A 60948-nucleotide genomic window follows, 5' to 3' on the forward strand; every position below is an offset into this window, starting at 1 on the left:
AAGACCTGCAGAAGGAATTTGCTACCATCGAAAAGAAGAAGGAAGAACTTGCTGATTATCTTTGTGAGGACCGAAAAAAATTGTCTTTGGAAGATGTATTCAGCACAATGAAAACCTTCAGAGAGCTCTTCCTCAAGGCCTTACAGGTGGTTTGCATTTGTGACTCTTTAGAAATAGGTTGAGAACTTTTTTTTTAAATCAAGCAATAATTTCTATTTTCTTCTACTCTAAGCTGGGCTACCTAACCCTGGCTGCAGAAGTAAATGAAAGTAAATTTATGTGCTTGCAAACTGCAGCATAAAATGAGCATGTGCGCAATTATGAAATGTGAGGCTTTTTTGTTTGTTTGTGGGTTTTGGTTTGGTTGGTTGGGTTTTTTGTGGGGTGGGGGAGGTTGGAGTTTTTTTGCTGTGGAGAACTGTTCAAGTCATTTTCCCACTGAAAATTATTAACCAGGCCTCAGTGCAATAGGAGCTTTGTGCCTTGTGAAAGAATAAGCAACCTGACATGCTTTATAGACTTTGCTGATGGACAAAAGGTAAATTTTCCAATAGGCAAAGCCTAACTGGAAGATGTGTTTATGGGTCAGTATTTCATTGTACTAGTTAGTTCTAAACAGTGTGCTTCATGTTCCAAAAAATTCCTCTGAATCTCACAAGGGATTATATTTACTTATAGGACTTTGCTCCTTGCAATAAGGAGTAAGAGAACAGCAACTTCGCCATTAAAGTTGTGTAGAGCACCTTCCAAGTAGTAAACCTCTAGTAAACCTCCATTTCACATCCCTTATCACACACTTCACACCTGGACTAATGTACTTCCTTTAGGGTTTCCTTAATGCCAGGTGATAGTGGCTTCACATTCATACATATTTTAACAGCAAGAATCACCCGTTCCTGTGCTGACTCCAGGAGAGCCCCAGCCTGAATAAACCTTCTCTAGAGAGAACCATCTGCATTACAAGAAGAACTGCAAGAATACAGACAGCTCAGCTGCCAAGAGAGACTGGAGGAGTGCTTTAGGGCAGATCGTAGATTCATACGAAGTTTATGAGGAAGTGACGGGAAATGAAAGATGAAAAATATATCGTCTACTGTTCCCACTACCTGCTTCTCCAGTGAGGCACTGGGCTGAAATTTTCCAAGCAGTGCAGCTACCCAGGCTCTGAAATTATGTGATACTGCCACAGTCAGTCTGGAAAATGAATCCTATAAACCACAGATGTTTTGGCAATATGCTTGATCTTTAAAGTTCCTAAAGTTCTAGGCACAAAGGAAAGAATTAGGAGCGTCAAGAACATAATGGCTCACCATCTGTGGAGAGCTATACTGCAAATGTACTGTAAAGGGTAATTCCAGAAACTGTAGTTCCTTCAAGAAACAGTCCTAATAAAGGTTATGTAGTGCCCTAGTATAGCTGCAGGAGATTCAGTCTACATTTGTGGGTGCTTCTTGCTCACAGCCAGGTCAGGGCAACTAGAAGGAAGCTTCTTCTTACATCCTGAAATGTAAACTCCCTTTCATCTCATTTTCAGTTCCATTTCTCAGCAGCACCTCACCTCAAGGGTACCACAGCTATTAGCCCCATTGTCTGCACCTATCTCCTTCACTGCAGACCTAGAATTAATCACTTCTTCCTCTTGTCTTGCTTTCTCCCTATCACTGCAGTAAAGATACTATCTGTGCTTGAACCAGCAACATGCTGGAAAGCTGAAGGTTTTAATTTTTAAAGCATCTTTTTGTTCTGTGATTTTGATTTTTACACTAGAATCAGCCACAGGCATCATCTCTTCCCAGTGCCATTTATTTTAAGCTTTAATGCTAAGGTGTAACTTTTATTTTGAGATGAGTCTTCTGTGTAAAGCAGGTCTCTCCGCACTGTCAAAATCGTTAGTACTATCTTTTCATTCCTGCATCAAATAAGAAGGGAAATAGTTTCAATAAATAGTGATCCTTTATGTCTCCTAAGCTTATCTACAGAGATTTGAGGTTTGTTACATTGTTTAAACAAATCTTTCTCCTTTCCCTAAGGGTTCTTTTTGATCTCTTATCCTTCAGGTAACAAAAACTGAGTTACATAAATGGAATTACTTTAATAAGACTCTGCCATCTTTCTCTCCATCTACCTGGAGGAAAAAAACCAAACCAACAAGGCCTTTCCAAACACCCAAATGATCTCCAAAACTGACACAGTGAAAGGAAGCAAGGAAGCTGGTTTGTCACCCAGGGCTGGTGACTGTTTTACCAGTTCTCAAAAAATAAAAGAAGCAGATGGCAGGAGGAAAGAGACAGGGAGAAAATAGTTTCTCAGCTCAAAGACAAAAAATCAGAATTAGAGTTTTGCTGAGAACTCAGTGGTAAAATTGTGGGGGAAAGAATCACTGTGTGATTATAGGGGATTGTGGGAAGCATTTGATTTCCCTTAGCATTTGCAGCTGTTCAGAGAAGGGAGCTCCCAGCAAAGAGATGGTCTAATCTCAGGAAAAAGAGAAAAAAATGTTCAACAAAATCTGCTCTAGGAAGTATTCCGTTGATGACAGAGGTTATACAGACAGTTCTGCACAGGGATAGTTCCTCTGTGTACTCCCCTAGGACAACCAAGTTGAAGCAGCTGCTCCTCAGCAGGGTGCATATGGTGTTGGAACAGGATGTGCTTCAGATAGCATGGGGATAAACAGTTGTCCTAGAGCATCTTTTAATTCAAAATTCAAGCAAGTATCTAACATCCCACAAAGTGCAAATCTAAAGTGGCACTCTCTTTCATGGAATCTTCTCCCTGTAGCTGCCTTCAGTAATCCAGGAAGGTGGAGAAGGAATTGTGAGTATTCATTCCTCTGTCCTACTACCACTGGACGTTTTTGGGCTTTCTTGTGTCGAAGAAACTTTGTTAAGTGTGTTTACATTGAATTGTTATGTTGTTTGGGACTTTTTTACAATTTTTCTGATGAAAAATTTGGTTCAGGCTTGCTCAATTGATAAATGTATTCCTAATGTGTTTTAGCTTGTTCTCACTTCTGTGTGTGCTGTTCAACTAGCAGAACAACACATCCCTGAATTCACCTCCTTTATTTCTTATGGCTATTGTGTAGAGACATTCTTCCAGGTCCCACAGATCTGCAAGTCTCTCAACAGCCGTAATATCTCAAAGATCTTATGCTAAGACACAGCAGGAATTTATCAGGCAAACACATAGGAGGCATATACTGATGGAAGGCTTCCAGCCTCTCCATAAGACTTCACCACCTGTACTCCATTCTTTCAGAAGCACCCTCTATTCAGGGCAAATAGATTCTTTTCTTTCTTTGTCAAGAATACACTGAATTTTTTTTCAAGGCCTCCAGTGGAAGTTCCCATAACCTTGAGCCTCTAATGCTCCCAGATTTAAAACAGACTAACTCTGTTAATGTTCACAAGTTTTCTTTATTTGTTTGAAAATTCTTTGAATCAAAAGATCCTAGACTTTTACTTTCTATAAAGGCTGGCTTCTATAAACTTGTGCACATTTCCTGGGACTTCTTCAGCTCGTATTATGGAAATAGTCCCAGATGATCCATAGCAATCAAACAGATTTATCACTATACTGGGAAATAGTATTTTCTGCTTCAAACTCTCTGCAAAGGAAACCACACATGTCTCATCAAGAATCCTATCTGCACCGAAGCATCAATGCCTTCCTGGATGTTATTAGGTTTTGTCATATGACACAGCAGCGTTTTAAGTACTGATCTACCTGCAACTTGTATATTAGCTATTCACTGGTTGCAATCAAAAGCTTCCAGGTTGGATGGCAATGTTCTGGTGATGAATGCAGGTCTGGAACAAGAACTGCATGAGCATTTAAGAAAATGTTCCACTACAGTTATCTCAGTTGTTCAGAACTACCTTCTCCCACCGTTGTGCTACTTACCAAAAGCCAGAAATACTCTTCCACTGGGTAATGGTCTTCTTTTGCTAGCAGTAATCATTCCATTCCTTTCTCTTCCTCCATTAATCATATTATTTTGGTACCAAAAGCTCTGTGGAAACCAGAATCCTGCCTATCTGCATAAATCCCAATGGGATTTATGCCATTCTGGCAGTTGTGTGAGTGGTACCAACAAACATCCAGCCTGGATTCTGGCCCTGAACAGTAGTGCAGAAATACTACTGGCAAATTTAATGAGAGCCTGAAGAGAAACTGAATTGCTGTTTAACACAGCTTAACAGTTCCTGAAAATTCTGGTAGAAATCCCTGAATACAAACAAGGTTGCTATGGGATAAATCTCTAGAATGCTAATTAAGTTAAACTAATGTTCTGTTTTGTGGACAAAGGGACTAATTAAGAAGAATGCATTTCAGTCCATAGTTGAAAGTTGCAGTTAAAGCTGATGAAATAGTTTGCTGGTAACATCATCACATGGAGAAGGCCAAAGGGATTGACCAGGAAGCTCTGTTCTGCTATTTACCCTCAAACCCCAGCAGATGAGAGTTTTAAGTGTGCATAGGGCATGTCCAGAATACCTATTCATCGCAAACTGAGAGTTTCCTAACAAGCTTTTCCTTCAGTAACTCTTATTTACTTTTTTATTTGTCATTCTGTCTGAATGCAGGAAAATCAAGAAAGGAAGGAGCAAGCTGCAAAATCTGAGAAAAGGAAGAAACAGTTTAAAGGAGAAGATGCAAAGAGGCTAAAGGGAGAGTATGGAGAGTGTAGTACATTTAACAATTAATTCTGGGGGTTTAGCCAATATTTTGTTAATTAGAAGGAATTTATCTGTTAATTCTGCCTGATCTGATATAATGAGAGTGACTTAGCCATGCATCATGCAGTAAGACACCAATTACCAATTTTCAATTGCAAGTGAATGCTTGGAAGAAATCATGATAGCGATGTTAGAAAAAAATACCACTCCCAATGAGCAAATTTCTCCCACTTTGCTCAGAGGTGGAGGATATCCTGCTATTACTCTGGGTAGTTGTTGGGAGACTTTAGGGTTATGGAAAGCTGTACACACTTGAACTTCATGCAGCATAGTAGGCAAGTTGTGTCCAGTGTTATTGTTACCTTACCACAACATTTGCTTTTTTCTGGTCAGAGATCTGATTCCTTAAAGCAGATTTGTCTATGCTTAAAGAAGTGTCTGTGCTGTGCTGAAGCACAGCTGATTGATGCAAAAAAGCACTTGCTGTGCTGGGCCTCCCTGGGTGTGAAGCATGTCTAGTGCTAATATTGGCAAGCGTATATTTTAAATTTTTATTTTGGCAAATACTTGGCATCCACTTTTATTGAAGATTTCTGCCAATAACATTTGGTTACAATTCTTGGCTCTTCAGAGAACCATTGCAAAGAAGCCATTAGTAAACCTGAGCAGAGATCATGTAAATTTTACACTAGATGCTCAACCCTTGGAAGACTCTGCTTTTTCCTGTATCTGGTGTCTAACTAGATGACCTCCTTTCATCTCCTCTTTCACAGTTACCTTTAGAAATACATTTTTAAAATACATAAGATCCATTGAAAACTGACAAAAACAAAGTTTTCGATGTTGTCTTGTCAAATTCTTCCACAAATATCTTTCACATACTTTAGTCGTAACTCGCTTAATGTAAAGCTGCAGATTAAAACAAAAAAACTTTTTGCTATAAATACAAAAAAGTAACCTAGTATATGGTAAAATAAAATTAGGTAGCAACACTTATCAGCTGTAAGAATTAAAGGTGTGCTTCAATCCTGTAAAGAAAAGGAGCACCAAACCAGAAGAACCTTTTGTATTTCCAAGAGATAATTTAGGTGGAACTGTCATTATTTTGGTTCCTTTATGAGAAGGTGGATTTAGTTCTTGGGCAGTATAAACTTGAACATGAAAGAGCATTTAGGGTCTGAATTATTTTTCAGTACTGATTTTAGAGAACTGTGCCTAGCAGTGGTGACAATCAGGAACTTTTAAAATCTATTTTAATCTTGATGAGGATATGGTGACAAAATAACTGAGGGTATCGGATCTGGCATGGCAGGATGTTGAAGCTCATCTCAACATTCTTCATTCTATGTAAAATGGTTTTGGGAGGATTTTCTAATCATATAATCAGCAAGTTAAGTAATTCTTTTCTGAAGAATGGAGTGAAAAGAGAGTAAATCTGATGAACCCCGATCAGCCTGTGCTTACAGGACTGTCAAGGCCTGCTTCCACAAAGAATTAAGTGAACCTTTAGCTTTGCAGGTATCTCCCTTGATGCCAGTGATACACAGCACACGAGGAAATCCTGCACAGGGATCTTTAAAGGTCCCAATCCTGCAGTCTGAATCTCTGACCTTAAATCCAGTCACATGCTCCGTCAGTGTGAATATCTGGTTTGTCCAGTTGTCTGAGGATCATTTCTCTGCTGCTGACAGATCTGCCAGGGACAGACACAGCAGCAACGTCTCTTAGGGCCAGCAAATAATCTCACTCTCTGGAATTCAAATAGGAGAGGTGAAGTCAGAAGCACCCATTGCTGATGTATTAACAGATTACAAGGGAGGTTTTGAGTTGCTAGGAACCAAGCTGAATCAAAAGCTCTTACCAAAATTCAAATGGAGGGTATTATTTAGACAACTGAGCAATATCTTACTTGGTTCCATACATTAAAAACAGCTTTTCTGTGAATAAGATTTAAGATAAGATTTCCAGAATAATTTGGTGACAGGCTCATGCTGATTCCAGGGACTCAGACATTCTAGGGTTGGGGTTTTTTTAACTCCTCTGGACATGTTTATATATGTAGGTACATTAGGATTTTTTTTCCTCCATGCTTGATAGTGGATTAAGCAACTCACTTGCTTTATTTTCTTCAGCCTGTGTTGCAGCAACTTCCACTACTGGGCATTTAAATTCTTCTGGAGAATTCCATCAGATAATTGCAAGGACTATATTTTATATGCTACTTCAAGAAAAATAACATATATTGTATATATGTTATTACAAGAGAAATAACATCTAGAAGTCTCTTTAGCTAACCAAATGGAAAAATCAGCTGCTTCTAATGGAAATTTGAGGACATAGCTAATGATCAGAGTAAGCAACAGAACAAGAACGCTTAAAAACAAAGTATGGAAAGATGAATTTTGGTATCTGGTGAGAATTTAGGTATGCCACTACAATACTGTAATGGCAGAAGAAAATGAAATGCTATCTAGAGATAAAGAGCAGGTAAGTTTTGATGAACAATACAGAAGTTCTAGAGCACAACTACTATCATTACACAGAGAAAGCGACTGCAAAAGCAGACTCCTATCCACTTCCATATATTGATATATCCAGTGTCAAATACAAGAGCTTTTGTGTGGCAAAATTCTTGTTGTCTGTACTTACACAGGACTTGTTTGGCTGTAAGTTACAAGCTGATATATGATAAAATTTCACCAACATAAATTGCTCTTGCAATAGTAAAAGCATCTAGTCTTCAAGAGCTGGGGAAATCAGCTAATATTCTGCTGCTAAAAGCTTACTGGGTCACTGTTGTATTGCTTGAGTTTGCTTTTTTAAAGTATGTAATAATGGTTTGAAAACTGTGTATTAAGGATAAGTACAACTTTCAGTGCAGAGTTTACTTACAGTTGCATTGTACTCTAGTATGTGTTTGTAATCCAGGATATATTTCACTTTTGTATATCTTCATTTTAGTAAACAGAGCTAAACAAAAGCACCTGAATTTGTGAGGCTTATTAGTTGCAGCTTTAAATCACATACTAGCAAATGAGATCCTGAGCAAGTGTTTTTCCTGTGCTGATAGTGAATACCATAACAGTATTTTTATTTTATTTAAGTGCAAATGACAGGACAGACTATCTGGATCTTAGTTGCCTAAAAAGATGGTGAATAAATGAGAAAAAAAGCCTCTTAATTGCATCTGGCAATATAAAACTGCTAAGCAGTTAAATTAATTCCCCATGAACTCTAGAAAACTGCAAAAATTCTTAAAAAAAAAAAAAAATCTTGACCCTATGCCCCAGAGTTCAATGAGTTTGCCACAGTTCTTTTACTGACAGCCTGGCAGACTTCAGGCCATTATCTCATGAGCATAAATGATCATAACCATATTGTAATGTTCCTTTATTCTCTTTTTAAAATATACATCCCCCTGCAAAATCTCCACCTCCTTAGTGGCTGGAAAGATAATTCAAGTTGAGCTCATTTCATTAAAATGTGTCTTTAAATCTTTCCACAGCTTTATGCAATCTTATTTCTGCGCATATTATTTACACAAATAGCTGAAATAATGTGAAGAAGCCCATAGTTTTGGTATCAGGTTGATTATTTGTCAGGCAGAGAGAAAGAAGTTGTGGGTGTCCCATCCCTGGGAGTGTTCAAGGCCAGGCAGGATGGGGCTTTGAGCAACCTGGTCTAGTGGAAGGTGTCCCTGCCCATAGCAGAGGGGTTGGAATGAGGTGATCTCTAAGGGCCCTTCCAACCCAAACCATTCTATGATTCAGTTATTAGAGGACTCACTCTAGGATGCCAGATACTAAATAATGTTCACATCTCTAGTCAGCAAAAAAGGATCTGAAGCAGCAATGTCTGTCACATTCCACATGAGACCCTTAAAACCTCAGGCAATCTGCGGTGAGAGCCCAAATACAATTTTGTGGGATATTTGCTCTGATTTCTACATTCACTGTTCATGAGGGAGGGGTTTGGTAGCAAAGCTACCTGATGTGAGAGCTCATAGCTGATACCAACTGAATTGGGGGCCCACTCACAGACATGTAAGTGATTACAGAATTAGATGGCAGCTGAACAACTTCTTAAATGTTGCTTAACTAGTTCACCTGGGCATCTAAACAGGTAGATATGTACTTTTGAGAGTTTGGGCCAAAGTCTTCAGAAAATACCTACAGTGCAGGGATGCACACAGTTAGTAAAGTTGGTCTCATTTGAAGCAATTAATGTTGAATAATTTCTGCCTAAACTCTTCTCAAAAACGCCCAAGAACACAGGAATCCTGAAGTCTGGACAAGCTGCTGCTGTGCTCAAATGTGACCCTTATGAGCAGTGTTGGAACAAAGATGTTCTTATTCACAGCTTCTATTTCAAGCTTACTAAAGCTTTATACACTTGCCCATGCTTATCAGATTAGTTTGTTAATCTAATAAAACATGCAAACACTTTTCATTTCATCCTACACACCACAAAGAAAACACGTTACCACTCCCTTGTAATTTGCAGCAAGCTTTACATATTTGCAGACTGTTATCATGTCACCTTTGGTCTCCTTTTTCCTAGACTAAGACCCTTTCAGTTTTTCAGCCTGGTGCTTTCCCAGTATTTTCATCCCAGGATTTTCCACACCTGTGTTCACGCACTTGTGGATCTCTTCCTGATTTTCTTCAACTGGATCTCATCTTCCTCAGTGCACAGTTCTGGATCTCCATCTGGGCAGGGCTCAGGACAGTGGAAGGACACTTGCCCACATTTTACAGGTTGCTCTTCCATCTCAGCAATATATTTGACTTCTTCTGCAACCATGTTAACGTTTTGACTCCTATTCAGAGAGGCATCCTGGTCTCCAGCATGATACTTGTTGCTTTCAGCTTCATCCACCTGCACATTCAATAAATGCGCTTTCTTGCATGCTTCAAGCCTTTCATGGAAACAGAAAATAAAATGGAACCACAAACACTGCCTTTCTAACTTGGTGTGCTCTTTATCCAAATAACTAGTTCTTTATTACTCTCCAAGTATAGATCCTCATGTGCTTTTGCACCATTTTACTATTTTTATTAGAGATGTGAACAAACAAGTGTTTGGTAACAACGCAGTTCTGAAAAGAAACAGTATCGTTTGGGTTAATTTATTCTAAGTAAATCTAAAGTGCACTGCTTCAATCATGTGCACATATTTTGCTCTTATTAGTCACCCAAAAGTAAAAAGCACTGCATTTTTTTATCCGAGAAAGCAAATGCTTGATTTTTTCTGTGAAATTGCAAAGGTCAAGTGTTGCCAGATGAATTGGTTTTAATGGAAGAGCTCTGAGGAACCGGGAGCTACTCTGAGACACCAATTCTGATTACTGAGCTAACAGCTCATTGCCTTTATCAGTACCCAGCACCAGGTGACTCACAGGAGACAGAGCTGCTGCCTTCCTGTGGCCCTTACAAGTCTCATGGCACTCTGCATGACCTCACTGTTAATGTCTTACTCAATCTAAAAGTCAAATATTTGCTTTTAACTGAGCCAAATCTACCTTGGAAATCTAATTTTTTCCCATCTAACACATCAAATTGTATTTAAATCTGTTGATTTCACTGGAGTTAAGTTTCATTTTAACTTGGTGTTAGAAGTGTGTCACGTGGCATCTCACTTCAGGTAATTAACTTGCTTCATATTATTTCTATGCTGAGTTAAATGGTTTGAATTTTTATAATGAGAAGTGTTCCCCTGGTTGATTAGTTTGCTTTCAAAGTGTCCAGTACTTTTTTAATGTAAAACAGTTTACAGAAATAGAAGGTTTGACATTGGTGGCACTAGAAAGAAAATAAAACCAGAGTTTATGGCCATCTCAGAATGACAGTGGATGCACCTTTTTTTGAAGATATATGAAAGTTATAAATGTATTCTTTGTGGCTGAGAGCCACAAAAACCAAATAGCAGAAAAGTCTGTCATCTGTCAAAAAGACTGGAGCCTGTCCTTAAGCAGGGCAATTTACACGTGGTTATGTCAGGATGATTTGCTTTTAAAAACACAAGAGCATAACCAAAGCCCAACCAAATGCAAGAACACAAAAACATTATTCTGGAAAAATATTTGAGTTCCTATACTGATAGGTGTAGAGTACTATAAAGAGAAAAAAAATATGCAAGAATGGCAATATTAAATGCCATAAAAATAGTAATGAATAGAACTCCAACATCCTCTCTGACTTCAAAATGTAGCTGTAAACAGCTTCTTCTGCAGAGAAACAGCACCAGGAATATGTATTTTTTGAAGCAAAGGATGTTTTTGCGTTCTGTCTGTGTGCAGCTGACTCGCAAGTCAACAGTTTTGAGGAAAATTAGAGGAAAATCAGTGAGGGAACTAAGTGATGCTACTGCTATATTTTGCTGTCCTTGGGGCTCCTGTTTTCAAATTGTAAAAACAGCCATAAACGCAATGCGTGACAAATACTTATTCCACAAAGAGATGGCACAGTTTTTATTATTTTATGGAGAAAATTATTTTGTTATTAAGCTGCAAAAACAATCTGAAAAGTGCCAGAATGGTAAGGGAAGCTTTAGACGAAAATTTGAAAGAAAATAAAGCCTGGAGGGGAATGAAACTAAAGTACAAAAGGGAAAAACAAAAGCAAAACCAGATGACTCTGGCACTGGCTCCCTTTCACAACTATCAAGATAGACCAAATGCAGTAGACATGGACTTCATTAAGACACTCAATGTAGTGCAGAGTATGGGCTGAGAACAATTACAAAGGCAGCCAAAGACAAGTCGTTAACAATAATTTCTGTTGCTCAGCAGGACCAGACTGGCTGATGTGTTTAAGGAGATGACAGACCAGTGCAGAAGTTTTTCAGATGAGGTCCACAAGCTGTCACTGTGTGGCTGGGAAGAGCAAATGGCCAGTGCTGGGTGTTCCCATGTGAGATGGAACAAGTTCAAGCTTGAGTGGTCTGATATTGGGCAGCTTTAGACTGGCTGATACCAGGACACCAAGCCCAAAGAGTAAAGCCTATGCTTGAGGAGTTGTGGCCAGACCATTTGCTGCGTATTATTAGACCACAGGAATCAAATGTCTTTAAAGATTTCACAGTAACTAATTCCTGTATTCAGTCTGGCTGAGATGGAAATAATTTTCCCCATAGCAGCCCTCCTAGTGCTGTGCTTTGCATTGGTAGCTGGAAGGGCAATGATAACATACCAGTGTTTTGGCTACTGCTGAGCAGTGCTCACACAGCATCAAGGTTGTCTCTCCAACTTTCCCCCCTACACAAGCAGGCTGCAGAAGGGGACATTACCAGGACAGCTGACCCAAACTGATCAAAGGGTCTACTCAGGTAAAGCTTAGAGAAAGAAGGAAGGGGGGCATTTATTATTTATGACATCTGTCTTCCAGAGCAACCACTACATGTGCTGAAGCTCTGCTTCCCAGGAAGTGGTCAAACACTGTTTGCTGATGGGAAGTAGAGAATTACATCTTTTGGCTTTTTCCTTTGCTTGTGTGCACATGACCTTTGCTTTCATTTTAGAAAACTGCCTTTATCTTGACCCACGAGGGTTTTTTTCATCTCATTTTCTCTGCCCCTATTCTGCTGAGAAGAGGAGCAATAGTGCAGCTCAGTGGGAAACTGGCTCCAGCCAAGGTCAAGCCACCACACATCCTTCCCACTGAAATAATGGCCAAAATAAAAATAAATGTTAAAATTCCATAACACAAAATTCCAGAACCCAAGCTGGAGTCTTGTCTCTCAGGCCACATTAGATCACACGTGGCATCTGGCTGTGAATATATACAGTAAATGCCAAGTAGCTGAATTGTGCATGTGAAGTGCCGATGGCAGAAAGAGGCAGCACTATTTCGGTGTGTGAGATACCAGCACTGCAGTGAAGCACAGGAAAGGAGCTGACTCTCATCACCCATGTTAAACTTGGCAAGTCCAGGAATGCCTTAGGTGAGATATTTCCATCTTGAAAGAGAAGACATTAATTTCCTCGTAGAAGGTAACAGGGAACTTGACATGGACCACAGTGCACAATTGTCTCTGTCCATATTCAAGAAACATTAGCCAAAATCAGAACAGGTGCAGGACAGGCAGGTGAGAATGATCAGCAATTTGAGAGTCTGCCTTGAGAGAAGAGCAAAAAATCTTGTCCTTTTCTGCTGAACAAGACAAAGCTGGAGACTAGATGTAATTCTGTCTATAAATAAACACACAGGGAAGGGAAAGGAAGAAGTATTTAAACTAAATGGAAACATCAGCACAGAACATATGGATATAAATCGGCCAGAAGGCTGGAAATTAGCTGAGGTTTCTAACCAGAACAGCTCTGGAACTTATTCAGTAGGAAGACCGAGGTGTTGTATGATTTCACTGACTGCAGAAGCCAGGGAAACTGAGCTCAAACACCAGGAGCTAGCTCCCTTCCTGTCTTCTCTTCCGTATTTATCACCTCCACTGATCCCTGCTAAATACTCAGCTGGAGCATAAAGAGTGTTAAATCTTCTCTTTTTCCCAGAAGAAGTGCTGCAAATGCTAGAATTTAAGTAAAGCAAATGTCTTCTCCTTTTGCCATCATTAATCCCTACAAGGTGCCAGAGTCTGGATTATGTCTTATACATGCACATATACAAACGCATCCATGTATGTGTATAGGCATGGGTAGAACTATACATGCACACATACAAGGCACACATATGCATGTTTGAAGTGGGCTGTACACACTGGATATTTTTGTCAGGAGTTCATTAGAGTATTCCAACAGTTTCTTTTCATCCTTCTGCCGGAGTAATAGGTTGTGGAACTAACCTTCTGCATTTTGACCACTGTACAAACCATGTGCTTGTGTGATCTCATAAATATCACAGCATCTCATCTGAGTCAGAGTGTAAGAGAGGGAACGCGTCACTGGAAAATGCTGAATTTCTGTCCCTTGCTCTCTTGGTAGGGATCACACGCACGCAATTGCCAGGAGGAGCACACAAGCAGCAGCTGGTGCAGTTCCCCTTGCCTGAAGCTGCAGCCTGGTACGTTCTGCTGTTTTTGCCTCTGTGTATGGTGTGTGTTTGTGTGCGCTGGTACATACGTGCGTTTATGCACCTCACACTAACACTAGTGCATGTGCCTCAGACTAGTCTGTTAACCGTATACATTTCAACTCACTTTTTTAAAGGACACAGTGCCAACACGCCTGGAGCTACAGGGCACGTGCTGCAGAAAAAGCCAAGCCCAGCCCGTGCCTTGTGCATGCAGAAGGGGTTATAGGTGACAAGCATGGTCTGATTGCCTGTCACAAAAGAGAAGTGGGTGCTTAAATGTGTCCTTGTGACACAGCTCCACATGCCTCGCTTATTTATCTGTCTCAAAAGGATGGCCCTGTGGGGTTTTTTTTTCAGGTCAGTGTGTGAGTGTATGTGTGGGTGTGCATGCGTGCCTTGCCAAAATAGTCTCGAGCGTCTCAGGCCATGGAACAGACTATGTATGCGCCTGTCAACAGGGTAAGTGCCAGTTCAGTAACAACAGTCATATGTATTTTAGGCTAACGTGTGTGTCAGTCAAACTCAGAGAGCGCCTGCCTGTGTTTCTCAGGCCTGCGGGTGGATGTTTGTGTCTCATGATCCCTGTGTGCTGGAGCAGCGCACGTGCCTGTCCCTTTGCCTCCGATTGTTACGTATCATAGGGTACACTGAGTGTACCCGTGCACATGCCAGGCATCTCTGAGTGTGCAATTCCCTGGATGTCTGACAGCAACAGTCCCAAATGTCTCAGGACAACATCTGTCGGGCAGTGACAGCAGCCTGTGTTCCTTAGGCCAGTGTCTGTCTGTCTGTCAGTGACACAGGGTCATGTGCCTCAGGACTCTGTATGCGTGTGTGTGTGTGTGTGTCTCACAGGGACACAGCTCCTGTGCCGAAGACCCTCACACCTTGGTAACAGTGACAGTGCTTGTGAGTATCACAGTGACAGTCATGCACCTCAGTATGACATGTGTCCGTACATCCACGTGACATGGCCCCACAGGCCTCAGACTGCTGTGACAGCCACATGCTTTGGACCCGTGTGCTGTGACTCTCTCTTGCAGCCCCCTGACAGAGTGACACAGCTTCAGACCCCTGCATGAGAGTGCCTCGCAGCCCGGTGCCCGTCCGTCTGTCTGTCTGTACCACAGGCTCACCTCAGACTCATGTGTCTGCCTGAGGGTGACATGGACTTGCATCTCTCTGAGGTGCCCATTACATGCATGCCCCAGGGCTGTGCACTTCTCACAGTTCCACAGCCTCTGTCAGCGTGCGCCTGTGTGTGAGGGGACCACGTGTGTGAGGGAACCGGGTGTGTGAGGGGTGCTCCGTGTGCATGTGTGTGAGGGGACTGTGTCTGTGAGGCAGTACAGTGTGGTGTGTGTGTGTGCGTGTGAGGGGACTGTCAGTGGGAGAGGTTCTGTGAGAGAGAGCGTGTGTGTGTCCGTGTGCGTGCGGACCGTGCGTGTGAGCGGGCGGGCGGGCGGCCGAGGCCGAGCCCGGGGGGCAGCGGCCCCGCACGTCAGCGCAGCGCGGGGCGGGCGGCGGCGGCGGCGCCCTTAAATGAGGGCGGCGGCGGCGCGGCGCGGGCAGCGCGCAGGGTTTGGCGGCGGCGGGGAGCGAGGCAGCGTGAGGCGGCGGCTGCTGCGGCCACAGCCACCCTCCCACCCAGCATGTCGGGCACCCGGGCGTCCAACGACCGCAGCGGCCACCCCGCCGCCGGCGGGCTGAAGCGGGCGCGCAGCGAGCCGGGCGGTAACAAAGTGACGGTGGTGCTGGGGGCGCAGTGGGGGGACGAAGGCAAGGGCAAGGTGGTCGACCTGCTGGCCACCGAGTCGGACATTGTGTGCCGGTGCCAGGTGGGTGCCGGGCCGGCTCTATCAGCCACTCCCTCGGCGCTTCCCCGCCCTGCGTTCCCTTCGGCTCCCGCTTTCCCCCAGCTCCCCTCGGCCCGGCGCCCTTCTCCCCGTGCGGGGCCCCTCCGTCCCCGCTGCTCCGCCTTTCCTCCCTCCAGCGCTGTTTCCCTCCAGCTGCCGCTCCTCGCTGCTGTTGGTCTTCTCCCTCCCCGCTCCCTATTCCCAGTCCCCGTCCCTCTCCTGCAGCCAGCGGCGGGACGCGAACGGGTCCGGGCGGGCAGCCGTGTGCCCCACACACACCCCCCCGACCTACCCCGGCTGCGCCTCCAAATACCACTCGGAAAGAAAAAAAGCCCTGAGCTATAAATATAAATAGCTGACCCTTCACGATAAGCGACACTGGATCCCGAGGTGCCGGCGGGCGGGGGCCCGGGGCTGCCTGTCCGGGGAGGAGCCGCTCCGGCCGCTTCCCGGCGCTGGGCTGCCCTGGGAAGCCGAGCCTCGGGGCCCGGGGCCCGGTCCGTGCTTGCGGGGGTGTTCCCGTGCCTGTGAGGGGGTGGCTGGGTGTCTCCGGGCGTGCTGCTCCTCCGGGGAAAAGCGCTGTGAGCCGGCCTGAAGGCCGGCCGCAATAAACCTCAGGAGTCTGCCAAAGTTTTACTGTAGGGGCTGTTTTGGATGGGCAGACTTGTGTTCCCTGCAAAGCCCCTGGAAGTTCATTCTTTTAAAAAAATATATTTTAAAACTGAGCGTGAGTAAAATAGGGGGCAAAAACCCAAGTTATGTAAAAATAAGGATTTCGAGTTACGTGAAAACAGGAAACATCTTGCATGGCTTTGCTTATAGGTATCTTTGAGTTGAATAGATTGTAAGGATTCTCAAAACAATGTATTTGCATAATATAAACCAAGTTAGACACGGAGGTGATTCCAAATAGAATCATAGAGTGTGTTGGAAGGGACCTTAAAGATCATCCAGTTCCAATCCCTCTGCCATGGGCTGGGACATCCTCCACAAGACCAAGCTGTTTAAAAGCCCTATCTAGCCTGGCCTTGAACACCTCCAGGGATGGGGCATCAATAATGGTAATAACTTCTAAAGAACTGTTTTCAAATATTAGTTATGAACATATTATACCAATACAGCTAATAATCTGTCTGTTGTCCCTTTAAACTATGTGAGCACATTAAAAAGTAGTCAGCTTAGTCCAGCTCAGCTGGTATGTACCATGAAATTTATTCTGCTTTAAAATGCATGATACCTACTGAAAAGCTACAGACATCCTTGAATCTAAGATAAAAAATCCAAGGACGTTTCTCTAATTAAGTATATTATGTAAATAAATGTTGTTGTGCAGGTTAAATATTTAGAAAGTGGAGGAAGTATTTTTACTTGGGACATTAAACTCCTTGGGGAGAAGTTTTCGTGCCAATAGGTAGCTAATGAATATGTATTATCAGGACCATAACTATTTTTCTGTATTTATTTCCCCCTTGCCTCCCCCAGTAATGTGTTACTAGGAATTTAAACTCAGGCCTTGGGGTTGCTTTGCTGAGAAAGGAAAACTTAAAGTTTTAGCTGAGGAGGAGCCTTTCATAAGGGCCCTTGTGAAACAGTGCGTTCTCATGGGGTTACTGCTACTACTGCAAGGAGTCATATTGATTCTTTTTAGACTCAGTTTTGAGGGGTGCCCTGAAGCTGCTTTCAGGGCAGATTTGCTGTCCATCCAGAGAGCTACTTTGCAGGCGTAGCCCCCAGGTGCAGCCTCAGAATGCTTTCTGAAGGATACAAGAGTGTGTGTGTGAGCGTGCCAGAAGGGTTAGTGTGTTAGCAACAGGCTGATGGCTTAGATGGTTTAATGTGCTGCGGGGCACATTAGATTGTCTTTCTGCAGCCTGATGAGATCAGGATGGATGGAAGGCAGGTGGATCTAGAAAAGCTCTGTGCTCTTTTCAAAAGAGTGTTCCCCAATATACCACGTGTGATACTATAATAGGATTACTGATACACTGGCTAGAAGGAGATGTCTTCAGGATTAGAGTTCAGGTCTGACTATGAAACATTTGAAAAAGAAAATCTGAGTCATGATTTACTTATGAGTGGCAAATATTATGTAACTTAAGCAAGAAGTGGATTTTTTTAATACTTCAATGGGTGTTTTGTGCATTTGCAGTTTTGAGCATCCTTTAAAATATGTGCCATTTGAATAATTTAATATTTCATATTTTCAAAGCCAATCATGCAAGTAGATAATGGTGTATGGTTTTTGCCTCTATTAGAAGTCTCTTAAGGTTTAGTAAAGATATGCACATATTTAAGGATGTGAACAGTACTGAGGATTTCTCTGTGATAATGGCAGGTCATTAACTTACAGGTGTAATCAGTTTGAGGGGAACTTCATTATTGCTGTGTAGTGCCATGAAAAATCTCAGTGTTTGGACCAGAACCTTGCTGCTTCACATTGCTCCTGGAAACTAAGAAAAACTTCCAGTGCTATAGCACTTGTGTATTAGAAACAATTTCTTAAAAAGAAACATGGAATGACTTATTACAGACTTTAGAGAAAATGTCAGAAAAAATTGCAAGAGATTTTTTTTGTTGTTGTTAGAATATGGTGATTGACAACATTATTTCCTGATGTCTTGTCCATTCCATTTTCTGAGACATTGATGGAAATGATGTTGAACAGCTTGTTTTAGTCCTCAGAGAAATGGAAGTAGAGAAATCTTGAAAAGAAATATCTGAAAAAAGGATTTTCAGGACTTCTGAAATAATGTCCCAGCTAGAGTAATTCTTCATCCCAGTAGGATACTCTTTGAGCTAACATTTTAAAAAATGTGGGGCTGCCCTCCTCTCTGTATAGGGATTTAAATTCAGGACCAGATTAGAGTTTGAAGGGGTTTTAAAAAAACAGTAGGTCCCTAATGTTTCCATAAAAGGAAATAATTTTCATTAAATGTTTCTCAAGTGTTTCAGTGTGTTGCTTTCGTGAGAATAATCTGTGACATGGGTGGCTGCAGAGGAAATGAAATTCTGTTTTCTGAGATAGTAGAAAGAAAGGCAAGCAGGTGAATGGCAATAGGAAGTCCATCACAGGCACAAGGGAAGCTTTAAAGTATGTTAAAAGAAATTTCTACATTAAAACCGCAGCCTCTGTAATTTTCCTGAGCGTTCAGAATTTAATTTCACATGAATTCATGACTTAATTTGTTGACTAGTACTTAGATAATACACAGTCTGAGTTCAAAATGATTGGGTACATGCCATTCAGTGACACTGAAAGATGTGATGTAATTTAAATATGAAAAATTAGTTCATTTTACCTTTATACTTGTAGCATTCTTTGTAAAAGAGAATGTTTCAGAAAGGGTAAAAGTTCTCTGAATGTTCTTATGGATGATGCTGTACAAAACTTTTCACAGGCTGCTTTCATTAAAATACCAGATACACAGGCCCACAAACGCATATAAAGAAGCAGAAAAGATATTACTAAATAAACTAGTAACAGCAGGCTGTTAAGGAACTGAGTAGGTTTAAGTTCAGGTTATTAGTGAGGAATATCAAGAACATTTTTTCTCTAAACTGCTCCTTCAGAAACTAAATGCATTCAGAAGAAGAGCATTAGAGGCTAATATTTCTTTCTTATTGTGGCCTCCTGGGGCATGGAGCTGTCACGTTATGCTGTGCAATACTTTTAATCCCTGGTATCTTTTTAGGAAAGGGTAAAAACCAAAGATTTCAATGGTAAATATTTCATTTTGATGTTCTTTAAAAAGCATGGTTTGTATATTTGTTTAAAGCTTTTGATTATGAGAATATTGGACATAAAAATGGGAGTTCACTTTTTATATGGCCTCTCAGCCTCTTGTCTGAATATAAGATGAAGCAATTTGGATACATATAACATACTTGGGAAGAGAGCTTTGGTGTTTTTCAAAACATGATTTCAGATTGTGACTTTTTCAGTGGTAGCTCTCATTCCAGATGTACATTTCTCACATCACCTCATCTCTTGTCTTGTGTCTACCTTCAAAGCTAGAACTGGTGGCTGGTGTTAGCTACCAGGGTTTTAATTAGCTAATTTCTCAGCTCAGTTTTGGAGTATGATCAAACAGTCACCTGTCACAAGGGCCAAGGTGGTGTGCTTCCAGAGGCACTGCTTGGACTAGAGCTGTTCCTAAAAAGTCACACATAGTAAGTTCTCAGTTAACTGAGGCCAGCTGGTTGTCATGCAGTTCTAGCTGTTTCCTTAAGGTGAGAGTGCATAAGCTACACTGTAATAGTAACTTAGTACTGAAATTGACCCATCACCAATTTGATTAAAAATTTGACCGGAAGGAAAGATTTTCCAAAAGCCTAATATGAAAGATAGGAAAACTTTTGCTACTGGGTGTGTAGAGGCCCTGTGATAATCACCTCTACCTGCCACAGGCCACATCATGGTAACTGAATAGATGTGTAAACCAGCTGCAACACAAATGCATGCCTTTGTTCCCTTCACACCAGTGGCAGTGATTCAGCAGCAGGGACTAGGCCAAGGTAGTTTTAAAGAAATTTTTCAAGCTGTCATTTGGCACTGCTGTTGCAGTGTGCCTGTGACAATTCTGCCTTCTGGAAGTCTGGAAACAATCTGCCTGATGTTATCAGCATTCCCTTAAGAACTGAATACAGGAAGCAACACCAAATAGTAAGAATGTCATTGCATTAAGAAGAGCTGTTACAAGATTTCTTAAGCTTCTCATATTAAAGTTTTTGTTTTGCACTAAATATGGAATCACTTTTTAAAATATTTCTTCTATCAAGTCTATGCTTTCAAGTTAAGAATTTCTTTAGTTCCAAAGATCATGTGATCTTTTGAGGCACGTGGACAAAAACTACGGTTGATGTTAATAGTGAGAAAAAGCTGAGGAGGCTGGAAAGGGTAGCAGAAAACTGGCTGTTAAGATCTTTTGTGGTTAAGTACTTCACGGTTACTTGGACTGAGATATTTAACCAGGTCATAAACCGAGAGTGTGGAGTGGCTTATTTTCTCAATGTAGTGGATGTTAACAAATCAGTTTGAGAAGGTCTTACCAGTAAGAAAAGCCTGGCAACGTTTTGGGTTTGGGGAAGCATTGCAACATTAGTGAACAATTTAAACAAGGATGAAGGGATGTGCCCAATACTTCCATACAAGTAAGTGTTGCATATTATTGCAAGTTTCCTTGTTTCCTTGTGTTAGTGTTTTGATGAATGCAATGTAAATGTCATATATTTTAGTAACAGTACTTTGAAGAATGCAAAGGAAAATCCTGTGGGCAAGCAACTGAATAATAAAACCCAAGCATGGCAGAAATGCCAGACGAGTAGTTTCTCTGGGTGGTTTAGGTGCGAGATGGGGAGGTTTCCTTTGTTCCTCTGTTGCTGCTGACAGGGCAGGGTGAGCAGCCACACGTTGTTGTGACTGTCCCTATTGATCATGGGCTACTGGAACTGTTTGCAACAGGGATTAAATTAGAGCAGTTTTATGTGATGATTATGTGGAGTTACAGGAGCTTGTTGGCTACTGTTTTTCTCTGTGTGTGTCATGTGTTGCCCTCCTTTCAATGAGATTTAACTGTGATATTTAGTGTAATTTTTCCCTACAGGATAAAGTAGCAGGAAAAGACTTTAATCTCCTAATGATTTAGTGCTTGATGATCTTCAGTGAAGAGATTGATGACCTTGAAGTCATGAGTGTGCAGTGACTGCAGGACTGTTGGTTTTGATTTCTCAAATGTTTGGGAAGGTTGATAATCCCATTTGCATGTACATTCATACAGGTTTCTAAGTCATTTTTTGCAAGATTCCCTGCAAAAACACAAGTAGATTTTATTTTGCTATTCGACACCAGAGAGGATTTAAGTGTGAGTTGTTTCTTTATCTATAATAAAGAAGTCCACCCTTCCAAACTTGAAAATTTTTTCATAGCAATCTGTCACTTCTAAGGTACTTTATCCAATTTTATTTTTCATTCTGCTTATACATACTTACATGCCACACTATATCATTTTAAGCTTTAGAACAACATGGTGACACTGCTATTTTAAACTAGCCTTTCCTCTGGGCATCAGCAAGATCATCTCAGGACCACCAGGATTATAAATACTGTATGAGAAGGTCAGGTTTAAAGTTTCCAAATCTCCATAAGAAAGCAAGCTTAATTTTCAATCCCCTTTATAAAGCCCAATGAATTTATTATCCTCTACAAGCATCAAAAGAAAACAGCTGAAAATTAAACTGAAATGACATCTGTTCTATTTCATTCCTGTTGTTAACTTGTTTACAGATATAAGAACAGTTATGCTCATATCCTTGGATCATATTACTTCCCACGGGGACATGACTATGCTTCTTCAGAAGAGAGAATTAAAGACAAGCATACTTATCTTGGGTTTTCATGTTTGATTTCCTTTATTTTAGTATTCTGCTAACATTAGTAAGAATATTTTTTCCACTGTAGTATTTTCTATCAATACACCTTGAATTTATATTCTTTGCATCCATTGCTGGAGTAAGTATGTCTTTTGTTGTAGTGGTCTGTTGTGGTATATTATTTTGATGTGGCTTGACAAAAACATGGATTCAGTTTGAGAGAGAATAACTAGTGTTTGAGTGTCTAGTTTGCCTACGCTGATTGTTGTTTAAAACCTTAGTTGAATTAGACCTGGCTTTTCCAGTTGCATTTTTCAGATGCTTAGGAAGACCGAGGCATCTGTGTAAGTTAGGGTCATTTTTTGTAGTAAAGAAAAAATACCGCATTATTGGTGCAATATACGATATAAGCTTCAGGTTTTTCATTTGTGCTACAAATAATTTTGTTTCTTTAAAGGGTCAAAAATCTTGCTCTGCTCTTCTCAAGAGTGAATGTGTTTGTAATCATACTAATTATCTCATTAAGCTTTAGAAGGTCTCCTCCCACAGGAATTTGGGAGTTTTTGCAGGGATCACTGTTTTAGTTGTGACTGAGATCCTATGGATTTTGTTCATTCTCTGAGACAGCTGAGGGGCACAGCTGAACAGTGGCAGGAGTCAGGTTGTAGCAGTTCTGTGCAGAGTTGTTTGTTCTTGAAATCATTATTGCAACAAAGTCTTGGGAAAGAAGAGCGAAGCAAACCAGATTTGGCTGAGGATGGTTGGGGTCTGGAGATAAACTTGCAACTCACACCAGCTTTTTGTCATCACCTCAGCTTTAGAAATCTCCATTCCCTCAGCTCTTGTGGGATAGAGGATACTTCTGATTATTGCCAACTCACCTCTTCCCAATGGGTTGAGTTAAAAAATAAAAATATGAAGTTATGGTCAACCTCTTGAAACGTGAGTTGGATGTTACTTGGCAATAGTTAAACTGGAAAAAAATTAGCAAAAAAAACTTCCAGCAAGGAAAACTAACAAGCACCTATGGCAACAACCTTGCAACTGGAATGTGCAGCACTTCCAGTCACTGACAAAAGCTTTCACACACAGGTGATTCAGTGACATGTTGAAGGGTCTACATGTACAAAGCACTTAATGTATTGCACTTGTCTGACTGGATTTTTTTAGGACCAGTGATGTTCAAACCTCATTTGCAATAGTGTAAATAACGAGAAATCCCATCAAAGTCAATGGATCTATATTATTATAAAGTTCATGTCAAAGCCAGTTATGCTGGTAGCACTTATTAGCTACATTTATTCAGATTAGTTCCAGGCAGTTGCTGATATAAGTTAGAAATAGCCATTGTTAATTCAATTGTTAAGGGAAGAAACCATTTATGTAATAATGTTCATTTTTGTTATTCACATATAAAATGTTGTAAAATGAAGACAATTACTCAATTCAGGTAACAAAACAGAAGTATATTGTAGCCTGCCTGTTAGTGCCACAAGAGAGGTGTTTGGCCTGCAGATACAGTTGAATTTCAGAAAATGTTTTGCTCCATCGATGGATGGAATTAGCATTACTGGGACACTTAGAATGAAGAGAGATAGACAGGAGTCATAGCATTAGTTTTCAGGTGCAGACTTCCAAACTGCTGGTTTGTGGCTGGTATTTCAATTCATAGATTATAAATTCATATAATAATGCCGCAGGGGATCATTTGTAATCTTGTCCCTGTACCAAGGACACAGTATTCTAGTAGCAGTTGCATGACTGCCAAAAGGAGAGGTAATACAATCTTTCTACTCCTACTTGATATTCCCATTTATACACACGAGGTTTGCCTTAGGCATATCAGCCAGTACTGAAACTGTGTTCAGATAGTTCAAGGAGATATCTGTGCTAGAAAGCACGTGGAGCTATGTTTTTGTTTCTAACTCGTTTATTCAAAACCTGGTCATTACATTTCATACATTGATTGCATGTAGCAATGCTGAGGAGCTCTGTACTTCTGGTGTGTCACACACACCGTGGTGGTGTTGGCTGCAGATCTTCAAAAACCAGTTTCTGTTATTTCCCCACTGTTAACTGGAAGAGGGTGAAAACTGATCACTGTGGTACCCATCAAAAATAAATCTGTTTCTTGTTCACACTCTAGTTATATTTTGAAACTACCATCAGCTTTTAAGGTTTTTATATGTGATCTGGTGATTTTTCATATCAATATACTTAATAAAATCGTGTTCAGGCATTTTGGGGAGCACTGAGCAAATGAAGGGTGTGCCAACCAGGAGAGCATCTGGAAACACTCCTGTATACCACGTGCCTGGCCAGAGCAGGCAGAAACACCTGTGAACATCAGGACACATTTCCTTCCTGTTCAAACATGTATCATAAGGCTAATTGGGAGAATCGAGTTCCTGCTGCAGGTACTGAACAGCCTCACTGCTGCTCTCAAAATAAATTCCCTGTCTTGGGATGGTTTGGCTGCAGAGAATAAAGACATGATAATTTTAAAAACAATACAGGCCAAAATAGCAGGCTTTGAGCAGTTTGGGAAGTGGGTTTGTTTCTTCATGGTTTTTTAAGTTCTACTATAAAGACAATGACTGTCCTCTGGCAACCTATTCATAATAATTATTAATTCCCTGGTACTGTTTATGCCAGCTACAGTTCTTAACACTGATAAGATATAGCTTCTCAGTTTAGTGTATTGATAAAGTTCTGGTGTTCAAGCACTGTGGAATAGTAATCAATGTACATCAGTGCAACAATCTGATACCACAAGTAGATCAGCACATAAAAAGCTTGGGAATGGATTTTTTTTTTTAAACAAAGTGCTGTGCTGGAAAAAGACCATACAGTGTTTCATGGGGTAGTTTAGTTCCTGTAGCTCCTTCTAGTACTGGGACAATATGTAATTTTACACTTGGATTATAAAAATGCAGAAAATATAGGTTAAAATCTTACAGAAAAAACAATTTATCTGAGTACAACTTAATCATTTTTTAAAGTAACTTTAAAAAACCCTAGATCCCACTGTACCCTGTGGAAGGGGCACACCCTGGAGCAGGGGAGGAGTGTGTATGGATGCTGCTGGAGCAGCTTCCCTAATGGTGCCTTCCTGGGAACAGCATTTCCTCCACCAGAGTGGTTTATTGGGGATGCCCAGACTACACAGCAAATGCTAATTGTTATCTCTGGTCATGCCATCATTTCACAATACAGATCATACCAAAATGGCACTGATGATTAGTCTGTCAGAAGTTGTTGCCTTAACATTCCCTTTGTTAGAGACATTTTTGAAGAACTGCAAAAGAAGACAAATACCCCCTGTAGCGATTGCAAATGGTAGAAGATAAATACATTTCAGGTGCGCTCAGTGCTGCATGGCAGAGTCTGGATATTAAATGGAAGTTTATGATGTTCATGTGTTTGAAGCAAGGGCTAAGCAGAGGTTCCAAAAGTTTCTTGGTCCAAGAGGAAGCATCCTGAGGGTCCAGAGAACACTGTCACTGTGTGTGTTAGTGTTCATACCACTTTAATGGAATACCACTTCAGGGAAAGAGGGGAGCTCACACAGTTGCAGTGCACCAGGAAGTCCTCTGCACCTTCAAATGTGTAGTCTTCAAATTAAGCCTATATAAGATTTTAGGTACACTTATATTTTGTTAGGAAAAGAAATTGCTAATAGAGGTCCTACAGCAATTCTCAGAACTGAAGTAAAATTAGAAAAGGAGTAGATGTCTTTAATATCTCAGCTGTTGGGCTGCCCATATGCTGTTAGAATAGCTGTGTAACTGAACATGAGAAATTACTGAGATCACCAGATAATAAACAGAAAATATCTTGTCAGACCACTGTAATGTTTTGCAAGTGTGGTCATGTCTGTGGGGTAATTCAATGCTCTGCTATCACTTCAATTATATTTATAAAAATATAATTAGTCGAGCTGTAAAAATATACTTAGAAAACACTTGTTTAGGACACACAGACCAACATGAGCAATGCAAAATGCAGTTCCAGAGATGGCAATACTAGTTTTTAATTACAGAAATGCTGGTTAAGGTGGCCTGTCACTGAATTTTTGATTTGTGTTATCTATTCAGAGGGACTGAAAGTGTATCAGAGATTTTGGCCATTAAAGGACGTAACTTATCTGATGGTGTTTCTGTGCTTCAGCATTTTTTATGTATGCCAGCTTTCACAAGCTGCTTGATTAACATCCATTTTTAATAATTTGCTAAAGAAAGAGCGTTTGTCTGGGTGTCAGTTGTTTAGGAAATTTTCCAAAAGCTTAAACTGTCTTTCATAAACATTCCCATACTGGTGTATCCCACCTTCTGAAAATTTAGGATACAAGAAAATACCATTGACCTTAGTTTAGGAATGCTGTTATCTCAGATTGTGAGTCCTCAAGCCTGATTTCATTTGTTCATATTCATGTTGATTAAGAAAAGCTGAGTGTAACTATAGCATTGTGATAACAAATACTTTCGAAGTAGCCTGGTTCCCAATTTTCTGAGGAAAAGAGGAAATTGTTATTTGTAGTAGAGGTTAAATTGGTGTTAAATGATGGAGTTAATTTTTCAAAGTTTCTATCTTGCCATCTTCTATAGGTGAGCAGAAAAGGAAAGCTTGGGGTCCCAGATAAGTTATTAGCTTCTTTCTCAGCCTGATAATAAAATCAACCAGTGCAATCCACCAGAGTCAGGCCTCTTAAATACCATGTAAAGTACTCTCCTGGCTGATTTATTAACCTTCTAGAAAACTGAGTACTTTTAACTAGATCCAGGTTCCTACAACTGGTTTATTATATCTGGGAGGCAAGCAAAATAGCCAGGATTCTCTGGACAAGTTATAACTCTGCATTAGCAAAATACTTGGGAGTCCTTCCCATCCTAAGGATGAGCTACCCAGCAGTTTTAAGTCAAATGAAATTTGTGTGTACTGTTTTTTCTGTTATAACTCCTACTCAGCTCTCTCTTAGCAGGGTACCTGTTTAAAATTAATTGTTGAGCTCACATGTTCCATAGCATGAAAATTACTTTCGCCATGTTTGAAGGCATATTTCTTAATGTTTTTCTCCACCACACTGCTTAAAAAAAATTCTCTTTTTGTAACCCATAGTTTTTATTTTCTTAATTTTGTGTTTCAGCATTTATCCGCATTTTGAAAGATATGTCAGTTGCCATTTTCCTGAGTTTTACATACAAACGGGCAAATGAGTAAATGAAGAATAAATTAGACTCTGGAATAACGTGTGTTTTATTATTCATTTTCCTAAATGACTGTCCTTTCTCAGAGTTTTTGTGTAACTTCACTCATTCAGCCAACACTCTTCATTGTCTGCAAATTACCGGTGGCAGTCTCAGTTCTCCTTCCAGTAGATGCTCTCATTCTAGACAGTTGAAATCATTCAGTCCTTGTATCAAACCCACAAAGATTTGTAATCATTTGGGAGAACTGAAGGCCTGTAGCACCACAGCAGACAAGTAGTCAGGTTTCCCAACCTTATCAGTAGGAGACAAACTTGTATCAAGACACAGCAGGAAAATACACTAAGCCTGCTGAGTAAACTGGATCTTTAATTTTTAAAACTCTTAATGTTTCTGGTCAAATCAACTCATGACCTTGATTTGCTCACCTCTTTCCAAGTTTGTGTGTTGTCACATCATTCTCTTTTAAAGCTGTTTGTGGAAAAGCACTTTAGTAAGGACAATACCAGCTCCTATTCTCAGTTCCAGTAGATAGCTATGTAAGTCATGAATTGTAGCTTGCTCCATACAATGGTGGTGGTGGTAGCTGGGAAGATCATCCCTTAACCATTTTCTGGGGTGGTCCTTTGCAGGGCCAGGAGCTGGACTTCGATGATCCTTGTGGGTCCCTTCAAACTCAGGATATTCTGTGACTGACAAGGCCATTCAGTGAAGCTGCAAAGTCTGCACATTCTTCCAACATGACAAAGAACCTCTCTCTTGAACCCCAAGAGAAGCAGTAGCTGTTTGTGGTTGGGCAGATGGGAAGAGCTTCCATTCAAAGGGAAATACTGGGCTTAAACTCAAGGAAACATCCATGTACAGAAGATGCCTAAAAAAGGATAAGCTCGTGTAGGCATGTCAGTGACAGGACTCCAAGGGTGGTAGTTAATTCCAGGCTTTTTTCCCAGGAAGTTTCAGTTCTCTTCTAGCTTATGCCACCACTCCTGTATTAATTCCTGCTCTGCCGTAGCCCTGCCTTGACTCCATGGTGTCCTTCTGCTTCATAATTCTGCTGAGTCCTGCTGAACTCTTTTAACCCCCCCACTGTCCTGTCTGAGCTGTTTTTACGATGCTACACCATGTTAGGAAACTATGAGGTGGAGAAAGCAGTGACCAAAGACATGTATAAGTAAAAAAAGATGGTCTTGCCACGTCATCTGCTGACAGACCATTATTCTTCATGTGTTTCTTTCTCTTGCAGGGTGGGAATAATGCAGGACATACTGTGGTTGTCGATGGGAAAGAATATGATTTTCACCTGTTTCCTAGTGGCATCATTAATCAAAAGGCAATTTCTTTTATTGGTAAGACATTTTTGGAACTTGTTATAAAAAATGACATTGTGTAGTGGATAGCTGCAACTGTTTTATAGTAACAAGAAAATAAAAACATGGCTCTCAGTCAGATTTGCTTTGGCTTCAGCTGCTTGACTGCTGCTTTAACATTAAGAGTTACTCTACTTTCAGTGTCAGCTTAGTTTCCACTGTTAGAAAACTGAAAGCAAGAACATCTTATCATGTTGTTCCTTCTTATACTTTATGGTAAAGTTTGGGCCCCACCCTCTACTTGCAGTCTCTTTTTGTAGTTTCAGAAATATTTGTGCTATTCTTTGAGCACACAAATGGTAGGACTTAGCTAAATAAATAATATAAATTATGTCTGACATCTCTTTGCTGACTTCCTAGAAATAGGCCCCAAAAAGCAGGGCTCTACTTAGGTCATCATCCAGTCTGCTTTTTGTTCACATCACCCGCTGCTTAGGGTGATGATGTATTCTGCTATAAAGATATTTGGTGCAGATGGCATCATAAAAAGATTTGTATCATTCACTGGACATTAAACTTGTTTTTACATAGCAGGAAAATTTAAGCCTCTTGTCCAAAGTTTTGATTCTTTCAGAGAGAAATGAGTGTAAGTTCTAGTGAGTCATGGAGTTTCATTTTGTTCCATTTAATAATTTCCAAGTGGATGACTGAAATCTATTAAACGTATTTTTTCTCTCAGCTAAATATGGTGTGTTGTCTTGCTTTCCTATTTACTCCCTTGTCAATTAGTAACAACTATAACTTGATTTATGCTAAATTTAGGCTGAGACAGGCTCTTGCATATATTTCTGACATTCCCAAGAAGGAGGCAGCAGCTGTTTCCAGCCCACTGCATCACTAATCCTCCCTGTCTCACCAGTACTGCTCTTTATCTCTTATGGGTTCTGTTGTGTAGCTCACAAGCCAGGGGAAGGCATTGCTAATGTATTACAGCACTAATTTGACCTGAATTTAAAACAAATACCTGAATATTGAAGAAGATTTAAATATTTTCACACAAGCTTGTCAGTGTGGTAAGGCCAGAGACTTCTTTGAGCTTTTCCCTGTGAACAATTGAGGCTGAAGTTGTAGGGCAAAGTCCACCATAAACAAAGACAAGAATCCGCTTACCTCAGCTGGCTGTGCAGCAGCCTGGCGTTCATGCCTGAAACAAGCCAGCTCTGGTTTTCCTCAGTTTAGCAGCCTAGTAGCTGCTTACTCCAAATCAGGATTTATCCAAGAAGTTCTCAAGATCACTTTATGTGAAATTTAGTTTTACTTTTTCAATAAAATTTTAGACAGCAAGTGTTTAGAGATCTTACATCCTAAAAATGAGTATTTTATTCCTTGCTTTTAAATAAATCATTTATGTTCCCAAAGGTAATGGAGTGGTTATACATTTACCAGGCCTATTTGAAGAAGCTGAAAAGAATGAAAAGAAAGGTTTGTATCAAGTAATTTTTAACCTACCTTTATATTGGCAGCCAGGTTGAGGATTTTTGTAAGCTGTTGTTTCAGACCATGAGTATTCAGTGCAGTAATAACATTCTGGATTTTAAATGAGGGAATAGTATTTAAAATGTTGAAATGTATGGTAGTCTTTGGACATATTTTCAAAAACAGTCTTTTCATGGGTTTTATGGAGTTTTATGGCATTTGATGCCACCTTAGGTGGAAAGTAAATCCTAAAGTGTGTGCTAAGCTTCCCTTGACCTCAAATAGGGATGATTTAAGCCAGAGTTTCTGCGCCCAAATATAAACTCAGTTGGTTCTGAGCAAGGCTTTAGGCCCTATGACCTTCCAAGGTCCTCTACTTCTTAGATTGTTTTATGTTTCTATATAAAAATTCTCCATTTTCTGAGGCACAAATGGAGTTTAAGTGATGTATTGTGTAGCAAGTTAAACAAGAATATTTCCTTAAAGAATATTGTGTAAGCCACAGCATTCAGGCATTAAAAAGAAGTATCTGTGCCCATATCAAAATGAGAAAGCTGATAAGTCAAAAATGAGGAAAGTTTCTCAACAGAAACATTGCTGATATTTGATATTGTCTTGTGGTTTATCCATTTTGCCTAGTTATCTTAACAAGAAGCCATATAAACTAGCAGAAAGACATAGAAAAAGTAAAAGCCAATGTTAAAGTTTGACCAATCAGCACAGCTGAAATCCTACCTTTCTTCTTCTTTTGACAGGTTTAAAAGACTGGGAGAAAAGACTGATTATATCAGATAGAGCACATATAGGTAAGTGCTGATTGAAGGGGAAAAAGCCCTCACAAATGATTGCTTAGTTCATGATGCTAAATTAAATTATTATTCCTCAGAGCAGTTATGTATTAGATCTAACATAGCTTCTTATGTTGTGCAATCTGAAGCATAGTAATAGAATCTGTGTCCACTGAAGAGTGATGTTTTACATGTTTTCACAGTGTTCAAGGAATACTCGCTCTGTTTTCACTTGAGGAGGCCTGTGCACTGTCAGTGACAGCAAAGGCACTTTGTCTTGAGATTATGGATGTCTGTGATTTAAAGAATATTTTTCTCCTTTGTTCTCTCACTATATCCGTTTGATTTTCCACTGCAGTGTTTGACTTTCACCAGGCAGTAGATGGGCTCCAGGAAGTGCAACGTCAAGCACAAGAAGGCAAAAAGTAAATATTTTCAACACCCTCATTTCATTAATAGTTAATAAATTTGGAAAATCAGTGTAATTTTGGAAAACAGAAATGAAATGTATCTCTAAAGAGCCTTGTTGATGTTACTAATTCTGTGACTCTATTCTGTTCCTGCTTATGTTAGTGAACAAACTGTCAGCCAGACTCAAGGCCTCATGCTTTACTGAATACCATGAATATTAGGAATACTAGTGCAAAGCCTGAAAGTTGCTATATATTTATTATCATAGAACTTTAATATGTTTTTATGTCTCAGACCTCCTGCCCAATATATCATATAGTGGAGAGCTTTGACAAAATTACTTGGCATAAAGTATATTTTTGCCTGTATTTATACGTAGTGGGGGGGTGTTTCTTTTTATTTAGCATTGGCACAACGAAAAAGGGGATTGGACCAACATATTCTTCCAAAGCTGCACGAACAGGCCTTCGGATTTGTGACCTCCTCTCTGACTTTGATGAATTTTCTTCGAGGTACACCTATTTTCATTTCATTTCTAAATATTATGTTTAAGAGTGATACATTTTGCCTGACAGATTTGCTTTTAAGGGGATGTTTTTAAATATGTGTCTGAATTTTGTATATAAATTGTCTAGAAGGAGAAGAAAATTAGGAAGAATGTGTGTGTGTGTGTGTTTCCTGTACTTCACAGAGTTTCTCATCATTTAAAATATAATTTTGAACATTGGGAAATGCACTGGTTGAGGTGTCAGAGTCCTGGGCATTTTCTCACTATGGCTTTCAGTATATACTGTGCCTAATATAAACTGAATTCTTGCCCAAAGATTCTGTGAATCTGTGACTCTGTTCCTCACAGTTACAATTTCGATATTTTACAGATTTAAAAACCTGGCACAACAATACAAGTCAATGTTTCCAACATTGGAAATTGATATAGAAGGACAACTGAAAAAGCTAAAGGTAAGGATTTACCACTTGCAATATTTATTTTGATTTTAAAAGGTAAAAATGAAGTGTACCAGACATAGCAGTTACTGAGCTCATTTAGATGAAAAATGCATATGCTCATTATTATAAAAGCTTTTAATAAACAGTAGCCATGCTTTGTAGTAGAATGTTCTCTCTTATTGTAGGCATTAATGTAAACTCTGTGGAGGATTTCATTCTTGTATAATATTTTACTTTTTTGAATGTTGTATCAAAGTAGTCAAGACAATGCAGGGTGATGACTTTATAGTTAGTGTCTAGTCTGTCAGTGGGACTTCCATGCTTACTGAAGAATTGTTTGTGGAAACATGTTTCAAGATCCTGGTATTACAAGAAAATTGTCTTTTTACAAATAAATCCAACAGAGCCACTGGTAAAACAGCTTTCATGAACGTGTAAGAAAAGAGGATGTTAAAAAATATCTCTTACCTTTCCCAAGTTTTGTCTCATACTTTTTCAGAGCTAACACCCTGAAGATATTTTATAATATTCAAAAGGAGTGACATGTTTTTCTTTTGTTGCTTGGACTAGCTCTAAGTCCCATTCTGAGTGTGTCTAGACTATAGACACACTATCTAAGGATTATAGCAAAAAAAATCAGTAGGCATAGCACATCTCTGTGAACAGAAATGGTACAGAAATTACAGCGTTCTAATGCCATAATAAGTCATGTTTTCTTATATGAGTGGTTCAATAGATTGAATGGAGTATAAGCTAATGGTTGTATTTTTCAGGAAAGCACAGTTATTGAGGCTGGCTGCTTAGACTTATCTGTATGTTTTGTCTTTCAAAAGTGTTGCCTGCTTCCAGCCATTGTCTGGGGAAGCTGACATTTGTGCTCAATTTGCAGGGATATGCTGAAAAAATAAGACCCATGGTTCGAGATGGTGTGTATTTTATGTATGAAGCTCTTCATGGCTCCCCAAAGAAGATCCTTGTTGAAGGAGCCAATGCAGCATTACTTGATATTGACTTTGGTAAGTTGTATTCTAAACTCAGCTTAACTCCTAAGAGATCAGTTTTATTTTGATTAGTTTTATTTTGATTTGTGTTTATACTGACTTTGCAAACAGCAGGAAAATAGAGAAACAAAATAGTCTTTCCTTAATAGGAACAGATCTCCCAGAAGTAAAGCTCATTAAGACAGAGATTGTATCATTAACAGGATTAAGTGCTTAGGGTTTAAATATTGATTTTTACTGAAGTTTATTCCAGTGCAGCTGAAATTTCACTTCAGATATTCTTGTCTTGATTACTCTTAAATATGTGTGCACATTTCCAAACAATCCAGGCACTCATTGCAGTGCTGCTTAGGTAATTCCTCTGCCATGGGGGGAGGATTAAACTGGTGCGGCAACCTCTAAGTCTTGCTGCTACAGTTGGTCTCTGCTCTGCTTTCTTACCAAAAGTCTAATTAAATCAGTGAAGAAAAAGTTAAGGACTGAAGAGATTCTCCAATCCAGAGTCACAGTGTAGAGATCATGAGTAACCTCTTAAGACTTGGACAATTCGTGGCAGATACTCAGAGCCACTTGTGCAGAGCAATGGGACTGTCAGACTGTGACCTTTACACCAGGCTCTCCATGAATGTAGTGGAAATACCTTCTGTGATACGCAGAACATTGAAAAAGAGCTTTACACAGCAGCAGCATCCTATAATAGATGCCGTGCCTAATGGAGGTAGTATTGAGAAGCTTTTGAATTTCTCCCTTGTGGGCAATCCTCAGTGAAAGTTGCAAAGGATGAATGACACGTAATAAAAAGAATTTGCCTCCCTCTTTGTCTGCTGTTCCAATTTACCTTTAAAGCCAAACATAGAAGTGAAAACCTTCTTTGAACTGATGAAGGAAGATCAGTCTTTGTTTATTACCATTGCTGACAGAGGGCTGTGCTGTTGTGTTTTTCTGACAGGCACGTATCCTTTCGTGACCTCCTCGAACTGCACCGTGGGCGGTGTGTGCACCGGGCTCGGCATTCCCCCGCAGCACGTGGGTGACGTGTACGGCGTGGTGAAGGCTTACACCACCCGTGTGGGCATCGGGGCCTTCCCCACCGAGCAGATCAATGTAGGTTTAATGTTACAAATGTGATATACACAGCTGGCAACAAGTAACAGTCAGTGGAATGGGGTAAGGGTTATTCCACTGATAAATAAACACAGTAATAGTAATGCTGAGCAATCACACTCATGAAGAGAGGAGAATTACATTATGAACTTAAGGTATTTTACATCAGAGGAGAGAAACACGAGTGTGATGATGTTACATTGCAGTGACCACACTTCTGTTGTAATGACCAGTGTGAAAATAGATTTCATCATCTTATATAACATCATTAGGTGTGTTTCAGTGGTGAGAGTTTGTTGTGGACTGGAACTGTCAGTGCATCCCAGAAGAGCTTAAATTACAAGAACAACTTCTGCGCTTAACAGCCTGTGTTCTGGGTGATTTATAGAATAAATGTGGTGTGTGCATCAGCCAGTCATGCACAAATGGGTTGGTAAAAAGAACGGGAGAGGTTTTGATTGTTTTAAACTGTCCACTGTATTTTCATTATCAAGAAGCTAGAAAGCTCAGGGTATTGATTATGAGCTATGCACACAGCAATCTCTAGGTCAGTGTTCCGAATCTAATTTAAGGATTTAGTTGCTGAAATCTTTTTCTAATGGCTCAGATGAGTTGATGGTATCCTTTGGGTTTATGAACCATGAACATAAAGTTTCTTCCTTCTTTATTTTTACCACAATATAGACACTGCCAGTCTGAATGGAGCAGCTGGCAGTCTCATACTGTGGTAGAACCGAGGAGCCCTAGGCATGGCGCCCTGCTGCTGTTTTGACCTAGACATTGTACAAGCATTGGTCTTGTCCCAAGCATTTACAGTCTTGTACCCAAAACCAAAAGATGTCAGAAGACCAGATGAAGAAAGTAAATGCAAACAAAATTTTATAAAGGACTGAACTGTCAAGGAAATCTTCCTGTTGGATGAAGAAGGAAGAAAAGTCTCTCCTTGGAACATGAAAGTCATATTAAATACGTGATTTGAAATGCTAGTGATTGCAATACAAAAATCCTGAGGGGATTTCTTCTCTGCCTTAGTCCTCTCCTAGCAATCTTTTTTTCCCTGAAAAATAGCTTTGAAATTGGAACAACCATATTTTTCTTGCTATCCATCTATATTTGTTTGTATTTGTTTTCCAGCCATGTTTTCAGTGAAGCGCCCATCAGCATTGTCTCTGTCTTATTGTAGGAAATCGGAGATCTTTTACAGTCCCGTGGCCACGAGTGGGGAGTAACTACGGGCAGAAAGAGGCGCTGTGGCTGGTTAGATCTTGTCATTTTGAAATATGCTCATATGATCAACGGATTCACTGCGTAAGCATCAAAGATTTTGCGCTACATTTGGAAGTGATAATTTTGTGCTTCGCAGAATAAATATGTAGGTAACATTAATATAAGTCCAGTAAAGTGTTACATTTTAAGCAGTACAATAATGCACAGTGGGCAACTGAGAATTGTCTTAATGCTAATAATAATCTAATTCCTTTGACTTTTTTTTTTCCAAATTAAGTGATTTTATAACATGAGAGGAGTGATTTTTTTGGTACATGTTTTCACTTTGTTTTCATCAGATGGCCAGTGTAGATTGGATCAATATATTGGTTTTCTAACAGTTTGCTCTAGTGTTTTTGATCCAGTGCTTTCATACTGACTTGTGCCGTGGTCTAAAACCTTTTGGGTTTGAGCTTGGTTGACTCTAATGGATCCTACTTGTAGGACTAATTCTGCATCATTTGGAACCACTGCCTTGATAAGTGAGATAAATGGGATGACGCAAGGGTACAGCGACTGGCACAGCTTTCATTCCAGTTCCTAGAGGTTCATTTATTTAGAAAGGTGTAGTCAAATATTGTGTTATAAATTCTGCTTTTAATGGGCTGAGTTTTATTTTCTTTGGGACCGAGTGGCTTCCTTGGTTGATGCATTCAGGCAAACTTGTCCATATATGCAAACACATGACCCTGAGCATTTTAATATATTATAGACTGAGACGTAATTTAATATTGTTTATGCCACTAATGTTACAAAGTAACAATGGTCTTGTTCATTAATTTATCAGAAGGATTTTTAAGTTTGGATTTTTTCTTTTACTTGGATTTATGTTTTGTTTTAACTTACACTGCTCTAGTTTATGTGAAAATAGCTTTAGGAAGGCATTAGGTTCCCTTCCATTTCAGTTCTATACAATTACTGCACTCCTATCAACAAAACTATGTCAGCTCTGATAACTGTGACAGCTAAAAAACATGGGTAGATTAAAAAACTCGAAGAACTGGCTCTATGGTGCTTCTTTCCCAGAAAGTCTCTTCATTTAATCCTTTCATTCATCACATACTTACTGAGCACATACAGCCTGGACTATTATGCATGTACCTGTCTAAATCCTTAGCTGCTCAGATTTTTGCCAGGCAACATCTAAAATATTGTTCTGGAGAATTTTACTAGTTTTAAAATGCAGTTTTATTCAGATCAGTGAATACTACAGTGTCTTCTTGAGGTTCCATTTTTGTCTTCCAGTGTGTTCATTCACAAAATTAATAAGGTTCATTAAATTGACAGCACAGCCCAGGCACTGAAAGTCAAGATGGGATCCATCTTAATGAACTGCAGATGTGGTTTTAGTAACCAGATTATGCTTGTTCTGTTATAAAAGTATAATTTAGTAAATAAGTCTGTCAGACAGTTGCTGTGAATCAGTAGGAGTAACAGAAATAGTCACTGTCAGTGATGTCAAGTGTCATACCCACCCAAACCAGGCCCAGCAGGTGCTACTTTCCAGAGTCAGAGTGCATTTCCATGCACTGAGCTGAACACTGTGCACTTGTGTGAGCAGCCAAGCATTTGGAAATGTCTCGTAGTAACTCAGTCAAGTATTCATCCGAGAAGCATGAATTCAGTTAACAATGTTCATAGTCTAATACATTTTTGTGTTTCTGCTGGCTGGGCTGCCTGAGCAGGATTTGTGAAAGGGATAAAAAAAAGATGGAAAATATTAAAGAGGAGATTCATCATGTGTGTAACTAACTGATGTTTTTTGTGCAGTTTGGCATTAACAAAACTGGATATTCTCGATGTCCTTGATGAAATTAAAATTGGTGTTGCCTACAAATTGGGTGGAAAAAGAATTCCATATTTTCCAGGTAAGTTGTTAAACCTCTATGTTCATTTTTATCTTTCCTGCCTGTTAAGCCACACCTCCTGGGAAAGACTGTTTGCTTTTTAAAATCAGATTTGATTTCTTTTTCACTAGACATCCTGTGGCAATTTATGGAGCTGCAGTATCTGTATAAACATGGCTGTACCATTAATTGGCATTTTCCATTCACCATGCATCTGTGTACAATGGCAAGAACTTAAGAGCAAATAAAATCTTGTGTTAGGGCCTCTATGTGTTGTCCCATTAGATTTTTTATTGGCAAAATCAGGGATCTGAAAATCAGCAAGACTCGAGTCAGTGACTGTGTATCATTGGCAATAGCATTTAATGTAGCAAAATTGAAATAAAAGCTGTGCAAAAATGAAATGGAAACAAGCAGAATAAAGCTGCTTCTGGATGGCTTTATTAAGCTTTATAAACAGCAACAACACTGTGGTTAATAAAAATATATATTGCCCCCTCAATAATGTTTCACATTAACACTTTTTAGATGGAATAATAAGTAACTGTTTTACATTAATGATGCTTTCAAGATATGTGTAACAGTCTCTGCTAAGAAAAGAGGTTGGGTCTGTTGAGCTATGGGAGATTCTAGAGGCACGGAGTAGGCTGGCAGCAGCCAGCTTTCCCACCAGTCTTGGTGGTTCCAGTGGCTATGGACACAATGAGAATTCCAGTGGGGAAAAGCTTGTAGACATCAGAGTTTTTCACAGGACTGATTTAACCTTGTTCCATAAAGATAAAACTCTCTGAGACAGTAATGCCTTGTCTACTGTTTTATTCTGTGCAAATCTGAACCAAAAAGTGGAAGTCCTGTAAACCTCAAAAAATCTTATTTCCTCAAAAATAATACTGTAGTGTTGTTGTTGACTCCATGTTGACAGCGTAGAGTACATTCTACAGTTTTTGGAAGGGGAAACTGCATTCCTGGATCCTCTTGAATCAGATTTATCTTCCTAAGTATCAGAACTTAATCTAAATTAAGAATAAAGGAGTGAATGAATGAACAAACCAGTAAAAACACTGTTTCCTCATGTATCAGATTTTGAATGTTGTCAAAAGATTTTATTGGTCACAAGCCATAGGTATGTCCTCTTAAGGCAGAGGAGCCAAAATCAACTGTGACAGAAATGGTTCTCCCACAGCTAACCAGGAGATACTACAGAAGGTGGAAGTAGAGTATGAAACAATGCCTGGGTGGAAGAGTGACACAACTGGAGCACGAAAATGGGAGGACCTCCCACCCAAGGCCCAGAATTACATCCGCTGTGTGGAAAACCATGTTGGCGTGCCAGGTAAACCATGTCCATATGAGGATGCCACAGCAGACAGACAGACATAGCACTGTGGAAGTGCTCAATTTTTTAGTTGGAAGTCACTTTGGGCAGGAGGGAACAGAAGTACCAGTGGTTGGGCTGATGGGGGTAAATGACAGCTTGCCAAAAATCAGGAAAGGGTGTTGTTCAGCAGGCAAGTCTGCAGTGCTGCTCAGAGCTCCAGGCTGCTGCTGCCAAGGATTTAACCAGAGGAAAGATAAACATGTGTTGTTCTTGGCAAATGGCCACCTTCTGTCAGTGAAAACTTTGGGGTCTGTGCACCATGCTCCAGCATGTAGTTAGGCTGATGTCCTCATCTCTTCCCTTCCTTCTGCATCCTGCACTGCATCCCTGTTTGAACTTAGATGTCTTTGTTTTGGTTTTTTTCCATTCTTGCTCATATAAGGAGATGTGTTGCATAACAGGTACAAGATTGTTTAGCCCAGTCCTTCTTCTTTGGAAAAATGAGAATCTTAACATCATTGATCTGCAAAGGTGAAGCCACCCAGTTTTCTTCAAATCTAACTGCTAGAGCTCTAGAGGTGCCAAGAGCTCTAGAGGTGTGGCATGAATGGTGAAGTTTGCAAGGGAATTTTCACAGTAACAAGCTTACAAATCTGGCACGTGTGCTTTTGTTTTCCATAAAGCGCCTCAAAGGTCACATCAGTGGAGTACAGGCTGGTTACAACTGTGGCAATTCCTGTATGGGTCACGGATCAGGAAGCATCTGATAGCAGAGACTGAAACTCAGAGAATGGCCTGTTTGTGGTCAAGGACACACAAGGGATGTGTAAATACAGCTGCCCTTACTTGTATTCCTTTGGGTCTCTGTGTGAAGTTAGGACGCCTTGCTAGGTTTGATGGCTAAAGGAGAGACCTCTACCTACCATCAATTCTATAGCAACTGTGGGCAATAAAACTGAAGTGGAACAGCTACAGTGTAGAATTTGGGGTGGCTGCTCACACTGGATAATGTTTATAGTTAGAGCTTTACATCTAAAAATATTACTGTATGTAGACATCGTTGTCTCCTGTTCCACATCATGCAGACTTCAGAGTCTGGCAGAGCTTTGGCTTCCTCTCTGCAGGGATGTAGCTAAACATCCTGTCACTCAAAACAATGGCACTTAAACCTGCAACAAACATTCCTGACTTTCTATTAGGCCTTCCATCAGCAATGCTTTGTGTTTATGGTATAATTATTTCATGCTTTCAAACTTCAATATACTGCACTTTTAGTCCAGTAGTGCAGCTGGAGTAGAGAGATTTTTGACAATGAAACTTCCTTCCTAAAATTGGTCAGTCTGTAGTGAAGCATGATGAAAGGTGAAAATTATTCCAGTACATTGATTATAGTATTTACTCTCAGTAATTGTTCTAACAGATGTGTTTTCCTCCCTAGTTAAATGGGTTGGAGTTGGGAAATCAAGAGAGTCGATGATCCAGCTGTTTTAAACAAAAGAAGAACTTCAGTGATGAGAAGCACAACTTGGTGTTCATCGGTTCCTTACTGCTTTCTCTTTAAATGGAAATGCTATTTAAAACAAGCAATTTCTTCTAGGAATTAAATAGAAACACAACATATATTCTGTATTGTAACATTTTATTTAAGTTCTCAGTAAATTCAGTGTAAAATCCCCTTGATGTCCGTCGTCAAAAAAAGTCAAAAAAAGTGTTCCTAACAAAATAGGGAAATAATTTGTTTTCAATTGATCCATGTTGCTATTTGAAAGTACTTTACACCTATATAGTATTTCTTCTTGTTGAAACCAATATTAAGCCTTTTCCAGTAATTATTGGATAACTTTGGAATTGCAAAGCTTGGATTTTTTCCTTCAAATCTTAAAATATCTGTGTATCTGGGTTGGCAGTACTAGGACAGATATTGTGCACTGAAATTGGTTGAATTTAAAGATTTTCAGTTTATAAAATACAGCAAAGTTAGATGGGTATATTTGACTGCACAAAGCATAGCAAACACAATTATGTATAAATTTTATATAACATTTTTAACAGCCTACTAAAATGAATGGAGAGCAGCTAAAATGTATTTATCACAAAGCCTATCCTAGTAACGGAGATAACATCTGTAAAGGGGCCAAACTGGACAAAGCTGACCTGTGTAATAATTCTTTGAACTGTGGTGTGTGCTAACAGGCTGGAGGCTGTCAGGTGTGCAGCCTTTCTTTTATGCAGTAGGGAAAGGAGTGAGTGAAGGTGGAAGGAAGAGTCTCCTCAGGGTACAAAACACATGAGCAGAGTGGAGCTGAGACAGCATGCTGCATTTTCTCCATGAACCTGGGACATTTCTTCCTGCTAGTCCTGTGACTGTAGTTTCCCAAGTTCTACTGTAGTACTCTGTTGAGGAACTTGAGACTTGTGGCTCTGTAAGGCACTCGCTTCCACAGCTCATAGGTTTCCAAGAATAAATCAATGCATGACTCAATGATGACTGCTGCAGTATTTACACCCCTCACACATTTTGACCTTCCTCAGCAAAATGTAATGCCTATTTATAAAAGGGCATGACATGTGGCAGCCAGGGTTGGGAGATGGAGAAGATGTGGAGAGGTCCCAGAATCTTCAAGAATGTACTTGGAGTTCTTTGTGGATCTTCTAATTTATGAAGAATGCTTCTAATGGTTATGCATCAAGAGCTCTCAAAAAAGGCCGACCTTTTTCGAGAAAGATAATAAGGAAAGATAAAAAAGATAATAAGAAAGATAAAAAAGAGGAAAAAGATAATTCTAGAGATGGAGTTATTCCTTAACTGCGATATTCTCCAAGTAGATGTTCCTGTTTTATATGTCTCAGAGAGCTGTAGCAGTATTTTTGTATCATTCCCATGGGCTGTGGAAATGGCATCACATCCTCAGTGATGCCATTATGTACTGTGTAAAAATAGCCCTTTTCTGATATGGTAACTCCAAGGGTACAAAACGATGACACTTGGCATTAGAAATGGGGAAAAAAGGAATACCTGTCAGGAGGATCTTGTGCCATACTCATCCCCTTTGTCTCATCTCACTCAATATCAAATAGCAGATAATGTTCAAAGCCATATGTGTCAAGAAACACTTTTAAAAGTACCAGTGCAAAGCACTAAATGTAAGTCTTTACGGATTGCTGCTTGTAAGGCAGAATTCTTACACCATCCATCTCTGGTGCAGTCTCTCCATGCCCCAGTTCATTATAGAGTCTGGCTTAATGCACAAGCAAATACCCTTTTTCTCTAGGAAAAAAAAAATAATAAAAAAAGAGCCCAAAGCTGTGAATCTTTACTTCTGTTTTAACTCCTTTGTCCATCTTTGACAAATTGTTTAGTCTCACTGCTGCTGGTTTTGCTATCTGTAAAATGGCAATTAGGAATACATCCTCACCTCTTCAACACTGCCTTTTGGAGTTCCCTGGGTCAAGCCCTGCAGTCCTTGATCTGAACTGAGGAGGAAGCTCTCCCCATGGTATTTGTTGGTGTTGTGATGAAAGACCAGTGAGATTTCTGACCTTACTTAATGATTGTGAAGCACTTCTGAAAGGTACTTGGAAAGTGCTAATTATCACAAGCACTGTGAAGTGTGCCTCATTTATATGAGACACTTTAAGAATAAAGATGCTTGGAGATACAGTAATTAAGTTTTGTTTTCACATGGCTTAACCTTGTGACATTTGCCGTCTGAGTGATCTAGAGCTGTTCCTTTTCTTGGCCCCATCTTCTTCCATGCGTTTGTGCCGGGAGGTGGCCGCTGTATTTAAGCTTTGCCTGATTTATAGGCAAAGTCCACAGTGACCAACAAGCCACTCGGTGTGCTGCATAACTGGATTAAATTAACAAATCTAAACTGAGTACTTGGCATATTGAAGACAAAAGCTTTTATAGCTTAATTTTCACAGGATTACTTTCCACCTAATCTTTTTATTTTCCATTTTTTCCATTAAGTATCCATTAAATCCACATGGCCCGTCTTTGCGTTCAAGGATTCATCAAAAAGCCCAGTGATGTTGTCAGTGAGCATGATGTAATAGGCAATTATCCCATGACTTACTCTGTTACCATAAAAATAATATCATGCATTTCATTTCATAGCATGGATATTTTAAATGAAAGTTTTACTCCAATTAGATTTTATATGTGCTGACATTGAGTTAAATGTGAGTAAGTTCAGGCTTTTACCAAAAAGCTCTTTAATCTACTGAGAGACACAGTGCTTAATAAGAACATTTTAATGTAAATTTCCTTTAATTTTGGCTGTTTTCCATGTATATTATTTTGTATTGTTTGGAATTTCATTTAATAACAATCACTGTGATGAATTTAAGTACTTCTTTCTCCCCAGCCAAATTCAATAATAATGGCTAAAACTGGTTGATGCATCATCCTGTTTGATATCTGGATGGAAGAATAAGGGTAAACGTTTACTGAAAAGCTGTAATTTGTAGTAAAGATTATAGTTCTTTTAAGTAGCAATTATAGATTCACTCCTGCACAGTAAGTTTTGAGATATTTTCTGACACTAACCCTTACAATATGGCCTTCTTAGTCAGATATACGCTTCCTAACACAGTCAGGATAGGATTTTGAAGCTTTTGTAATTTTTTAATTTGGCTATATATGGTCTTACAGTTCTGGCATGATGCACTTTATAACAGGAAAGAAAATTGAGCATTTCCATAGTAATGTGCAATCTATACTTACACCTTATGCAGATTTTTTTCAGATGATTTTTGATCCACACCCGTTTATTTTGTCCTTGAAGATGTATTAAAACAGATTTAAAGTAACAGTGCTTGGTCTCTATTTCTCTTATTTTTTAACAAAATAAACTTCATTCAAAAACCTGGTTTAATATTTCATGAATTTTAGAAAATAAGTAGCAGCATTAGTGAACGAATGTATGTTTCCTCTCAGTCTACAGATTTTCAGTGTTTGGCCTTTTTTCACAAATTCCACAAACTTTGTCTCCCTTTCCCATTTACAAACTCTGAGCGTGGATCTACCTTTACCACTGGGCTTCGTGGTTAGTCATCTTTAGTTAGCTCACCTGAGTGACCAATGGTTTTATGCAGGAAAAATACATTTTCCAATTGATGCAAAAATTCTTGCAATAAAAGCTGGCTCAGAACAACTGATGTGAACTCCATGAAGCTCCTTATCAGCAGCACTGTGAGAGAAAGCAAAGGTTGATATTGTCACAGATAAACAATTAACACCTCTAAAATTGAGTGGGCTTTCAGATAAGTACTGTTAGGGCTTCCAGAAGCCTCCATAGAAACCGCTCCTTTTCTCATCTGTTTCAGGAGCCAGAAACAGCAGGTAAGTGACCTGTCCTGTAAATGACAGCAGGTCAATGCCTCACACACCACTCAGGGCAATGCCTGAGACCTGTATGAGAATTGATCTGCTAATTAATTAGTATTTCTTCATTCCTTTGCATCAGTTATATATAAAAATATAAATGAACATATGTCTGATTTCACATAGAATGGGCTTGGCAGCTGAAGCATCTGAAGTAGTGTCATCTAAATCCATGTCAGGCTGGCAATGCCTAAGGCAAAAAATCAAACAACCCCCAAAAAAGCCACAAACACACAAAAAAATTTTAAAGAACCAAACCCAAGCTGGAGAGCTGTGTCTGATGATTGGGATGGAGGAAATAATAGACATTCCTGCCCCTTTCCTCTGACAGTAATTCTTAACATGGGGTCAAGTTCTAGCCCACTCATTATTCCCTGTGGAAGTGGCTTTGCCTCCTGTCCAGTAACATTTCATGTTCATCAGAGAGCTGGTTTAAAGTGTCAGATGTTGGCAAAAAGGATGAGCTCACATCACCCTTTTAACGAGGCATCAGGCAAGAAAAGAAATCCAGCTCCAACCGTCTTATCTTTAGAAGTCCCTGTTTGTGGCAGTCCATCAGCTGTAACCCAGGGGTTTGTTGGTCACTAATGAGTGAGTGTGTTAGTGCTTGCTTTGTCTTTTTATTAGATCCAGATTGCCAATGACAAAGAGGATGCCTGAGGCATGGAGCCTGCTCGACTGCCACAGTGCTACACGATCCATGGCATGAGAGAAGCGGGATTGTACAGCCTGCTTCAGGGAGGTGGGGAACTGGGTCCTTTTTTTCCCAAATCACTGGTCCATCACAAACAAGCTTTGATAATGAGTGCGTTTTACAGAAAGATTTCAAGATTTTGCCATTTAATCTCATACACTTACAGGAAATTAGTTGTTCTATAATACTTTCATGTGTTTTTAACATCTGTAGATTTCTGGAGCAGACACTGTTCATTAAATATTTGCCCATCAGTTCCATGAGATGGTAAAAATAAAACAGGAAAGAAGGTCTTTTGTAAGTACATACACTTTATATCTTCCATTAAGGTAAAAAAATTTTGGCCAACAGCTGCATTTTTCAGTGGTTGAAAACAGTACAGATTTTAACATTATCTAAATAAATGTGTTTGGCAAGAAAATGTCTTTGTCAGGGATAAAAAAACCCAGACACATGTGCGTTTGAATGTTTTCACAGTCTCAGGATAATACACCCTTCCTGTGACAGGCATTACCTTTCAGGAGCTAAGCACAGACACCAGAGTTTACATAGCAGGGCTGTAAATAGTGCCTCAGATAGCAGTGTTGGATTTCAGGTGATACCTTTACAGTGCCTGAGGAGTGGCAGAGCACTTCAAACAGTTTAGGTGGCTGCTGAAATCCTTAAAATACCCTGGGCAGAGTCACTGGAGACAAGTTTTCTTAAGGACTGCAGAATACAGTCAACTATACGTGCCCTTCCAGCAGAAGTGGCAGTATCCACCTTCATCTTTCCCCACAGGAGACAAAACTTCTCATGCTAGCTGGGCCTAATTCTTCAAATGTGAGGAAATTGTGTTTGCCACTGAGGTTTGTGGGCCTGGCTGGCCTGTAAATGGAAAAGATCCAAAGCAAGTGGTGCTGGAGTCAGCTTTTGGAGAGTCTGACAAAATGACAAGTGTGGAAATACAGTGTATTACCAGTCACGATAATAAAAAGGTATTTCATGGCATTCTTTGCTTCTGAAGAGGAAACTCACTGTGTCAAACCTACAGTAATTAGAGTTATGTTTCCATTGAGATTCTTAAAATAGTGCAACCCTCTACCATGAATGGAAATCTGCCCTTTGAGCTCTGAATTCCAGAGTGGCTGACAAATGGCAAAGACATTGATAAGCCTGGGCGCTGGGCCATAGAAAGCTCCTGAAGCTCAGGAAGAGGCTCAGGGTTCCCCATGTCTCAGTACACGCTGGGAAGCGCCTGCTTAAGGAGCAGCTCAGGTCAAAAACGACCTGAGGTTTAAATGAGATGTCAGGATGAGTATGAGCCAACAGTGCACTTGCATCTTGAATAAAGCAGATCTGCTGGGCTGTACTGAGGGGGGTAATGGCCAGAAGAGGGAGGGAAGGTGCTTCCTATGACTTATGTTGATGAATAGTACCACAGATTCCTGCTACATGTCTGCTGGTATCCATTGCAATGCATGTTTTCTGTCCTTAGTAAAGGGGTGAAGAAGAAAAGGAGAATTGGCAAGATGATGTGATGTTCTAGTTTCAAGACAGGTAAGACTCATTTTGCTCCCAGTGCACAGTCAAGTGTATGTCAGTACCATGGTCACAGATTTGCTGCTCAGTTCCCACCCCACAGCATTGAAAACAGGCAGTGCAGTTCAGATTTCATACTTCAATTTTCTTGTGCTTCATTTCTCCCAGCCATTGAGGCTGTGCCTTTGTGGTGACCTTGGCAATGACTCTTATCACTGTTTCATGCTTTCGTTGGAAGCCGGGATCTTTCAGAATTCAGAATGCACTTTCACATTCAGGAATGGTCCATGTAGCTGTACCAACGGGGCCTCAGTCATGTCTGTCTGAGATAAAATATAGCTTGTAGACATTTACTGAGTAAGTTCACAAAAGGTTTGCCTTGTCATTCTGAAACAGCATTAAGCTTCTATCTATACCTTCTAAAGGAGATTATTAGAAAAGGGGACTAAGACATCAAACCCATTCCCTGAGTATTTTGTCCACTGATTGTTAGTATATATGTTCTGCAGAAAAAATCATATGGCTTCAGTGATCTCTATTTGTGTATATTGGTACCGGAATAAGTAACATCTCCAGCTTTGCCAGAAGAACTGAAGTTGTAATAAGAAAGCAGGAGGCTCATGTGCTGGGTGCTGGACCTGGCCTGAAGAACAACCCATGCCTGGGACAAACTGGTTGGGGGCTGTGAATTTTGAAGAGCTAGGAGGAATGTCAGGCTACTCTTCTCCCTTATTCAATCAATTATTCAATGCCAGTATCACAGTTTTATATTTGAACCAGCTGCAGCAGTGCTACATTTGTATATTTAGGTAGCCCTTCCTACAGCTTAGGCAGTGATAATGGATCAGTATTAGAGGCTACACTGAACACCTTCACCAACAATCTGGAGATCTTCTAAATCTTGCAGATAGGAAAGGAGAAAAGAAGGACAGGATTGTGTTGCACCAATATCTTCTCTGAAATCCTCATGCAGAAAAAAAAATCAAAAAATATTAATGCATATGCATAAGAAGCTTCTGAGCATAAATACATGGAATAAGTTATAGATTTTAATATACATGGAAAAGAAGTCAAGTGAAAGAAATAAAAGAAGTTAGCTAGTTAAGTCATTACAAATAGGGTAAGGCATTTTGTCTATTAGAGATTGATTTGCCCCACACTATGTAATTAAAATACTAAAGCTGGTACTGATGAAAGTCTGAGCCCTACGCAAAATGCATTGACGATTTCCATGCAGAGGAAACATGCCAGCAGCACAAAAAAGTCTCATTCTATTAATTGGCACCCTGGATGGTAGGCCTAGGACTGAGCATTACTTTTATAGCTCATACCACACCACTCATGCAAATTGCTCAGCAGAGAGCAGAGAATGAGTGCCTTCAAGACTTCCCAGCATAAATGGATTTCTTCTGCAAAGGCTGCGCTCAGGAAATTTCCACATTAGTCCTTGTGATGGTCCCTGTAGCTGTGCCATGTTATCCTGGCAACATTCAGGGAATTGCCTTGACTCTGTGCAGCTTCTGTTCCCTGCACAGAGATCTCTGTGCAGGGCTGACAACACAGCCACACATATTTAAAATAAACACATTTTGTGGGCTGCTGCTGGGGATGGTTTGTTAGACATGGTGAGTGTAGAGTTGGGTTCTTGGCCAGCCTGCACTGACAGTCCCTTTGAGCTGAGCAGATGGACCCTGAGTTATTCCATCTGAACGGATGCTCTGGGGAATGGAGAGAGGAGACATGGGGAATGTTGAAAGGAACAACATATAAAGCTGTCTCGAAGCAAGGGTTCACTTCCACAACAAGATAATAAGAGCAGGGCTGGATGCAGCTGCAACATGGAGTGAGGAAGGTTTTGCCCAGCCCTTCCCAAGCCATGTGTGGGAGAGGATGCTTGTACTGTGTGGGGATAGTGAAAGCTACCTCTCAGAGCCTCTCCCACAGAAATCCACACTGAATAATGGATAGCACTGCTTGGACAAAAATGTAAAGAATTCTTAGGACAACCACCTAGTATTAAATCAAAAACATCGTTGCCTGCAGAGAAAGAAAACAATACACTTGTCACTACGTTAGGCCAGCAACAGCAGTTCTCACTGTCAGAGCTCATAGTCCTTTTTTCACTACAGGTTTAAATAACCTGGAAAGAAGCAAACTGAAAGGAAACTGTGTTACAGAAATGAAAGCACACTATGGAAGGGCCAGGAACAACAGCAACCATGAAAAAAAACTGGGGAAAGCTGCTCTTTTGTAAACCCCATCAGCACAACAATAACATCTTTGTAACAGCAAAAATAATTTATAGTTTTAAGGGTGCCCTCTAGTGAGTGAGATCCTCGGGTGTTCTGATCTGCTGAGCAGCACTGGTGTATCTCAGGGCTGGCAGAACAGAAACACCCTCTGAAACTCAACCACGCTGTGCTAATTTAAGAGCAAGCACTGGCTGGGGTGCCAGGATGGCAGAGCCTTGGCTTAACAGCAACATGTCTCAAGAGCCAGCCCTTAATCCTGCACATCACTGGCTTATCAAATATTTTTTGGATGTGCAAATCAACTCATCAAGATGTGGGCATGAACTCTGTGCTAGCAAGTCCTCATAAACCAACAGGCCCTTGTGAACAGATAATGTTTGAACCAGGTGTAGCCCTCTGAGCCCAGCTGTAAACACGTTGTCTGTTAAGGCTGACGTACTAAGAAAAGGACATAGAAAAAAGAAAACAGCCCCAAGCCCTTCCAGTGAAAGCAGGTTTATGCAAAGAGGGTTTTTTTATCTTCAGATCCATATTGCAGAGCAGAGAAAGGACAGTGCAGTGGGACTGAGCACATGGGGCGTGGTGCTTTACCCCAGGCCTAACAGGGGATGTGTGCCCATCCTGATAGTCCATCCCATATAACACAGGCTGCATGCTGGCACATGGCCAACTACAGGAGCTATTATAATATACTTTCCACTTGAAAGAATTTCCAGAATATTCCTTTAACTGTTTTAGCATGAAAACATTAGAGAAGAACTAGCAAGTTGGTCAATATCCACTCATTTGATATCAATTCAATTAAGGAAACTCCATATTTAAAGAGGTGTAGGAGGCAGTGTACCACCTCTATGTGATGTGCTTCGATATCTTTCTAAATGGCCTAGTAATGAAAGAATAGAACAAATGGGGAATTTTTACAATGAACCCATGGAGAGGAGGGCTTTGGTATAAATGAAATTGAAGGGAAAGTAAAATATTTTGGAAGTCTGGATTGCTATTTATCTGCCACCTGTTTCTGAAATGGAGCACTTTGATTTGTTACTGTAAGTTTCCTGCAAAACATGGCATAGAGGGAAAGAAGTAAGACTGATAAATATTTAGATTTACAAAGCCAAATTCATCCATCCTGGTATTTTTCCTGACCCTGTCTAAAAGAGAAGGCAGAATTTTCTTCAGTTTGCCATGTCCCAAGCTTGTAAGTTCTTTCCCTTTTAAGAAAGCTTTCAGTATTGAATTGCAATGCCTGTGACTTACACTTTGATTTTTATCTGCCTGTTTATTTCTAATTATGTTTTGGAGTAGTTGAAAGCATTGACTGACAGGTAAACATTTATTATAATTGTCTCACAGATGAATCAGATGGATCAGAAACAAAAAAAAGTCTTTAAACCTGTAATTGCTTGTTAGAGTATAAAAATCTAAATCTACATGTTTTGTGGGCAGAGTCTGTAGTACTTCAGGTCAGAATGTGATACACTTAATTAAACTGGTCTCAGCGCAAAAGGAATGCAATGACAGTTGTTACAAAGGGCTCAGCATGATCCCAAGAACAGGATATTGGTAAAACAGAGGAAGTTTCTGCCCATTCAGTGTGTTTCTAAGTACTCTAAAGAAGGGACACAAGCAGTGAGGTATCAGAGAGGTGCCTGTGCAGAGCTCTGGGGCACCCAGGGTTCCCTCACTTCCCACAGTTTTCCAGGCCGTGAACTGGGATGTGGCACAGGTGATGTGGATCAGGACATGCTGCAAAGGAGTGCTTCAATGTGCAAAAAGTATTTCAGCTTGAATAAAAAGTGGAGACAACTTCGTAGTCATGGATGTTAATCAGAGAGTCAAAAGGGAATGGTTATTCATTGTTTTTCATAAAATCAGACATAGGGGGCACCCAGAGTTCTTCTGTGTCTGCCCTGAATTTCTTGAAGCACTGGTAGAAATAGAATACAGGAAAAACAGGCTTAACAGCAACAGTCCATTTTGCTCCTTAAATTTGCTTACTGGAAATGGAAACCACTGAATATATATGAAATACCATTTTTCTTTTTGCCGTAGCTGACCAAGCTATCAACCAGGCAATTTGTCTGTAATATTCACACAGGAGAAGTAAAGTAGCAAGAAAAATACTGTAATTTTTATTCTCTGGGTTTTGTTTTTTTTACAAAAAGGTTTTCAAGGATAAACCAAAATCATGGTATTTCACAGTTACCTTCACTGATCTGGGATGTATTTGGGCTGCTTTTTCACATTCAGAATCTCATTAAGCAACCTGAAAAATCACCAGCACTTATTTTCAGGAATGCTCAGTGCCAACAAGCTTTGCCAGGTCAGGTCTTTCTGCTACTTCTAAATCACCAGTGGATCCTCCTCCAGGCTCACTGCTCTGAAACTAATAAAACACTCAGAACCATTATGCTGGGTAACAATTCAGAAGACAGGCAGGTGAACCAATTCCCTCCCTGCAGGGTGCTCAGGCCTGCTGGTACAGAGCAGAGAGAATTTTTTTGCCTTCATAGCTTGCAAAGTAGCAGGTGTTGGTGAAGGTGAGTCTTGCAAAGCAATTAAGAGATGTCACCACCTGAGGCTGACTCAGAGAGTGGCAACAGAACATTCCTGCAGTGGGGTAGTGGTGGCAATGTGTCAAATGTAATCAGACCTCAGGGAAAGTTGGACTTGGTGATCATTATGATTCCCTTCCAACTCAGAATATTCTGTGATTCTGTGAAAGTGCCCTTAAATTTACTCTTCAGTGACAGCACCAGCAGCCTGAGCTGGTCCCTTTCAAATCTACTTTGTATTTGAGATCAGTGTTTCAGAGCACTCCTTCCTCACAAGTGGAATAGTGCTTTTAGTTATTTCTTCATATTTCATCCAGTTCTCAGACAACTTTTATCCACATTTATCCCATGCCACGTTAATGAAACATGTGTGATCCACTGTCCTTTATCCTTATGGGGCTCTTTCCAACTGGAATTACATTCTGATTAACCAATGTTCCCCAGAGAACTTCAGGAACATCAGAGTGTATAGCTAATGAATATTTACAAAGTAGCTTCCTTAGACAGAAAGAAAAGGCCACGAGTTTTCAATATGCAGTTGGAAAACTCTGCTGAACATCCTTAAGCATGCATTTACAAGTATGTGCAGAAAAATCCAAAGCAGAAATCCTTACAGATAAAGGGACAGTGGCAGGAGTAAGATTTTGGAGCTCAGAAGGGATTTTTGGGAATCGCTGCGAGTTACAACCATGGCTTCCACTCCACAGAGCAGAAGACTGGGCTGATCAGCTCTACAGGAAAAAAAAAAATCACATTAACCTCTATGAAAGCAGAGTGGTTGCACCTGCAAACTATTAGCAGTTCAGCAACTCACTCTCATCATTTTGGTGTTTGGACGGTGCTCTCAGGCACTGGTGTGATTTTTAGGGCTGTCCTGGGCAGAGCCAGGATGAAGAGATTGATGATCCTTGTGGGTCCCTTCCAGCTCAGGATATCCTGTGATTCTACAGCCATAGTTAGACACTGTGCTCAGTACTACTGCTCTTGGTGTCTCAATAGTTTTGGAAGAACTTGAGCAATGAAACCAGACAAAGTTAGTCCATTAGGTATTGTGGCCCATTTTCAACACACTGATCTATGTTGTATATCTTGCATAATTGTATTTTTATATAAATTATTGCCATTCTAAATCTTGTGCTAGTATTGAAATTGTACATTGAAGTTTTAATGAGTTTTTAAATGAAAGAAAGGCTTTGAAAAAATGCTGATTCTGTCACTACTTTTTGGGGAGATTGTTATTGTTTGGTTTTTGGTGTTTAGAGGTTTTCTTTGTTTCTTTGTTTGTTTCTTTATTTCTTTCAGGAAGAAATGTACATCTTTACTTGATAACTTGTTTTTGACCAGAACAAAACAAAGAAACCATGAGTAAGTCCTTCACTCTTAGCAGACTGTAAGTTCATTCATGGAATAATCACTCCTATACTTGGTTGTGATTCTGTCCAGAATCCCACAGTACATACAGAGAAAGTTTTGAATGCAGAGACCTCTCTGGAAGAAATAAAACTCTCTTGACAGATCACCTCCTTCAAGTGACACAAAACAGCGCCTGAACTGCAACACCAGTTTTAAACTTGTTTGCCCTGAGGAAAACAATGTATTTTCAAAATATACATAGTAACCAGACTGGCTGCCGCTTGGAATGGCATCTGAGGCTTTTAACCCATGAAACCACACCTGGGCTGCTATAGAGCCCACCTGTAAATACCAAATTAATTGCAGTAATTCCCTTTTACAGCAGAAGGCGTCGGGGAACTCCAGATTTAGCTGAAACTGTCAGTCTCCAAAAGCTAATATGCCCGCAAGTGGTGAACCCACTCCTGATGTTGGCTGGTGCTGAGGAGCCCACCAGAGCCCCCTGGCCAGACAGGGGTTCTCCAGCCTCTTCGGTGGTTTTAAAAAGTGAATTCTTGTGCCTGTGCACATTTCTTTTGGTTCCACAGCATTCAGACAGCCCAAACCTGGGCAGGGGGTTTAGGCTGCACAAAGAGCTCTGTGAGCCCAGCATAATGCAGGGCCCTGCAGGAAGGGAAAAGAGGGTTCATGAATGATTTGGATGCAGGACTGGAAAGGATGCTAAGTAAGTCTACAGATAAAACAAAATTGAGAGGAGCTGTTCCTTCCCTGGAAGGCAGAGGCCTTGCAGAGAGACCTCGACAAATTAGAGGGTTGGGCAATCACCGATTGTATGAAGTTTGAAAAGTGCCGCTTTCTGCCCCTGGAGCGGGGCAAACCTGGATGTAGAGACAGACAGGGGAGCTGGGAAAGGGACCTGGGGGTCCTGGTCGATGGCAAGTTGAACATGAGTCAGCAGTGCCCTGGCAGCCAAGAGGGCCAGTGGTGGCCTGGGGTGCATCAGGTACAGCATCGCCAGCTGGGCAAGGGAGGGGATTGTCCCGCTCTGCTCTGCACTGGGGCAGCCTCACCTGTGCTTGGGGCAGTTTTGGGTGCCACAAAATAAGAAAGACATAAAGCTCTGAGACAGCTTCCAAAGGAGGGCCACGAGGGTGGTGAAGGGTCTGGTGGGGAAGACATATGGGGAGTAGCTGAGGTCACTTGGTCTGATAGCCTGGAGGAGACTGAGGGGAAAGCTCTGCGGCTCCAACTTCCTCATGAGGGGCAGAGGAGGGGCAGACACTCATCTCTTCTCTGTGGGGACCAGCGACAGGACGTGAGGGAATGGGCAGAAGCTGTGTCAGGGGAGGTTTAGGAAAAGGTTCTTCACCCAGAGGGTGGTCGGGCTCCGGAACAGCCTCCCCAGGGAAGCGGTCACACCCCCAACCCTGACAGAGTTCGAGGAGTGTTTGGACAATGCTCTCAGGCACATGGTGCGAGTTTTGGAGTGTCCTGTGCAGGATCCTCGTGGATCCTTTCCAACTCAGCAGATTCCGTGATTCCGGGTTTATTGACAAACCCGAGTCCCAGAGCTGGTTTCGCCTTGCCCCGCCGGCTCCACGCTCGCCGCTCCGGGCGCACGGAGGTGACGCCTGCGGGGCGGTGGCATCGGGCGGGGCGGCGGGGCCGGGCCGGCGCCTCTGCCAACCCCGCCCGGCGCTCGGGACGGGGCGGGAAGAGAAATTTTCCTCTGTAAAGGAAGCTTTCGCTTCCCTGCGGAAAGAGCGGAGAGGCCGCCGTTCCCGAGCGCCCGGGCCGGGATGTGAGGGAGGCGGTGGCGCGACCGTGACGCGGCGCGGGGCGGGGCGGCCCGGCCATGCCGAAGCGCTCTTGCCCCTTCGGGGACGCGGCCCCGCTCCAGCTGAAGACCCGCGTGGGGCTGCGGGAGCTGAGCCGCGGCGTGCGGGGCGAGGACTACCGGCGGGAGGTGTTCGGTGAGCGGGGGGCGGAGGGGGGAGCGCCGGGCCGGCCGCCCCGCCGGGGGATGTGGCCGCCGGCCCGCGGCCATGGGGAGCCCGCCCCTCACTCTGCTCTCCTCTCCCGCCGCAGAGAGGACCCGGCGGCTGCTCTTCAGGGGTGCCCAGGCGTACATGGAGGGCGCGGCGGCCGCTGCCCGCCCGGCAGAGCCGGGGCCGGCCGGGGAGGCGCAGGGCGAGGGGCCCGGCTGGAGCGGGCAGCTCCTCATCGGCCACGACGGGAAACTGCAGCGGCGGCCCGCGGACAGGGGTGAGTGTCCGAGGTGTGTCACGGAACCGCGCAAACCCCGAGCTGGAAGGGACCCATGGAAGGGTAACTCCTGTCCCGCCCAGGACACCCACGACGTTTCCACCATGAGCCTGAGAGCGTTGTCGGAACGATTCTTAAGCTCTGGCAGGGTTGGGGCCGTGAGCACTTCCCTGGGGAGCCTGTTGCAGTGCCCGACTACCCTCCGGGTGAAGAACCTTTTCCTAATATCCAGCCTAAACCTCCCCTGACACAACTTCAGGCCATTCCCTCGGTTCCTGTCCCTGGTCACCACAGAGACCAGTGCTTCCCCTTGGCTTTCCCTCACAAGGCGGTCTGTACTACCATGAGTAGTTGTGTGCTGTGTAGTTCTTCTTTATTGACTTTACTTAAAGGAAGTGTTAGATTTGAGCCGACGGATTTCCGAACTGCCGCGTGTATGTTCTGCTTTAAAATCCCTTAGCCTCTTGCTGCTGAGCAGAGAAAGAACCAAGACAGTTCCAAGAGGCGCTGCTCCCTGTCCCCTTGCCTGCCCGAGCGTCCTGCGAAGTGCTGCCGCCTGTAGCTGTGCGCGGACGCGCCGCGCTCCGCAGCTCCTGCGACTCCCAGCTGCTTTCTCTGCCTCGCTGTAAAGCTCATCCATTCTTTACCGTGTCTTTGCCGAGCAGTTCCGCCCGTGGGAGCGTCCAGAGCCTGCTCGTCGTGTGTGAGGACGGCCGATGTGAAGGACGCGTGTGCGCAGTGTGACCGGTTCGTCTGCCAGAGCTGCAGCAGGCTCTGCAGCTGCTGTAACACGGTTACCTGCTCCTTGTGCTCCACTGTTGAGTAAGTGCTTTTCGAGTTTTGAAGCTTATTTTAATTGCACGTACCCTAAAAGCTGGATGCAGCAGATATCTAGCTCATGCATGTAAAGAACTTAAACTCTTCCCATGCTTTAGCAGCAGTGAAACTGAAACATGTGAACCGAGATGCCTGTGTGAAGCAGTCTTATCAACCTTAGTGCAAGTCTAGTTTAGCTTCGTATTTAAATGCTGTAGGAGACAAAAATTTCTCCTGCTTTCCCACCAGCAGTATAGCATGCTGGTCAGTGCTGAATGCATGCACTCCCTAGGAATAATCTTAATTTTTTGCCCTCATAGTTAACAATTCTGTGACACAAAGAAATGCTGAGTGTGCTGTGTGGGAGTCCCATGGTTGCAGTTGATAATGGAAGAGTATGCCATTGTTATGTTCCAGAAACAGTAGGCACATTGACTTTGTTTCTTCTGCTTTTGTTTTTTTTTTCCTAGTTATGGTGTTGTGGGAGAGCAAGTTCTCTGCAATGGTTGTTCAATATTTCAAGTCTGAAACTTGATGAAATAACCCTTGTGGCTAAAACGTCCATGAATTTCATGAAGTCTTCTCCTTACAGCTAATCCTTTTAGCATGTGAATTAGTTATGGAATTTCTATGTTTTATATCTTTATACTGGACTTTTAAATATTGTAGCTAAATAAACATTTATATTTTAAAGCTTTTTAGATTATTTTGAGTCAGCTTTCTCCTTTTCCCTAGCTGTGATATGCCTGTCTGGAAGGGACCACTCTGTGCTCTTACCTGGTGTTCCTGATGTGATACAGGATTCAGAATATTCTCTCCACATGTTGGTCATGTTAGGACACACTTTTGTGGGATCAGAATAGAAATCAGTTGCTCCTTCTGTGCTTTCAGGTGAGTGTGAATCCATTCTGGACACACACAACATTTTCTTTGTGAGCTAACTAGGAAAACCAGCCGGGCATGAAGGCTTTTCCAAATAAAACAATGTGCTAATTCTGGTTAAGTTTTTTTTAAGCTATCACAATTTGTGCTTACTGACAACTTGAATGGTTTTAATCTTTCTATGGTAACTTTGATAGAAAGAGCAATAGCACACCAGGGTTGGAGTAGAAAAGCTTTTCTCAATAGTTAATGTTCCAGTACCTCCACTGAAAGGTCTTTCTTGGAAAGCAACTTACCTGAATGAGTTGATCATCTGTACCATAAACTTTATGTTGTCCTGAATACCCACTCAGAAATAGCTCACAAAGTGGTCTGAAAATGGTTGATGCTCAGGGGTGCCTCTCCATAAACCAGCTCACTCCTCATTTTCCTTTCAAATCACTGCAGAGGCTTAGTATTGTTTGTGCTGTAGGAGTGAAGTAAAGTGCTACTGAACAGCCCCTCTAAGTAGTTTTCTTTTACTGATTTTGCTATGTTTCATAAAAAAAAGACTTTTCATCTGGCAAACCAACTATGCCTAAGAGAAAACTATGGTGGCCTTTGCCTCAGGAAAATGCTGATTTGAGTGGCTGATTTCAGACTGTAGGATAAAAGGAATAGATTTGACACACACAAAAAATGAAATCCTTGTGGCACAGCTAATGGTCTGTTTCTCAAATTCTTTGCCTTGAATTCCTGAAGCAAAGCCTGCCTCTCATGCTTCCCAGCCTTCTCAACTGTGATTAGTATGTTTTGGGTGGAGTAACCTTGTTTTACCTGTTTTGCTCCACTTTAGCCATTTCTGTTTGAAGAGATGGAAAGGCCCTTGCAGTGCAAATTGAGAGCCTGACTTCTCCCTTGTGGGGACACCTTTATTTGACATTCTCTTGGAGGCATTCTGGGTATTCGCATGTCGGAATACTGCAGCTACCCAAAGAGAGTGGTAAATGCTCTAGCAAAGGGTGGGGGTGGCTGTTGCTGAAGAGCAGCAGTTCTTCATAGCTGCACTGGCATGGCTTTGGGTGTATAAGCCACAGTGAAGTGCAGGATGACATCCTTTCTAGCCTCTGTAGCACTTTGTATAACCATGCAGACACTTTAAAAGCGCTTGTGCCCTTTAGCGTTTCCTGGGGGGTGTCACTTCACTCTCAACCATCTGTGCCAGCCTGGACTGACCATCTGTGCCAGCCTAGATGTGCTGATGGATCTGGTTAGTTTTCCTGTTCTGCGTGTTTTGGAGCCAGTTAAAGTGGAAGACTTCGCTGGTTCTTACTCCAGTCTTCATTTTGAGCAACTGTGAAATGTCTCTTATCTTCGTCCCTGTAACAAAGTCTCAAGTCAGGTGAGTAGTGAAAGAATTAGTCAGGGTGTGCAGGAATTCTACAGCATTATCTGTCTTTTCAAAGTTCTAATAGATGAAGTCAGGATGGTGGCAGACCCCTGGTGCAGTTCCCAGCTGTCAGGTATCACAGAGCAGATAAAAATGTTGCTCCTGTGGCAATCATTTTAAACCACAAAGCTGAGTTTTGTGGATGGGAAGAACCTGTGGCTTACTGCATTTAGATGTTAGTTTTAGGAAAGAGTTTTAAAACTTGGCTTTGTTTCATTTGAAGCTTTAAGCAGTGAACAAATGTGTTTTTCAGTCAAGCATATTTTTTCAAAATGAAACCTTTAAGTATGTGTCTGCTTTTTCTTAACTCTCTCCTGAGGGTAAGAGACTGAAAACAATGTTTTGCTTCTAGGCTCTGGGAGAGATGAGACATGTTGTTTACAAATGATTTGTGTTTCAAACTAGCTGATAGAAATGGGTTTTTGGTTCATTTAGTCAGTGCTGTATTTCATAGAAAGCTGTCCTCTGTAAACAATGACACGGATTTCATGGCTTAATGTTCTTTATTTGTTATCCTCTTGCTGCTTGAAGGATGGTTGTGCATTAGGATAGATACCCAATGCAGCATGAAGAGCTGGGAGAAGAAAAGCAGGAGGGCTGGAAGAAGGTTAGAGGCTGGAAGGAGCAGGGCAGGAGGAGCACAGAACAGTGTGGCCAACTCTTGCATGGGGTGGTGCTTCATACATATAAGAAATGGGGTTTAGTGGTTACCACATCTGTTTCTCTGGCTTCAGAAGGTGAGAAAACTGCCTGTGTCTACCAAAAGACTCAAATATTATTCAGGAAAGTTTTTTTTCTAGTCCTGCATTTCTCAGATAAACAATGGGAGGTAAGACTGGGGACTGTTTGTAAATCTTTATAATGCCTACAGAAAAAAAACAAACCTGTGTGAAGGGAAAAATCTTTGGGTGAGAGGTACAAAGATTTTTCTCTTTGCCTAATTAACTCCTACTCACAAGGGCTTGTCTGTTGCCACTGATTGTTGAGCTGTAATAGAGTTGCAATACAACACATAGGGTACCCCTAGGACTGTAAAGGAGAGCCAGAGAAATTGTCTGGTTTATTAACTGAGCAGAAAATTGGGTTTAATACTCTCCTTTTTTGTTGTTATTGTATGTTCTTCCCCTCCTGCTCAGTGCAAAGTGTCAAAAATCAAAGTTTGCCTGCCGTTCCAAGGGAAGGAGATTCCCTGAGGAGCCAGCATATTGGTGGGTAAAAATATCCTGCAGTAATGATTTTACAGATGGATGAGAAACTTCTGAGGCCTGTATATCATTACTGGTGACATATGTCTCAAAGAGCAGACCTTTATGTCTAAAAAGAAGTCAGCAGATCTGATCAGGATAAAACAATTTCTTTTAAGACTAATATGTGAGTAAATTCTAGAAATGTGTGGTTTCAAAGACACCAGATATTTAAGGACAGTCTAAAGTGGTAAATGTCTACAGTAGTCTCCAGTATCTCCACAGTGTGTTAGAACAAACCCACAACATTGTAAAAAGCTCAGTGGAAAGAACAAATACACTTGAGTAGTCTCCTTCAGTAGCATTTGTCCTGTGCACATAGTAATTCCCAAATATTTTGCAGTTCAGGCCAGAAGTCTTGCTTTTTTCCCAAGAGGAAAGTGAGCCATTCTACAGGTGATCCAGACAACATGAAAAATAAAAATAAATAAATGTTAGCTCTCCATTCTGTGATTGATGTGTCTTTTGTTTAATATAGCCAGCACCTCATCCTCTTCTCCTTTTGTTTTAGTGTCCTACACATTTGGGCCCTGACCTGTAGCCAATTCATAGACTTTTTTTGGTATTCCTTTCTGAACAGGTGATAACTAGGTGCAGTTGTATTTTACCTCAGGACAGGGCATAAACCCCAAATTATGCAGGTGAGAGTGAAAGACAATGTCCTTTTTTTTCCTTATGAATATGGGTAAGACTTTTATGCTTTGCTTCTGTGCTATGTTTGCTGCCATCAGCTGTGACACTCAGAAGTGTCTGCAAAGGGCTTAAATCTTCTGAATCTTTCTTTGAAGGGGTGCAGCCAAGAAGTAGAAATGGAAACAGTATCTTTGTCCCCAGTTTTGTTAGGCCTGGTTCTTTTCAAAACACCCAACTGGCCTCTGGGTGGATTGATTAGACAGCAGCAAATGCCAGCACTGTGCAAGGAATAAATACTTCTCTTTCACCATGCTCCCTACTAGTCATTGTGTGATGGCCTTGGGTTTTGACAGGATCAAACTGGATTAAAAATTTGAATCCCAGCAAAACTTACCTGTCATTAAGCTCCCACAGATGGAGTATGTGTACAAACTTGCATCTCCTGCTGCATTGTAACTTTTGGTTAGGTGTAATACTGTTTCATCATGGCAAATCCTGCAACTAAAAGCTGTTTGTCCTGCCTTTACCTTTCATCTGGATTCCAGGCGTGCTGACGACCTGGACATGAAGCCCTCTGTGCTTGGAGAAGCTCCAGTTGGGATAGAGTGTGACAGAGTATCTCCACAGTTTGTTCCGTGTCTGTCAAACTTTGTCCTCTGTTCCTTGCAGTGATTTACTATCAATTGTCAGGCTAAGCTGAGATCCCAGCCTACTGCAGGAATGTGTGGAGTTGTCCAAGCAGAGGGAGGAAAACCTCAACCCACCCAACAGCAGCACTCAGCTACGTGCAGAGCAAAACTGCTGCAGCAGCACAGGGACTCCAGAGCCCAACTTTGCAGCACAACCTTGGGTGTGGCAGCTTGGAAAAGGAGAGGGGTGCTGGGGGGCTCTTCCCAGAGAGCATCTTTGTCCCAGCAGGCTTTTAAATGAGGACAGGTAAGGCTGAGAAACAGCACCTCTACCCCGTGTTGAGTTGCCCAGTGCTCTTTCCTCCACTTTCTTTGGGGCTTTTCATTACTGAGAAGGGGAAGGTAGCAAAGCTTTGAACATTGTTTTTAGTAAGGCAAATTGGTTAACCTATTAAAAGTAGCCAAGAGGCCTCAGAAAATGTTAATGATTCTTTAAAAAATAAGTAGGAGCTATGTAATTTAAAGACAAATACTTCTTGTGGATAGAAAATTGGAAGAAAATTATTCTAAATTACTTTTTATTTTACATTATTATAATTGCAATAGTGTGAAAGTGATCACACACTTTGTATATTTTAATAGCTAACACACACACATATATACATAACTTCTTTTTTTCA

At 41.1% G+C, this 60948-nt stretch overlaps 2 protein-coding genes across 3 annotated transcripts; both read left to right on the top strand.

Annotated features, from left to right (window-relative positions):
* Positions 1–15287: 15287 nt before the first annotated feature.
* On the top strand, positions 15288–43421 carry ADSS1 (adenylosuccinate synthase 1). Its single transcript, XM_082283586.1, has 13 exons — positions 15288–15546; positions 28384–28486; positions 29867–29929; positions 30679–30729; positions 31070–31136; positions 31527–31634; positions 32001–32082; positions 32960–33086; positions 34021–34175; positions 35359–35483; positions 37212–37309; positions 38472–38621; positions 40045–43421. The coding sequence occupies exons 1-13, from the start codon at positions 15361–15363 to the stop codon at positions 40095–40097; spliced, it is 1368 nt and encodes a 455-aa protein (XP_082139712.1). The 5' UTR covers positions 15288–15360; the 3' UTR covers positions 40098–43421.
* Positions 43422–54187: 10766 nt separating this feature from the next.
* SIVA1 (SIVA1 apoptosis inducing factor) lies at positions 54188–56325 on the top strand. Of its 2 annotated transcripts, none has more exons than XM_082282795.1 (4): positions 54188–54343; positions 54459–54635; positions 55301–55457; positions 56187–56325. In XM_082282795.1, the coding sequence occupies exons 1-4, from the start codon at positions 54226–54228 to the stop codon at positions 56239–56241; spliced, it is 507 nt and encodes a 168-aa protein (XP_082138921.1). In that variant the 5' UTR covers positions 54188–54225; the 3' UTR covers positions 56242–56325. The 2 variants fall into 2 exon arrangements, with proteins under 2 accessions (XP_082138921.1, XP_082138920.1); XM_082282794.1 differs by lacking the exon at positions 56187–56325 and adding an exon at positions 55922–56138.
* Positions 56326–60948: the final 4623 nt, after the last annotated feature.

The sequence above is a fragment of the Coloeus monedula genome (assembly GCF_965178545.1).
Source record: "Coloeus monedula genome assembly, chromosome: 6".
In the NCBI taxonomy this organism is placed as follows: Eukaryota; Metazoa; Chordata; class Aves; order Passeriformes; family Corvidae; genus Coloeus; species Coloeus monedula.

What these genes read in the sequence shown, in the direction of transcription:
- SIVA1 (XM_082282794.1), top strand. Translation starts at nt 54,226, where the DNA reads ATGCCGAAGCGCTCTTGCCCCTTCGGGGACGCGGCCCCGCTCCAGCTG. An exon ending in GCGGCGGCCCGCGGACAGGG is followed by an intron (nt 54,636 to 55,300) that starts GTGAGTGTCCGA and finishes TTTGCCGAGCAG; the next exon opens with TTCCGCCCGTGGGAGCGTCC. An exon ending in TCCTTGTGCTCCACTGTTGA is followed by an intron (nt 55,458 to 55,921) that starts GTAAGTGCTTTT and finishes TTTTTTTCCTAG; the next exon opens with TTATGGTGTTGTGGGAGAGC.
- ADSS1 (XM_082283586.1), top strand. Translation starts at nt 15,361, where the DNA reads ATGTCGGGCACCCGGGCGTCCAACGACCGCAGCGGCCACCCCGCCGCC. An exon ending in GACAACTGAAAAAGCTAAAG is followed by an intron (nt 32,083 to 32,959) that starts GTAAGGATTTAC and finishes CTCAATTTGCAG; the next exon opens with GGATATGCTGAAAAAATAAG. An exon ending in TCCCCACCGAGCAGATCAAT is followed by an intron (nt 34,176 to 35,358) that starts GTAGGTTTAATG and finishes GTCTTATTGTAG; the next exon opens with GAAATCGGAGATCTTTTACA.